This window comes from Mustela erminea, chromosome 3 (genome assembly GCF_009829155.1).
Source record: "Mustela erminea isolate mMusErm1 chromosome 3, mMusErm1.Pri, whole genome shotgun sequence".
NCBI classification, from domain to species: domain Eukaryota; kingdom Metazoa; phylum Chordata; class Mammalia; order Carnivora; family Mustelidae; genus Mustela; species Mustela erminea.
In genome coordinates, this window is record NC_045616.1 from 8,627,071 (window position 1) to 8,699,159 (window position 72,089).

General features: G+C 38.5%; 2 protein-coding genes across 2 annotated transcripts; one reads left to right on the forward strand and one right to left on the reverse strand.

The window, feature by feature from the left end:
- The first annotated feature begins 4,278 nt into the window (after positions 1 to 4,278).
- On the forward strand, positions 4,279 to 5,232 carry LOC116585793 (putative olfactory receptor 2W6). The gene has a single exon (XM_032335040.1). It carries the CDS (start codon positions 4,279 to 4,281, stop codon positions 5,230 to 5,232), a length of 954 nt encoding a protein of 317 aa, XP_032190931.1.
- Positions 5,233 to 30,152: 24,920 nt separating this feature from the next.
- LOC116585794 (olfactory receptor 2C3) lies at positions 30,153 to 31,115 on the reverse strand. Its single transcript, XM_032335041.1, has one exon. It carries the CDS (start codon positions 31,113 to 31,115, stop codon positions 30,153 to 30,155), a length of 963 nt encoding a protein of 320 aa, XP_032190932.1.
- Between the last annotated feature and the right edge of the window lie 40,974 nt (positions 31,116 to 72,089).

The following is a 72,089-nucleotide window of genomic DNA, read 5'->3' on the forward strand; positions in this document are numbered from 1 at the left end:
CATTTCTTCTAAGAACTTGGTGCAGGTCAGTATAAACAATGATGGTGCTGCAGTGAGGGGGAAATGTTACCCAAAAAGACCTGCTGGCCTGTATATTTTATTTGAGATCATGGGCTCCCAGAACACTGTCTTAGAACACTGATGCATTTGTAAGCTTAAGCATACGAGTCTTATATTTTAGGAATTATTTTGTTATTCTTTCCTAACAAATATTGTGATTTTCATTTTAAAAAAGAAACATTTAAAATGGGATTGGGAGGAAGACAAACCATAAGTGACTCTTAATCTTACAAAACAAACTGAGGGTTGCTGGGGGGAGGGGGTTGGGAGAAGGGGGGTGGGGTTATGGACATTGGGGAGGGTATGTGCTTTGATGAGTGCTGTGAAGTGTGTAAACCTGGCGATTCACAGACCTGTACCCCTGGGGATAAAAATATATGTTTATAAAAAATAAAAAATTAAAAAAAAAAAAAACATTTGAGTGCCTTTAAATACAAGTGTTTTAAGGAATGCTCTGAAAACCCCCATGATGTAGTCATTAATATTTCCTCCTAAGAGAAAACCAGTTCTTGTGGTCATACTGGAATCCAGGGAGTGTGTTGATCTACATCTCAGATCTACATCTCAAATTGCAGGACAAAGGGCTTTAAACCCTGCTGCAGTCTCACAAACCTGCATTTCTGTAACAGGTAATCAGCTAGGTGAATGGTTAGGCAAATGTATTTTTCAGATGTTTGATAAGCTTTCTAGATTTCTATGTACGTTTATTTAGTAGTCTGTGTTTGAACATAAATTTCAGGAAGCTTGAGAGTATTCAGAACAACCCACGCAAGCTAATACAGTATTCAGAAAAACCCCAAGAGCTGTGGTAGAGGATGTGGACACAGAGAGCTGGAATTCAATCAAGTAAACTTCCTTAAATGTGTGACCTCTAAGGTGTGGTGACTGGGTTCAGGTCATATGGACTTCTCAGGCCCATTTCCAATGGCCAGTCCATTAGAACATAAGTCTGACAGTTCTGGGGCTCCTCAGGAATCATGCTGCCATCGGGAAATGGGTGGCTAATCTCCTTCCAGACATCTGACTTCTCCTGAGGTCACAAAGATCTCCCCTCCCTGTGTAATTGTTCCACTTCATCTGCAACATCACCACCCCTAGATGGGAAGAGCTAATGATGAGGGCATGTGAAGTGGGCAAAACCTCTCTAGACCTTTGCCAGAGTAATTACACAGATGGAAATGTACATGTGAATTTCATGGCAGAGGCTTTCTTGGTCTGTGGTGAGTCTTTGAATACACCTAAATACTGATTGGCGGGTCATCTTGGGCAGCTCAGTTGGTTTAGTGTCTTCGGTTCAGGTCATGATCTCAGGATCCTGGGATCAAGCTCCATGTCAGGCTCCCTGCTCAGTGGGGAGTCTGCTTCTCCCTCTGCCCCTCCCCTGCTCATGCTCTCTCTCAAATAAATGAATAAAAAAAAAAAAACACCATAAAAGATCGGTTAGGAAAAACAATGGTAACATTATAAGGATGTTTGTACCTGAGGAGATCACTATAGGTCCAAAACCTTTTTGTGTTCATGGACCTAATGTTCAGGTGACCCAATGGCGATTGAGACCAGGAAGCTTACTGTTCTTGAGCAAACCTACAGGTATTTGGTGGGCCCCCAGGAGGGATAGACTATTGTCATTGACGGTATGGCATTCAGGCCAGCAGATGGGAAGCAAGGACAGCAGAGCGGGTGACAGTGTGAGGACTGTTAGCTGGTCCGGGGATTATGGGAGGCCCACAGCCTCCATGACAGGAGTGCCTGCACCCTACAGGAAGATCTCCCATGCCAGTGAGGCAGGACCACTTCTATCTGGCATACTTTTGAAAATGCACAAGGGGATAATTGTGTCTCCACTTTCTCTTTCCTAAATTCCATTCAGATAATTTGTGTGACCCTGCTGGGGTCATGGATTTTGGTTTAGTATCTTTAAGATACCAGACTCCAGACCTGGAACAAAATCATGAGTAAGTGCATGGGGCAAGTACTGAATGGTTCCTCATGTTAGGAGAGTGAAATGCTCTTGCACACACATACACACATGCACACATGATGAACATGCGAGTTAGATAGAGGGTTTCTTTCACAGACTGTATATATATCTAATTACCACGCTGTATACCTTAAATATCTTACAATTTTATATGCCAACCCTACCTCAATAAAGCTGACATATATAGGTATATATGATTCATATACACATAAGTTCTAAAAACCTGGAAGAAGAAAATAGAGAAAACAAGTATATATATAAATTTATCAATAGCTATTGTCTATGAGTAGATGGGATTTTGCAGTTATTTATTTCTTCAATGGTCTTTTTTTTTCCTCTAAAAAACATGAATTGCTCTTATGATGAGTTGTTTTAAAGTAACTAACTAAACAGATAACAAGTTCCTGTCTTTGGGGTATCACTCTTCAGCTAAAATCAAGAAAGAAAAATAAAAGTATTGTCCCTTTTATGTGTGGTGATTACAAATGTTATGTCTCATTACAACATTTTTTTAAAGGATTTTATTTATTTATTTGACAGACAGAGATTACAAGTAGGAGGAGAGGCAGGCAGAGAGAGAGAGGGAGGAGGAAACAGGCTCCCTTCTGAGCAGAGAGCCTCATGCGGGGCTCGATCCCAGGACCCTGGGATCATGACCTGAGCCGAAGGCAGAGGCTTTAACCCACTGAACCACTCAGGTGCCCCTACAGCATGGTTTTTAAATTTAACTTTAAAAAAATTAATTTAAGGATTCTTCTACTAAAAAAAAAAAAAAAAGAAGAAGAAGAAAAAGGAAATATTCCTCGTGTCCATATTTTTCAAACTTGCAATTCATGCTGACCTACTCTAGTTCTTGGTATGCATTTTCACTTGGATATCCGCAGAGATGCTGTATTCATAATACACTCCTTCTCCAAGCCATCCCTTAAGCTGGTTTGTCAAAATTTCCAAGTTGTTTTTTCAAAACGCTGGCTTTCATGGTCCTTTGTGTATGGTTTCACCTCAGACAATAACTTCTTCCTGAGTTTAGGATCTGCACCTTTCCGTTTGGACCGCAAGAGGACATGACCCACGGGTAGGCATGCATTTATAGACTCTCCATTTATGTCGTATTCTAACTTCTCCAGCAGCTGGATCCTTGTCAGTTCCAAACAAGTTGATGGCAGTAAACTGTGTCTGTACAGCTAGCATTTAATTCTTGATATGGAGGACATATGCCTTTTTCTGTTAATTTCTGAATGTTGGAAGTGTTCATAAGCCAAATATTTGATTGGTATCTATTCAATAATGTAAATATTTAGTCTGCTTTCACTGAAGCAATGCAGGTAACACCACCCCCACCCTGGGGCAGCTTTCCCAAAGCTGTTGCAAAAATAACCCTGCGCAATGCTTCTTACTATTTCCTTTAACACTGAGCATAGTTTTAGGTTGAGCTGTAATGTGAAAAAGAATGTCCCTCATTTCTGCTCATTCTGTGAATGCTTGTGGGAGGGAAGAAAATCCCCTCACCTCTGCACAATCAAATCTGCTTTTGGTTTCTTGGATAACTAACTCTACCTTCATCATTGGGTCAGGAGACTGGACCAAATCATTGACAGCTCAGAGTCAAGTAAATTCCAGGCTGTTTTATTTCAAGGGCCCCAAGGCTGTTACTTTCCTGATCGCATATAGGTAATTCAAGTATTTTACGATAGACCCTGTCTCTCATTTCTGTCTATATTCCCAGCTTACAGTTCAGAGTCCAGCACAGAGTGAGTCACCAATACATTTTTTTTTCTTCTTCCAGTTGAGTTTATAATCATGAAACATGAGAGTTGATCATACTAATTGAAGCCATTGTTCCACAAATTTTAGCAGGTAATTTATCAGTTAGCAGAGAGATAGGCTTAAAGTTAGTGGATTCTGACAAAAGTATTTGCTTTTTTCCCCCTAAATTATTTTATTGCTATTTATATCATTGAAAGCTTATTTTTTTAAAAAAGATCTATCCGCTTATCTCACTTAACCAGATTATAAAATATTGAGGCCAAAGTTATGGCTTTCATCACTTTACAGACAAATATGTTTTTAGTACCTCAGCCTCCAGTTCCAGGAATGGGCAGGCAGGTGACCCAGTTCAGGTGTGAGGGTGCTCAGTGAAATACATCCACTGTTGGGACCAAACGAGGTATACCATTTTCTGCATGAGTGATAGCACAGATGTTAACCTCTGCAAACAGGTTTATCAAGCCAAGAGTATGGAAAGAAGTAACATGAGCTCTGGAGGAGACTTCATTCTGCTTGGGTTCTCTGACCGTCCAAAGTTGGAGACCATTCTGTTTTTCATTAACACAGTTTTTTACCTTCTGGCTGTGGTGGGGAACTCGACCATCATCTTTCTCTCCCTGGTGGACCCTCGACTGCACTTGCCTATGTACTTCTTCCTCTGCAATCTGTCCCTCCTGGACCTCTGCTACACGACTAGTAGCATACCTCAGATGCTGGTCAACCTCTGGGGGCCACACAAGACCATCACTTATGTAGGTTGTGTTGTCCAACTCTTTGCTTTCCTGTCTGTGGGGGGCACTGAGTGCATTCTCCTTTCAGTCATGGCTTATGACCGCTTTGTGGCTGTTTGCAAGCCACTCCACTACATGGCCATCATGCACCCACAGTTGTGCCTGCAACTGGCAGCCTTTGCCTGGCTCAGTGGGATCGCCAACTCCGTGCTCATGTCCCCACTGACCATGTCCCTGGGGCGCTGTGGCCAACGCCGCATCAATCACTTTGTGTGTGAGATGCCAGCCATCATCCGCATTTCCTGTGTGGACACCAGCCGCGTTGAAGGCTTAGCTTTCTTCCTGGCCATCCCCATTGTGCTGGTGCCTCTCACGATGATCCTTGTGTCCTACGGCTACATTGCAGCTGCGGTTGCACGCATCCGGTCTGCAGTGGGGAGGCGCAAGGCTTTCAACACCTGCTCTTCGCACATGGCGGTGGTGTCCCTCTTTTACAGCAGTATAATCTACATATACATGCAGCCTGGGAATGTGGCCAGCCAGGACCAGGGCAAGTTCCTCACACTCTTCTACTGTCTAGCGACCCCTACTCTGAATCCTTTCATCTACACGCTGAGAAACAAAGACGTGCAAGGGGCCGTGCGCAAGGTTCTCGGGAAAGACAGTGGTGCATTGGACATGGGAGCGCACTGAGGGAGGCTGGCTTCCCAGCGCTCAGGTGCTTCGGGTCTGGGGAGACTGAGGTGCTCCAAAGCAGGGAAGGTGCACAGGGTGGTGCACAGACACTGAAGTGTGGGTGAAGCGGGTCTACTCTCTTTCAGGAGTCCTAAAGCAGTGTCTGCTTGTGGGGGCTGGACAGAACCCCTGTCCTTCCAGGAGACAGTGTTAACCGCGGGAGATAGTGTGCTGGGGGGATGGGGGATGCTACTTCCTCTCTGCTCAGTGGGGACAGGCATGACTTGTGGCTTGGATTCCAGAGTCCTGTAATGTCACTCCCAAATCAGCCCTCAGGGAAGAGACAGCGGGGTTGAAGAAGTGTGTGCGCGTGTGTGAGGGCGAGACTGGGATGCTGACGGTCGATAGTTCCGGTCCATAAACCCTTTTAGTACAAACGTTCTAGACCCTCCTGGAGATGGTGCTGTTATTTCTGCAGGCTACTGTTGCCTGCTAACCCCTGCCTTGCGCAAGTGGTTATTTAAAATTTAAAGTCCTATGCCACTTGTCAATCTAAATTAAGTCGACTTAATGAGCATTCAAGGCAACTAGCATTTAAAAGTTAGTTGGATTAACATGAAAGGGTATAGAACATTTCAGAGATGATTCCATAAGGTAGGGTAAGTCAGCTGTGTGTGTGTGTGTCAAATGTTTTCCTTACAGTGAACCATTGACACAGAAGTTTGAAGGTCACTGCCTTAAAGAGTCTTACTGGAACAAGCTCCCAAGCAGAGAATACATCTGCAGTGAGGGAAAAAAAAAAAATAGGGATAGAATTATTATTTTCCTAAATACTCTTTTTAAAAAGTTTTTGAATTTCAGTTTACAGTATAATAATAGTTTCAAGTGTAGAATTTAGTGATTCATCACTTCCGTACAACACCCAGTGATCAAAAGTGCCCTCCTTCATCCCCATCACCGGTTTTTCCCATCTCCCACCCCGCCCCTCTAGTGACCATCAGTGTGTTATCTAGAGTGAAGAGTCTAGTTCTTGATTTGTCTCTTTCTCCTCTTTTCCCTCTGCTCATCTGTTTTGTTTCTTAAATTCCACATATGAGTGAGATCATGCGGTATTTGTCTTTCTCTGAGGGACTTAACATAATACCCTCTAGCTTCATCCACATCCTCACATCCATATAAGACCTGGTGTTTATCACAAGTGCACTCCTTGATGCCCATCATTCGCTTAACCCATCTCCCAGCCCCTACCCCTCTGGTCACCATCAGTTTGTTCTCTGCAGTTAAGAGTCTGTTTTTTGGTTTACCTCTCTCTCTTTCTCTCTCCCTAGGGATACCATTCTTACTAATTGAATTAGTGATCTGAAGGTCACAGAAGGAGATAGTGGTGTGGGAGCATGTGGACAGGAATGGGAAGCTGCACAGTATGAGAGAGTTTGCCAGGATAAATGATGATCATGGTGAGGATGATGATGCTAATTATGATGAAAATGGATCTGTACTTCATTAACTTATGTATTTTCACCTTCTGATAATTCTGAAGTAAGAATGATTCAAGATTTAATGGCAAGGCAAAGTTTTCTTTGCAATATTTTTTTCTCAGATTTACAGCAAAAGGTGAACATGAGTATCTTTAAGTTGTAAAAATTAATGCAATCAATAAAATTTCAATGAATTCTAGGAACTAATTAGTGTCTATAATGGTGAACTGGCTCTGGCAGTCTGACTAGGCCACAGTACCCAGGTATTTGTTCGAACACCATTCTTGTTGTGGCTATGAAGATATTTCTAAGAGGAGATTAATATTAAGATCATTAAACTTTGAGTAAAGCAGATTGCTCTCCAATGTGTGGGTGGGCTGTATCCAATCAGTTGAAGGTCTTAGGATAAAACAGAAATCCCCCTAGCAAGAGGGAATTTTGCTTTTAGACCACTGCTGGACTTCAGCTGCAACATCTACTCTTCCTTGGATTTCCAGACTGTCTTACAGATTTTGAACTTGCCAGCCCCCCAAATCACAAGAGTCATTTCCTTAGAATCTCTCTACCTATCTACCATCTATCATCTATCCCTCTGTCATCTATTTATCTGTTATCTATCTATCATCTATTTATCTATCAATCATCTATGATCTATTATCTATATCTATATAGTCTATTGATTCTGTTTCTTTGGAGAACCCTAATACTTTCCAAAAAGTAATAAAAAAATTAAGTATGTATACATTGACTTTTGCATAGATTTTACTTTTTTTTCCTTTTTTTGTTTTAATTTTTTATTTTTTATAAACATATAATATATTTTTATCCCCAGGGGTACAGGTCTGTGAATCACCTGGTTTACACACTTCACAGCACTCACCAAAGCACATACCCTCCCAATGTCCATAACCCAACCCCCTTCTCCCCACCCCCTCCCCCCAGCAACCCTCAGTTTGTTTTATGAGATTAAGAGTCACTTATAGTTTGTCTCCCTCCCAATTCCATCTTGTTTCATTTATTCTTCTCCTACCCCCTTAAGCCCCATGTTGCATCACCACTTCCTCATATCAGAGAGATCATATGATAATTTTTTTATCTGATTAACTTGTTTCATGTAGCATAATACCATCAAGTTCCATCCATGTCACTGTAAATGGCAAGATTTCATTTTTGATGGCTGCATAGTATTCCTCTGTGTGTGTGTGTGTGTGTGTGTGTGTGTGTGTATGCATACCACATCTTCTTTATCCATTCATCTGTTCATGGAAATCTATGTTCTTCTCATAGTTTGGCTATTGTGGACATTGCTGCTATAAACATTCGGGTGCACGTGCCCTTTCAGATCACTACATTTGTATCTTTAGGGTAAATACCCAGTAGTGTGACTGCTGGGTCATATGGTAGCTCTATTTTCAACTTTTTGAGGAACCTCCATACTGTTTTCCAGAGTGGCTGCACCAGCTGTCATCTGTAGATAGCAAAATTTTACTTTTTCCTTACCAATTTGAATGTCTTCCCTTACTTTTTCTTTTTTCTTTTCTTTTCTTTTTAGTACTAAGTTGAATAAAAGTGTTAAGGTGACATCCTCATCTTGTTCCTAGCTTCAGGGGAAAAGGACTCAGATTTTCAGCCTTGAATATATAGTCTTAGCTGTGAGTTTTTCCTATATGGCCTTTATTATGTGAAGTATTGTCCCTCCAAATCCACTTTGTTGAGTTTTTATCATGAATGGATATTGAATCTTGTCGAACGTTTTTTGTACCTGTTGAGATGTTCATGTGGTTTTTTGTTGTTGTTGTTGTTGTTTTGTTTTGTTTTGTTTTCTGTTGTTAATGCAGTAGATCACATTGACTGATTTGTGAATATCGAAATCTGCTTGGATCCCTGGAAATTATCCTACTTGATTGTGGTGAAGGACTTTTTAATGAATTATTGGATTAGGGTTGCTAATGTTTTCTTAAAGATTTTTACATCTATGTTCACAAGACATTGGTCTGTGTTTTTCGTTTTTTTGTGGTATCTTTATCTGGTTTTGATACCTGGGTAATGCTGCCTAATAGAATGACTTTGGAAACTTTCCTTCATCTTCTATTTTTTGGAATAGTTTGAGAATAGGTATTAACTCTTTTTAAATGTGAAACCATCTGGTCTTGGACTTTGTTATTGGGAGTTTTTTGATAACTGATTCAACTTCAAATTAGTCTGTTCAGATTTTCTATTTCTTCCTGATTTTGAAGGTTTTGTGTTTATACAGATTTATCCATTCTTCTAGGGCTGTTCAGTTTGCTGGCATATAATTTTTCACGATATTGTATGTCTCTGGTATCAGTTGTTTTTTTCTCCTCCTTTATTTCTGATTTTATTTGAGCTTTCTCTCTCTCTTATTCTCTGTGTCTCTGTTTTATGAGTCTGACTAAAGGTTTATCAATTTTGTTGATCTTTTCAAAAACCAGTTTCTGGTTTCATTTATCTGTTATATTGTTTTCTTAATCTTTATTTCATTTATTTCTACTCTGATCTTTATTATTTCCTTCTTTACACCGAATTCAGGTTTTGCTCTTTCTCTTGTTTTAGTTTGCATTTAAAGTCTATTTTGTCTGATATAAGTATTGCTACCCCTGCTTTCTTTTCACTTCCATTTGCACAAAAAGTGTTTTCCCATCCCTTCACTATCAGTGTTCAGGTGCCATTAGACAGCTTATAGGATGGACCTGATTTTTATCCATTTAGTCACCCTATGTCTTTTTTTTTCCAGTATGTTTTGATTGGAGAATTTTCTCTCTTTATATTCAAAGCAATTATTGATAGGTATGTTCTTATCACCATTTTGTGACTTTTAAAAATATTTTATTTATTTATTTGTCAGAGAGAGAGAGAGCACACAAGCTGGGGGAGCAACAGAGGCAGAGGGAGAAGCAGATTCCCTGCTAGCAAGAAGCCAGAGGAAGGGCTCAATCCCAGGACCCCAGGATTATTACCTGAGCAGAAGGCAGATGCTTAACTGACTGAGCCACCCAGGCATCACTCTTGCTGGTTTTTTATAGTTGTTTTTGTAGTTCTTCTCTGTTCCTTTCTTCTCTTGTTCTCTTCCCCGTGGTTTGATGGCTTTCTTTAATGTTTAGATTCCCTTCTATTTTTTGTATACCCATACAGGTTTTAATCTGTGGTTACCTGTAATAAATATATATAGAGAGAGATAGATACATAGATAGATATCTATCTATCTATATATATATCTCCTTTACATATAGAAGTCTGTATTAAGTTGATGTTTCTTAAGTTTGAACCCATATTAAAAACACTACATTTTTACTCACTCCCTGCCACACATTTTGCATATATGATTTCATACTTTATGTCTTTTTATTTTGTGAATCCCTTGGCTGATTTTTGTATCATAATTAATTTTACTGCTTTTATGCTTTAACCTCTGTACTGGTTTTATATGTTATTAACCTACTACATTTATTATGTTCAAATTTATTGTGGAATTTTTATGAATTCTAATTTTCTTACTCCTGATTATGGTCTTTTCTTTCAACTCAAAGAATTTCTTTTAATATTCCTTGTAAGACTGGTTTAATGGTAATGAATTCCTTTAACTTTTGTTTGCCTGGGAAATGTTGATCTTTCCTTCTATTCTGAATGGTAACCTTGTTGGATAGAGTATTTTTGGTTGCATGTTCTTTTATTTTTGTTTTGCTTTGTTTTGTTTTACTTTTAACAGGGATTATATCATGTCACTCCCTTTTGTCTTACAAAGCTGAAAAATTAGCTGAGAGTTTTGTGGGTTTCTCCTGTACATAACTCTTTCATTTCTTTTCTGCTGCTTTTAATATTCTCTCTTTATTGCTACTTTTTGCCATTTTAATTATTATAAGTCTTGGTGTGGACCTCTTTGGGTCAGTTTTTTGGGGTACTCTCTGTCGTCCTGGATCTGGATGTCTGTTTCTTTCCCCATACTAGGAAAAGTTTTAGCTATTATTTCTTCAAATTAATTTTCTGCCCCTTTTTCTCTCCTCCTTCTGGAGTTCCTGTAATGTAAATGTTACTATATTTGATGATGTTGCTGAGTTCCTTTAGCCTATTCTCATTATTTCTTCTCCTTCTCCTCCTTCTCCTTCTCCTTCTCCTTCTCCTTCTCCTTCTCCTTCTCCTTCTCCTTCTTCTTCTTCTTCTTCTTCTTCTTCTTCTTTCTTCCTTTTCTGTTCAGGTTTCTTGTTTCCATTACTCTGTCTTCCAGCTCCCTGAACCCCCTTTTTTTTCCTTCCTCTAGTATACCATTTACTCACTCTAGTGTAGTTTTAATTTCAATTTTTGAGTTCTTCACAACTTATTGGTTCTTTTGTGTGTTTTCTTTGTTGGCAGTTTCACTGAATTCTCCACTTTTTTCTCAAGTTCAATAAATATTTTTATAATCATTACTTTGAATTCCTTATAAGGCCTTTAGCTTACTTCTGTTTTATTTAGCTCTTTTGCTGTGTTTTTTTTTCTTGTTCATTCATTCAGGATATATTCATCTGTCTTCTCACTTTTTCTAAATATTTTGTTTGTGTCTATATGTTGGGAAAGTCAGCTACATCTCCTGATCTTGAAAGTAGTGTCCTATAAGAGATCCTATAGTGCCTGGCAGTTCAATGTTCCCTGTTCACCAGAGCCCAGCATTTCAGCGAAAGTATCTTATGTGTGTTGTGTGCACCCTAGTGTTGTCACTAAGCCACACTTGCCTTCAGTCTGATCAGCGACAATGACTCCCTTGGTCTATTATGGGCAGGGTTTGGTCCTGTGCTGTTAAGGATCCAGTCTGGGCTTATAGCTGGGTCAGACCAGATACCTGCCTTCAACCTATTTATTCTGGTAGCAGTCACGAGGAACTGCAGGGAACTATCCCAGAGTTTTCCCCTGAGAGGCTTTCAAAGATGGGCAATTTCTGTAGTTAGACCAGATGTGTGCCTCTAATTCATCTGTTGGGCAATTTCTGTAGTTAGACCAGATGTGTGCCTCTAATTCATCTGTTGCACTAACTCCAAACTATAGGACTCTTTATTAATGTTGCCTACTGTGAGTTTTTTTTAAATTTTTAATTATTTAAATTTCTATAAAGTATAACAGAATTGATTGTTTATGCACCGAAACCAGTGCTCCATGCAATATGTTCCCTCCATTATACCCAATACCAGGCTCACCCAACTTCCCATCCTCTGCCCCTTCAAAACCCTCAGATTGTTTTTCAGAGTCCATGGCCTCTCGTGGTTCATTTCCCCTTCCAATTTCGCTTCTCCTCTCCATCTCCCCATGTCCTCCATGTTATTTCTTATGCTCCACAAATAAGTGAAACCATATGATAATTGGCTCTCTCTGCTTGACTTATTTCACTCAGCATAATCTCTTCCAGCTCGTCCATGTTGATACTAAAGTTGGTTATTCATCCTTTCTTTCTTTTTTTTTATATTGTTTTCAGCGTAATAGTATTTATTGTTTTTGCAACACACACAGTGCTCCATGTAATATGTGCCCTCCTTAATACCCACCAACTGGTTCCCCCAACATCCCACCCCCACCCCTTCCAAACCCTCAGGTTGTTTTTCAGAGTCCATAGTCTCTCATGGTTCATCTCCCCTTCCAAATTCCCTCCAACTCCCTTCTCCTCTACATCTCCCATTGTCTTCCACAAATAAGTGAAACCATATGATAATTGACTCTCTCTGCTTGACTTATTTCACTCAGCATAATCTCTTCCAGTCCCGTCCATGTTACTACAAAAGTTGGGTATTCATCCTTTCTGATGGAGGCATAATACTCCATAGTGTATATGGACCACATTTTCCTTATCCATTCGACCATTGAAGGGCATCTTGGTTCTTTCCACAGTTTGGCGACCGTGACCATTGTTACTATAAACATTGGGGTACAGATGGACATTATTTTCACTACATCTGTATCTGTGGGGTAAATACCCAGTAGTGCAATTGCAGGGTCATAGGGAAGCTCTATTTTTAATTTCTTGAGGAATCTCCTTCCCAAGTGGCTGCACCAACTTGCATTCCCAACAACAGTGGAAGTGGGTTCCCTTTTCTCTACATCCTCTCCAACACACGTTGTTTCCTGACTTGCTAACTTTGGCTGATGTAACTAATGTAAGGTGGTATCTCAATGTGGTTTTAATTTAAATCCCTTTGATGGCTAGTGATGATGAGCATTTTTTCATGTGTCTGATAGCCATTTGTATGTCTTCATTGGAGAAGTGTCTGTTCATGTCTTCTGCCTATTTTTTGACATAATTATCTGTTTTGTGTGTGTTGAGTTTGAGAAGTTCTTTGTAGATCCTGGATATCAACCTTTTGTCTGTACTGTCATTTGCAAATATCTTCTCCCATTACGTGGGTTGACTCGTTGTTTTTTTTTGTTTTGTTTTTTTGTTTTTTTTTACTGTTTCCTTGGCTGTGCAGAAGCTTTTGATCTTGATGAAGTCCCAAAAGTTTCTTTTTGCTTTTGTTTCCTTTGCCTTTGGAGACATATCTTGAAAGAAGTTGCTGTGGCTGATATCGAAGAGATTACTGCCTTTGTTCTCCTCTAGGATTCTGATGGATTCCTGTCTCATGTTGACGTCTTTTATCCATTTCAAGTTTATCTTTCTGTACAGTGTAAGAGAATGGTCGAATTTCGTTCTTCTACATAGAGCTGTCCAATTTTCCCAGCACCATTCATTGAAGAGACTATCTTTTTTCCACTGTATATTTTTTCCTGCTTTGTCGAAGATTATTTGACCATAGATTTGAGGGTCCATATCTGGGTTCTCTACTCTGTTCCACTTGTCTATGTGTCTGTTTTTATGCCAGTACCATGCTGTCTTGGTGATCACAGCTTTGCAGTAAAGCTTGAAATCAGGTAACGTGATGCCCCAGTTTTGTTTTTCTTTTTTAACATTTCCTTAGCAATTCGGGGTCTCTTCTGATTCCATACAAAATTTAGGATTATTTGCTCCAGCTCTTTGAAGAATACCGGTGGAATTTTGATTGGAATGGCATTAAAAGTATATATTGCTCTAGGCAGTATATAAATTTTAACAATGTTTATTCTTCTGATTCAAGAGCATGGAATGGTCTTCCATCTATTTGTGTCTTCTTCAATTTCTTTCATGAGTGCTGTGTAGTTCCTTGAGTATAGATCCTTTACCTCTTTGGTTAGGTTTATTCCCAGGTATCTTATAGCTCTTGGTGCTATAGTAAATGGAATTGATTCTCTCATTTCCCTTTCATATTTTCATTGTTAGTGTATAAGAAAGCCACTGATTTCTGCACATTGACTTTGTATCCTGCCATGTTGCTGAATTGCTGTATGAGTTCTAGTAGTTTGGGTGTGGAGTCTTTTGGGTTTTCCATATAAAGAATCATGTCATCTGTGAAGAGAGAGAGTTTGACTTCTTCATTGCCAATACGGATACCTTTTATTTCTCTTTGTTGTCTGATTGCTGTTGCTAGGACTTCTAATACTTTGTTGAACAAGAGTGGTGAAGTGGGCATCCTTGTCTTGTTCCTGATCTCAACGGGAAGGCTGCAAGCTTTTTCCCATTGAGGATGATATTTGCTGTGGGTCTTTCATAGATGGATTTAATGAAGTTCAGGAATGTTCCCTCTATCCCTATACTTTGAACGTTTTAATCAGGAACGGATGCTGGATTTTGTCAAATGCTTTTTCTGCATCAATTGAGAGGACCATGTGGTTCTTCTCTCTTCTCTTGTTAATTTGTTCTATCACATTGATTGATTTGCGAATGTTGAACCATCCTTGTAATCCAAGAATGTATCCCACCTGGGCATGGTGGATAATCTTTTTAATGTGCTGTTGGATCCTGTTTGCTAGGATCTTGTTGAGAATCTTAGCATCCATATTCATCAGTGATATTGGTCTGAAATTCTCCTTTTGGTATAGTGTTAGCCTGGTTTGGGGATCAGAGTAATGCTGGCTTCATAGAAAGAGTCTGGAAGTTTTCCTTCTACTTCAATTTTTTTGAAACAGCTTCAAGAGAAGAGGTGTTATTTCTTCTTTGAAAGTTTGGTAGAATTCCCCAGGGAATCCGCAGGGTCCAGGGCTCTTGTTTTTTGGGAGGTTTTTGATCACTGCTTCAATCTCGTTACTAGATATCAGTCTTCAGGTTGTCAGTTTCTTCCTGGTTCAATTTTGGGAGTTTATAGTTTTCCAGGAATGCATCCATTTCATCAAAGTTGCTTAGCTTATTGGCATATAACTGTTGGTAATAACTTCTGATGATTGTTTCTACTTCCTTGGTGTTAGTTTTGATCTCTCCCTTTTCATTCATAATTTTATGAATTTGGGCTTTCTCTCTTTCTTTTGGATTAGTGTGGCAAGTGGCTTATCCATCTTATTGATTCTTTACAAAAACCAACTTCTAGTTTCATTGATACTTTCTACTGTATCTTTGGTTTCTACCTCATTGATCTCAGCTCTAATCTTGATGATTTCCCTTCTTATGTGTGGAGTTGGTTTGATTTGTTGTTGATTCTCCCATTCTTTAAGGTGTAGAGACAGCTGCTGTGTTCTGGATTTTTCAGTTTCTTTGAGAAAGGCTTGGATGGCTATGTATTTCCCCCTTAGGACCGCCTTTGCTGTATCCCATAGGTTTTGGACCAAAGTGTCTTCATTCTCATTGGTTTCCATGAATTGTTTCAGTTCTTCTTTGATCTCCTGGTTGATCCAAGCATTCTTAAGCAAGGTGATCTTTAGCTTCCAGGTGTTTGAGTTCCTTTGGAACTTTTCCTTGTGATTGAGCTCCAGTTTCAAAGCACTGTAATCTGAGAATATGCAGGGAATAATCTCAGTCTTTTGGTATTGGTTAAGTCCTTATTTTTGACCCAGTATGTGGTCTATTCTGGAGAAGGTTCCATGTGCACTTGAGAAGAATGAGTATTCTGTTGTTTTAGGGTGGAATGTTCTGTATATATCTATGAGGTCCATCTGTTCCAATGTGTCTTTCAATGCTCTTGTTTCTTTATTGATTTTCTGCTTTGATGATCTGTCTATTTCTGAGAGAGGCATGTTAAGATCTCCTATTATTCATGTATTCATATCCATATGACTCTTTATCTTGAATAACAGTTTTCTTATGTAATTGGCTGCTCCCATATTGGGGACATAGATATTTACAAGTGTTAGATCATCTTGGTGGATAGTCCCTTTAAGGATTATGTAGTGTCCTTCTGTATCTCTGACTACAGTCTTTAGTTTAAAATCTAATTTATCTGATATGAGAATCGCTACCCCAGCCTTCTTTTGAGGCCCATTGGCATGAAAAATGCTTCTTCATCCTTTCACTTTCAGTCTGGGTGTATCTTTAGGTTCAATATGGGTCTCTTGTAGACAACATATGGATGGGTCCTGTCGTTTTATACAACCTGCAACCCTGTGCCATTTTATGGGCGCATTTAGGCCATTCACATGGAGAGTGATTATTGATAGATACGTTTTTATTGACACTGAGTTACCTTTGTAGTCTTTCTTTCTGTAGATTGTCTCTATATTTCTGTTCAATTATATTCTTAGAATTTTTCCTCTTTGATAGAACGTGTGTTAATATTTCCTGCAGTGTCGGCTTGGTGGTTGCATAGTATTTTAAGCCTTGCCAGTCTTGGAAACTCTTTGTCTCTTCATCCATTTTGAATGTCAGTCTTGCTGGATAAAGTATTCTTGGCTGCATATTCTTCTCATTTAGTGTCCTGAATATATCTTGTCAGCCTTTTTCTGGCTTGCCACGTCTCTGTGGACAGGTCTGACGTTATTCTGATGGGCTTTCCTCTGTAAGTAAGGATCCTCTTTGCCCTAGCGGCTTTCAAGAGATTATACCTACAATTATAATTCCTCAATTTGACTATCAGGTGTCATGATGTTTTTTTGAAATGTATAATCTTGGGTGGAGACTGTTCAGCCTCTAGTACATGAACGCTGGTTCCATTCGCGAGATTGGGAAAATTTTCATGAAGGACTTGTTCCACTATATCATCTCAACTTCTTTCTTTCTCCTCCCCTTCAGGGATTCCAATAATTCTAACGTTGGAACACTTCATGGCATCATTTATTTCCCTGATTCTTTTTTTGTGGTTTCTTAGCTGTTTGTTTCAGGCTTCCTCCTGATCCTTTCTCTCTATCTGTTTGTCCTCCAGATCACTAATTCTATCTTCTGTCTCAGTTACCCTAGCTTTGAGAGAGTTTAGATTAGATTGGAACTCATTGAGAGCATTGTGAACCTCCTCCCTGGTAGCTTTCAGCTCAGTCCTAACATTGTGAACATCCTGCCTGGTCGCTTTCAGCTCAGCCCTTATCAATTCTGTTTGGTCATCCATGGCTTTCTCCAACCTAGCTATTGCCTGGATTATTGTTAGCCGGAATTCTCTTTCCGACATATTGTCTATGTTAATAGCCATTAACTCTGTTGCAGAAGGTCCATCCTCTGTATTTTTCTCCTTTTCATTCCTTCTCCTATTCATTTTGGTGGGAGATGACTGAACAGATGTAGCTGGATGAATTAACTGTGGTGCAGGCAAGGTGCACCCCAGAACACTTCTGAGCAATCAGGATTTCCCACCCAAATGAGAGACAAAAGAGAAGAAAAAGAAAAAGAAAGAAAAAAAAAGAGATAGAGAGAGAGACATGAAAGAAAGGGAAGATGAAAGAGAAGATTCAGCCCAAATGGGCCCCATGGTAAGATATATGAAGTAGACAAACAAAAACAGACAAACAAAAAGACTGACAAAAGTATATGAGAAGAGAAAAAAATATGCAAATAAAGGAAGAACCTCATCAAAAAGAACCCCAAGTGTAAGATTTATATACTATCAGGACAAACACAGAAACACAGAAACACTTGTGGAAGCAAAAGTTGGGAGAGAGGTTATAAATTCTCAGTGTGCGAGCAAGGTTGTTTTGATTCTTCCTGGATGTATCTTGATATCTTTGTTAAAGGACTCAACTTTCTAAGATAAAGGGGGATTAAAAATTAGTTTACCTATAGGGGTAGTATTGATTAGAGAAAGGGGATTACTTTGAAGTTTAACTCTATATGAATATTAGAAGATAAAAATAAAAAGGAATAAACTAGACTAAAGTAAACTATTTTTTTTAAAAAAAAGAAGGAATTCAAAAAATAGAAATGCAAAGAAAAACATTGGTGTATGTATCAAAAAGTTCAGGTCAGAAGGTTATTATGGAATTTGTTCTACTGGACAGCTCATTGTGATGGTTATTAGGTTAAAAAAATTACCTATATATATATAAAAAAATGAACCAGAATAGTGGGATCGAATTAATAATAAAAATTGTCCTATTAAGTAGTGGTGGTTGTTCTCTTGTCGTCTTTTTCTTTTTTTTTTCCTTTCCTGGTTGGTTTTCTAGGGGAGGGGCCTGCCACTTGGGTTTTCAGTCAATGATGTTCCCCAACCTAAGTCCTCCAGCCCCCCTCAAGGGGGTGGGCTCTGAGGAAACTGGGTTTTTTTTTTTTTCAGGCTTTTGTTCTCTGGCAGTTTTTATGTTTGTTCTTTGACCGCTTTTGATGGTTTTTGTAGTTTTAGAGGAGAACAAACCACACCCTGATCTCCCTCTCAGAGAGAAGCCTCAGTCTGGCTGCAGAGCCTAAATAAGTTCCCCCTTGGCTGCTGGCAGAGCAGGTTCCAAGTCGTGGTTCCTGGGGGCGCAGGATCTTTTGCTTGTACTCAAAGCTAAGGCAGTGGTGGCTGTCTGGGCAGCTCTAGGCCACCAGAGAGGTTCCAAGCAGCAATCGCACACTGAGATTTTCCCGCTGGCCGGGGCTGGGAGTGCCTGGTCTTTCTGGATCTAACAGCGCCAGGCTTGCGCTCACCAATTTCAGGGGAGGCTGAGGTTCATGTGTGGGTCTCAGGCTCTGAGAACGGGGCGCAGGTCCGAGAGCACCAGGCTGGGCCTTTGTGCACCTCTCTGGGGGGAGAGTTTGTTGCAGGCTCTGAAACAATGGTGCATATCAAAGGGCACTGGCTGGGCCTTTATACCTCTCTCAGGGGAGTATCTCATAGCAGGGCTCTATAACAGGGCTCAATCATTCTGCCGCGGGGCGTGGCTCCCATCCCCTCACAGGAAAGGGACCCCACGCACTCTCGGGCGCGCTGGCGGCTTAGGGACCAAGAGCTGGTTTCTCTGCCGCACTCTCTCTGCCTCAGTGCCGGGGGAGGCTGTCCTGGGACTGGGTACTTAAGCCCCTGTTGCTAGCCACCTCGATTCCCACAATTTCCCCCCCACCCCCCGCGATCCTTTGCTCTTTTGGAGTGTTTCAACCAGTCTCCAAGTTAATGCTGGTCCCTAGACACAGGGCACTCTCGCTTGTATTGGGGTATTACTTTCCAACTGGTCACCTCTGGTGGCTCCCTTCCCCTTTTGTTTATCTTCCGATATCAGTCCACCGTTCCCACTCTGCTTTACCTGCCCCCTGTAGAGATCCAGATGTGTATAATTCTGATCTCAGGCTGATTTCATGGGTGATCGGAATTCTTTGGTAGGTAATCAGCTCACTTTGGGTTACAAGTTGAAAAGGCGCCTCTTCCTACTTCCCCGCCATGTTCTCCCCCCTTGGATTTTTCAATTTTTTTGAGGGATGCTTGGATGGCTATGTTTTTCCCCTTTAGGACTGCCTTTGCTGTATCCCATGGGTTTTGGGCCGAAGTGTCTTCATTCTCATTGGTTTCCATGAATTGTTTCAGTTCTTCTTTGATTTCCTGGTTGAGTCAAGCATTCTTAAGCAAGGTGGTCTTTAGCTTCCAGGTGTTTGAGTTCCTTCCAAACTTTTCCTTGTCATTGAGCTCCAGTTTCAAAGCATTGTGATCTGAGAATATGCAGGGAATAATCTCAATCTTTTGGTACCGGTTGTGTCCGGATTTGTGACCCAGTATGTGGTATATTCTGGAGAACATTCCATGTGCTTTCGAGGAGCATGAGTATTCTGTTGTTTTAGGGTGGAATGTTCTGTATATATCTATGAGGTCCATCTGGTTCAATGTGTCATTCAATGTCATTCAATGTTTTTTTGTTGATTTTCTTCTTGAATGATCTATTACTGAGAGTGGTGTGTTAATATCTCCCATTATTAATATATTCATATCAATATGACTCTTTATCTTGATTAACAGTTTTCTTATGTAATTGGCTGCTTCCATATAGGGGGCATAAATATTTACAATTGTTAGGTCATCTTGGTGGATAGTCCCTTTAAGAATGATGGAGTGTCCTTCTGTATCTCTGACTACAGTCTTTAGTTTAAAATCTAATTTATCTGATATGAGAATCACTACCCTGGCCTTCTTTTGAGGCCCATTGTCATGAAAGATGCTTCTTCATCCTTTCACTTTCAGTCTGGGTGTATCTTAGGTTTGAAATGGGTCTCATGTAGACAATATATGGATGGGTCCTGTCATTTTATCCAATCTGCAACCCTGTGTCATTTTAGGGCACATTTAAGCCATTCATGTTGAGAGTGATTGATAGATACATTTTTATTGACATCGTGTTACCTGTGAAGTCTTTGTTGCTATAGATTGTCTCCATATATTTCTGTTCAAAATATTCTTAGGATTTTTTCCTCTTTTATAGAAACCCCCTTAATATTTCCTGCAGTGTCAGCATGGAGGTTTCATACTCTTTTTTGCTGGTCTTGGAAGCTCTTTATCTCTCCATCCATTTTGAATGTCAGTCTTACTGGATAAAGTATTCTTGGCTGCATGTTCTTTTCATTTAGTGCCCTGAATAAATCTTGCCAGCTGTTTCTCGCTTGCCAGGTTTCTGTGTACAGTCTGATGTTATTCTGATGGGCTTTTCTCTGTATGTAAGGAGCTTCTTTGCCCTAGCTGTTTTCACGAGCTCCTCTCTATAATTATGATTCATCATTTTCACTATCAGGTGCCTTGAGGTCTTTCTAGATTCTATGATCTTGGGAACAGACCTTTCTGCCTCTAGGATATGAACGCTGGTTCCATTCGCAAGATTTGGAGAATTTTCATGGAGAATTTGTTCAACTACATCTTCTAGTGTTCTTTCTTTCTCCTCCCCCTCAGGGATATCAATAATTCTGATATTGGAATGTTTCAAAGCATTATTTATTTCCCTAATTCTGTTTTTGTGGCTTCTAAGCTGTTTGTTCCAGGCTTCCTCCTGATCCTTTTTCTCTATCTGTTTGCCCTCCAGATCATTAATTCTATCTTCTGTCTCAGATACCCTAACTTTTAGAGAATTTAGATTAGATTGGAACTCATTGAGCACATTGTGAACATCATCCCTGGTGGCTTTCACTTCTGCACTAATCAATTCCATTTTATCATTAAAGGCTTTCTCCAACCTAGCTATTGCCTGGATAATTGTTAGCCTGAATTCCCTTTCTGACATACTGTCTATGTCCATATCCAATAGCTCTGATGCAGAAGGTTCAGTCTCTGAATTTTCTTCTGTTGGGCATTCCTCCTCCTAGTCATTTTCGTGAGAGATGGCTGAATGGGTGTGTAGCTGAATGTATCGACCGTGGTGCAAGCAAGGTGCACCCTGGTACCCTTCTGAGCAATCAAGAGTCCCCACCAAAAAGAAGGAAAAAAGAACAAAAGATAGAGAGAGAGAGACAGGAAAAAAATAAAAAAAGAAAGAAGAAATAAAAGAGAAGGCCCAGCCCAAACGTGCCCCAAGGTAAGATTTATAAAGTATATGAATAAAAACAGACAAACCAAAAGACCAACAAAAGTAGATGACGGGAAAAAAAAAGAACCTCATCAAAAATAACCCCAAGTATAAGATTTATATACTATCAGGACAAAAACAAATACACTGAAACACTGACAGAATAAAAAGTTGGGAGAGTGGTTATAAACTCTTAGTGTGGGCGAGGAAGTTTATTTTGATTCTTCCTGGATGTATCTTACTATCTTTGTTAAAGGTCTCAACTTTCCTAAGATAAAGGGAGATTAAGAACTGGTTTACCTATAGAGGTAGCATTGATTGGAGAAAGGGGATTACCTTGAAGCTTATCTCTGTATGAATATTAAAAAAAAAAAAAAGAATAAACTAAACTAAACTAAAATTTTAAAATATTTAAAAAATAGAAAAGCAAAAGAAAAACACAGGTATATGTATCAAAAAGTTCAGGTTAAACATTTATTATGGAATTTGATGTAGTGGCTATCTCACTGTGATGGTAAATAGGTTAAAAAGTATTTTTAAAAATAATGAACCAGAATATTGGGAACAAATTAAAAATAAAAGTTGTATCTATGAAGCAGTGGTAGTTGTCCTCTTGTCTTTTTTGTTTGTTTGTTTGTTTGGCTTTCTCGGGGAGGGCCTGCTGTGTTTATTTTCAGGGACTCTTGCTAGAGCTAAGTCTTCCTGTGCCCATCAAGGGGGTTGGCTCTGAGGAAACTGTTTTTTTTCAGGCTTTTGTTCTCTTGAGGTTTTTTGTTTGTTGGTTTGTTTTCTCTCACCTTGACAGCTTTTGATGGTTTGGGGGGGTTTAGAGAAAAGCAAACTGCTCCCTGACCTCCCTCTAAGAGAGAAGCCTCAATCTGTTCCCTCTGGGTGCTCCAGAGCACATAAATTCCCCCTATGCTGCTGGCAGAGCTCATTCCCAGTCATGGTCTCTGGGGTCACAGGAAGGCTCTCTGGGCAGCTCCAGACCTCCAGAGAGGTCCCAAGCAGCGATAGAGCACTGAGATTTTCCCGCTGGCCTGGGCTGGGAGTGCTCAGACTCCCTGGGGTCCAAGAGAGCACCAGCTGGTGCCTGCAGGCACTTCTCTCAGGGGAGGGTGTGGGGCACAACTCAGACTCTGGTAGCGTGGTGCCTGCTTGGAGAGTGCAAAAAGCCATGGTTCTGCTGGCTGGAGAGGCTCCCTCACTGTCATGGGAGCCACCACCCAAACACTTTCAGGCATTCAGGCGACTCAGGGACCAAGACCTGGCTTCTTCGCTGCATTCTCTCTGGCTCAGCGCCAGTGGTGGCTGTCCTGGGTCGGCAAACTTAAGCTCCTGTCCCTAATCAGCCTGATTCCCACAATTTCCCCAGACAATCCTTTGCTCTTTTTGAGTGCTTTCAACCAGACTCCAAGTTAATGCTGGTCCCCAATCTCAGGGCACTGTCATATTGGGGTATTACTTTCCAATGGGTCGCTTCTGGTGGCTCCCCTTTTGTTTATCTTCCGATATCAATTCAACATTCCCACTCCACTTTACTTGCCCACTGGCATCTTCTGCCCCCATAGAGATCCAGAAGTGTATAATTCTAATCTCAGGCTGATTTCATGAGTGATCAGAGTTCTTTGGTAGGTAATCAGCTCTCTTTAGGGTACAGGTTGAAATGGCGCCTCCTCCTACTTCCCCACCATCTTGTCTCCCTCCCACTGTGAGGTTTTTGTTGGTAGGTATATCCAGCAGTCAGATCAGATGTCTGCTTCCAGCCCACTGCTGGGACTGCAGTCAAACTGGTTCCTGTGATTATCTCTCCCTCCCTGCAGAGCCTCTGTCACTTTGGAGTGCTGCTGCTCACTGTCAGGGCTGCTTGCAGGATGAGCTGTGTCAGGAGGTGCTTTGGAAGCATTCCTGCAAAGTGAGTAGGTTGGATGGGGTAGACCCATAGGACAAAGCAGGGACTGAACAGGAGGTATTAGCAAGTTAGATGGGGAGTGTTTGTGCTGGTTCCTATAGGTCCAGGTATCTAGGCTAAGGTAGGAGGAGAAAAGACAGTACCAGGTTTTTTACTCTTAAAAACATCTCCTAAAGATCTCTGTCCCTCCAGCATGTAGAAAATTAGTAATAAATTTTCATGTATACCCTAGATGTTTTCCAAACTGTTACTTTGGATTTTTTAAAGTATTTTTTAAAGTACTTGGATTTAAGCTCAGGTGGTTGCAAAAAACTCATGATGTTAAGCCTCATTGGTTTTCAAAACCAAATGTTATGGGGACCTGTCTTTCCAGTGCAGGGGTTCTGAGGCTGGTGCACCTGCTGTGGGGACAATTTCTCTTCTCCATGCTTGTGGTTTCCCTCCCATTTGTGATTAGTCTTACAGGTTAGTTTGGCTCCTGACGGGGTCTCTGCTCCTCCTTATACCCTTTCCAGTGTGGCCTCCTCTCTGTGATTAACTGTGCAGGGTCTATTCTCTCAGTCTTTGGGTTGTTTCCTGGGTTAGTTGCACCAATATGGTTAATATCTAGGTGTGTTCATGGGACAAGGTTTGCTTATGACTACATCTTTTCTTTCCTTTCTTTTATTTTCTTCCTTCCCCTCCTCTTCCCCCTCATTTCCTTTCTTTTCTTTTTCTTTTCTTTCATTTTCTTTCATTTCCTTTTCTTTTTCCTTCTTTTCTTTCTTAGTCACCCAAACCACATAATATTTGGGCCTGGCATTAAGGAAAACCCATGGAAAGTGGGAGCATGAAGTGTGGAATGAGTGAAATGTCAAGTATATGATCTAGACAAGGATCAAGTGATCTTCTCTAGAGACTAAGAGTAATCTGACAGTGGTCACATCTAAGTTTGTATTTTAGAAATAGTGTTAATTGCCAGGTAAGGAATCTACATCTACTACTTGTCAGCAGTTCTTGCTCTGCACTTGGTGGCTCTTACCCTTGTACATCAGAGACACCCCTTCCACCTGTACAAACTCAAACTTTATCAACTTTAAGCCATTTACTGTTCATATCAACAGTGAACTTATACCTTAAATACTAATAAAAACCTAGATGAAGAAACATTTTCCAAAGAAATAAAGGACTACATTCATTTACAGAAAATCATAATCACTTTTTTTTAAACTTTGTCATACACTATATTGAATTATTTACCCACTTCTCATTACTTAATTCTTTACAGCAATCCTATGAGGCCCCACTTTGAAGATGAAAAGAACAGGGTTCAACAAAGTGGATTTATTAACTGAGAACACATAGTCACTAAGGAGTCAGATTCCACAGCAAGTATGACCTGACCTGATACCATACTCCCAAGCCTTATGCTCCATGGCCTTTTTTCATTATGCACACAGTGGTCTTGGTCATATAAAACTCTGAATTCTCTTCAAATTAATTTACAAATTTAGTACAACAAATCAAAGTCCCAGTGAAATATTTTTGAGGTTAGTGGTAAGGCATCCTGTTATGACATTTAATCTGGTAAAACAAAATATTGTAACTACCACAAAAAGTCTAAATTGAAAAAAGAAAAAAAAAAGAAGAAAGAACAATGATCCATTCTTTGATCTACTAAATGATAAAATATCCTATAAATCTAAAATATCCTATAAATCCACAGTTACTAAAAGCATGTTTAGAAACTAACAAATATTACATGGTCAGAATTTATGTTCTCCCAAATAAACGTATATACATTGGAAATTTAGTATGTGGCAAAGGTATAATTTCAGGACAATGGGGAAAATATAGTTAATAAAATTAATTGGGAACTCTTCAGTAAAATTCGGAAATATTATATATTATCTCTTCTTTCTCTCAGTCATTGTAGATGGAATGGATTAAAAAGTTAAGCATAAAACAGAAAACTATAAAGTAACAAGATAAACATAATCTCTAAGTATATCTTCAGACATCAATCTATAAAATCATGTCCTTTCCCAAATAGTCTGAAAACACAAAACAGTATTCATCTGGGGTCTCTAAGACCCTTTATTATCTAAGACCTCTGGGATACCTCAGAACTCACTTCCCACCACTCTTCTTTTCACTACCTCCCAGCCATAACAGACCTTTCCACATATAAATCTCTTTTTTCCTCTAAACCCTTTGTACTCCATCCTCTTGTGATTTCCTCTATACCCAAGTTGTGTGTCTCTCTCCCTCATTTCATCAGGGAGAGCTCACATGGCAGCTCCCAGATCTCTTGTGACTTCCTCTAGTCTCACCCCTAAGACTGTTGGTCTTCTTCACCTCTGTTCTCCATCAGTTTGCTTACTTGGTGAAACTTGTACATCTCTTAAAAGCAGTGACATCATTTCTTTGCTCTTGCATCTCCAGACAAGCCACATACACAAAATATGTTCAAATAATAATAATTCACTGAATTGAATGAAATAAAGAACACAGAAAGTCACACATGCATGAGTGACAACATTTAATGCATAAAAATAAAAACTTTTGTACCACAAAGTAAATAAAACAAAAATAGCCAAAGGATAAACATCCCACTGGAAAGATTATTCATTGCTTTTACAATGACATAGCGGAATAGATTCATACAGCAAAAGTTAAATAAAAGAAAAAAGAAAAGAAATTAATCAAGTACAAATAACCACAGAACATTTCAGAAGGTGTTAAAACTCACCCTTGATCAAGTAAATTGATAATATGTGAGATTGACAACCAAAGACTGAAATGATCTACAATCCAATATTAGTGAAATTGTGACTATATGCCTTTCTAAATGTGGTTGGTAAAAGTATAAATTTATGGTTTCTGAAGGAAAATTTAAGATGTCTACAAAATATATGAACATTGTTTGCTTTAGTATTCTAAGATTCATCTTCTATAACTAGTAGTTAAGTTTGCATGGATTTTAACATGTGCAACTTCATTTGTTATAGTGAAAATGGGAAAATGCCCTTGGTAATTAGGTTTTCAGGATTCATGTGCACAACATAAATTGATCTGAAAGATACATCTATGATCTTGTCAGAACCAAAATTGCCAGGAGGTCCTCAACCTGCTCTTCTCTGGTTTGGTTTCTCAATTCTTGCATTCCCCTCTTGGAATGACAAGTGTGCTATGCTAAGTGTGCTTATAATTTTTAACCTTCAAATTTTTGATACCATCTGCCTCCTGATACTTTAACCACTGTTCTGTCCCAAGCTGGAAGACAACTTGCTGTGTGCTGAGATTGAGGAAAACACCTTAGTGTGGGTGTCCTCAAGGCAGCACCTGTGACTAGGGGAGTTGGTCTGTGATCCCTAAGAGCAGGGATGCAGGGCAAGGGCAAAGATGGATTTGGCCATAACTAAGAGCTATGGCCCAAGGGTGTCAGAAAGATAAATGAAATTGTGATATTATGATGTAATAAGAAGCATATATATTGGTCTTTGTCTATAGTCCACAATTCCTGGAATATAACTCTTCAAACCCTTGTAATTTCCTCAGTGATTAGAAAAATAATCTTTCATTATGAAATTGTTTTTTACCCTTGGTTCTTGAAATATTTACAGTGATAAAAATTTGATGGCTGTCATTTGCTATTTATATAAAAAAAATCCCTTTCAACCACACTTGAGCTTATGATAATGAAATGACTTAAAAAAAAAAAAAAAACTCTTGACAAACACCAGATCAGGGTCATTTCCAGGTGACTCACTCACATGATCAGAAAATTGGAACTTTCAGTCTCCACACCAGCCCTGATATCTGGGGTGGGTATAGTGCTTGGAGGTTGAATCAATTACCAATGGTTAATGACTTCATATACTCAAATCTCAAAGGAATTAAAAAGGATGAAGGTGTGGTTCACCTCACCAGGTAAAGAATCCCTTTCTAGTTCAGATGCTGGAAAGAAGTTAGGGGGACATGGTTAGGGTGGTGGAAGAAAATAGTTGTGATTAAAAGCTCTTATCTCATACTTATCAAGAGTAATGGGAATTGTTAGCAGCTATGTTTTATCTTAAGTTATTGGCCCCCTTCTATTTTACTAATTTATGTAAAAAAACAATGGTGGTGGCTAACCTTTTAGATCTCAAAGAGCTTATTCCTAAATTGATATCACTTCTTGTAATAAGGTAGCCAATAGGAGCTTCTATGTCCCTGAAGTTGGAGATGTGAACTTTTACCAAAAGACCAGGATAGAGATAGAGAGCAATGAATATGGACTCTACCCCAGAAGATTTTCTCTCTACTTTCTCCAAAGTCCTCCGTGCTGCATCTGCAGGGACAAGCCTTTATTCTGTGGTTGCATTCAGCCAATGGGGGGCCATGCCAGGAGGTAGTAAGGATGGAGTAGAGTTAGGTCAACATCTTGACCCCTGTCTTTTCTTCCTAGGAGTGCATCTGGATGTTTCTCTCCCCGAAAAAAAAAAAATAACTACTGTTGAACATCTGTCCCCACACAGTCCTTCTGTCTTCAGGTTCTTGTAACTGCTCCTCTCCTCTTGCCTTTGTCCACAAGTAGCAGTCATACCCACTGGGACTACCCCTGGAAAGTTCCTTAGTCTGTCCACAATGTAGGTGATTTTCTCTTTATTAAATATTATTCAAATTGCCCCACTTTTATATCTATTCCTTGATGAGACCCTAATTAATATAACTTCCCTGTAATTGGTTGACAAGTTTAATTATAAATCCAGCTCTTCTGGTTCAAATCCAGACTCATTTCCATTCTTCCTCATAGCTGTGGTGGGGTGGCAGTTGCCAGGTTAGCTGGGAGAACATTTTGGTTTCCATTACCTTATTAACTTAAGGAAGAGTTCATGCATTCTTCATTTCAGAGGGAGAAGTAGTACCTGAGTACCACTCCTGAGTCTGGTACCTGAAGTGCTTTATAGAGAAGTGTAAGGTAGTATGATATGAAATAAAGAATCAATGAAAACAAATGAGTATGATGTAATATTTGATATGCAGGTAGATTTCATTTTTTCAGGCAGATTTATAAAATAAATTGAATTGTATCAACAATCTGTTTTCCTCCCCAACTGCTAGTTTGTGGACAATATTTGTAAAAACAATACAATTCTTGTAATATTTTTCCCCACGATATATATTCTGTAGAGTATTTGAAGAAAATGATTCAAAATAAAAAAGAAACCTGCATACATTCCATAACAACAAAACATAAAATAAAAATAGCCAGAATGTCTACAAATAGAAAGAGCTGGAGATTAAAAAATACCTACTGATTAGATTGTTGCACATTGTTTTCAAAAAACATCATGAGACTCTGTCAGTGTGAACATTTTTATGTCATTTAATGTAGAAAGTACTTAAGAAGCAGCAGGACACTCTGAAACTGATGTCTGGATTAAAATATGAGCTTCCTGTATCTAAGCTCTGTTGATTTTGGCCTCAGTTCCCTCATTTATAAAATGGGGACAATGACGGTGCCTAATCAATAACTTCACTGTGAAAATTAAGTGAGTGAAGCCAGATAATTTTGTTAGAAATATGCTTGGCATATACTAAGCAGCTATGGTGTCCCAGCGTCCTGGGATCAAACCACACATCAGGCTCCAAGCTCAGTAGGGAGTCTGCTTCAGATTATTTCTCTCCCTCACCCTTTGCACCCCCTCCCACTCATACATGTGCCTGCTCTCTTTCAAATGAATAAATAGATCTTTAAAAAAAAAAGAAAAAAGAATGAATGCATGCATGCTTGGACGTAAGAGAAAAGTAAGCAAATGTACCAGTGAGTGAATGAAATCATCTTTACATATCCTAAAAAGGAAAGCCTAGGGTTGAAGAGGAAAATCAATATTTCAGTAGTAATAGATAAATCAGTGTAACATATTATTGATGAAACCACTGATTTGCTTGAAATCTGATTGCAGTTCTATTGAGATGCTTGTATTTTCCAATTCCTTCTCTGAACGTGGTATGAACTGTTTTACTCCCAACACCTCTGACACTAAATGTGTGAGACTTTTCCCACCAAAAACTAACTTTCCAACTCTCTGGATACCTATATTAAATGAAATTCTGACACTAATACTCAGAGTTAGCACAGACCCCCCCCCAAAGTTTGAGGGCTCATTGATATAAATCAGATATGGTAGAAATGGCCTCATTGTGAATAAAAAAGATGCACCTCTCACCCATGTCAGTCAGGAAATCCCAAGAGTCCTAGAAACTCTGTGCCATCAGACAAAAAGAGTGAATTTATATATATTCCTTATTATATTACTAGGAGTCACAGGTAAATGGGGAATATGTGTATGGCTAGATAGATCTAGAGTTAAATCTCAGTATAAAATATTAATAGTTTTGTAATCAGTTAACCTTTATGAGATTAATAATATTTGCCTTGTGGAGTTATACATATTAGGGAAAAATGTAAAAGACTTCACACAGATCATTTCCAAAGGCAATTACTCTAAACAATGAACAAAATAATAACTAATGTATTTGACTATACAACAAATTGACAATAAGACAGCATATATATTATGTGTACATATCAATATGAACAACTAGGATTATTAACAAACTAATCAATTTGCTAATTAATGGGATTAATTAATTAATTATTAATTTCTAATTGATTAATAGGATTATTAACAAAAAACAAAACAGAAAATACTTTCTTTTTACCTTGGCCTGAAAAATGATGCATGAGCACATTCATGTCAGATTGTCACCTACCTTGAACTCAAGCAATATTGGAAGAGAAACTACCTCCCAAGTATCCTGCCCCTCAAATCAATTTTGGTATCTTTCAATCTTTTCTTTCTCCTCACAAATAACTAAAGTCTCTAAATATTCTCCCTTGACCTTGCAAAGCCACAACAATTCTCTAACACAATGCACCTGAGAGCCTTCTTCACATCCTTGTTCCGTAGCGTGTAAATCAGGGGGTTCAGCATTGGGGTAACAACAGTGTAGAAGAGGGCTATGAACTTGCCCTGTTCATGAGAGTTACTCTTGGCTGGCTGGAGATACATAAATATGATGCTCCCATAGAACAGAGCCACAACTGCCACATGGGAAGAGCAGGTGTTGAAGGCCTTTCTCCGTCCTTCTGCTGACCCAGTCTTCACCACAGCTCTGGCAATGTGATTGTATGAGACCAGGATGAGAACCAGAGGCAAGACAACAAAAATAAAGCTGGCCACATACATCTCCACCTCATTAAGGCTGGTGTCCACGCAAGCCAGTTGCATAATGAGGGGCATCTCACAGAAGAAGTGGTCAATGTGATTGTTCCCACAGAGCTGCAGGAGCATAGTAAGTGTGGAGCCCACCACGCTGGTGGTCAGACCCCCAAGCCATGAGGCAAGGGCCAAGCTGAGGCAAAGCTGTGGATGCATGATGACAGTGTAATGTAGTGGCCTACAGATGGCAACATAGCGGTCATAGGACATGACTGCCAGGAGGACACATTCAGTTGCCCCCAGCCAGTGGGAGATATAGAATTGGACCACACACCCTCCATAGCTTATGGTTTTCTGCGGTCCCCAGAGGTTGACCAGGAGTTGTGGGACAATACTTGTGGTAAAGCTAATGTCCAGGAAGGAAAGTTTGGCAAGAAAGAAGTACATAGGGGTATGGAGGTGCACATCCATGCAGGAAACCAGAATGATGATGCCATTGCCCAAGATAGACACCACATAAAACCCTGAGACAAGGATGAAGAGGATAGGTTCTAGTGAGGGTCGTGTGGAGAAGCCCAGGAGTACAAAAACTTCTGGAGAACTTACATTGTTTATTTCCATCATCATGTGTAGTCAGGAGTGGGACAAAAAGACCACCTGTGGTGAGTGGGAGGCACAGAATATGGGGCCTCAAGTGACTATATCAGTTAGCAGATTCTAGACATAATTTTATATCCATTTTCTTGAAAGCATGTACTCAACTGCTCCATGGATGATGCTGCATCATCTTCCTGAAGGCCAGTTTGGAGAAGCATGAGAATATGCATAGCCTGGGGAAAACAGACATTCATGCAATGTTCTTGGTACTGATTATTTTGTTGAAACATTACTTATAGTAGCAACATCTGGAGTCAGCCTGAAAGTTTAGTGGTGAGGTTTTCTTGGGTAAAAGATTTCATGTGATGAAACACTGCAGAGGAAATAAAATCATGCCCATGTTACTCCCTTTTTTAGTTAATGGCCACATGGAGTCCACCATGGTATTTCCCTTTTAAGTCCTACAATCAGCAAATTTTTGCTTTAATATTAAACTCATATTCTCATCACTTCTTGCAGCTCCTTGGTACCATCCTGGCCTACGTCACCATCATTTATCACCTGGATTATTGATCTAATATCTTAACTTGCCTTCCTGCTTTCCCTATTAGTTCCCTTCAGAATGTTCCCACCACAGAAGCTAGAAGATTATCTTAGGATACAATATGATCATACTGCTCTTAACAGCCCTGTTGTCTTATAGCAAGGCTTTCAGTTACTTTCCCCCAAGACATCCATCCACAAACTCAATTCTTGCCTCCTTCGGGTTATTGTTCAGAAGTCATCTTTCATTAAAAAAAATGGTATTTTTTAAAGTGCTTATTTAAAGTCCAGTTAGTTGACCTACAGTGTAACGATTTAACACTTCCATACACTGAAGCAAATGTGCTATTTAATATTGAAACCCCTCTCAACTCCCTTCTCTTCCTTTCCAGCTTTGTTTTTATCCATAGTACTTATCAATAAGGAACAAATATGATATACTAAGTTACTATGTTTGTAACTGTCTCACTCTGCTAGAGTTTAAATTCCATGGACTCCTAGCTTTCTGTTTACTTTGTTTCTGGGTCCCCAGTGCCTAGCTCATATCTGGTACACAAAAATCCTTTAATCAACAATCACTGAATGAGCAAAATATGAAAAAGGTCATTATAATGGGTACATGGAGCAGAACAATATAAAGGCATAGTTAAGGAATGCTCAGTGTAATCTCATAGCCGTGGTATCAGGAAAGAACTCTTGGAACTTTCAGAGTCATGCACTCGTGACCCAGATTATTCCATCCTCTTATGAGGTGAAAAAAAAAAAAAAACAAAACAAAACTGTGGGACAATGTGAGAAACCAGAAATCCCCATAGGAAGAAAAAAAATATGTACAATCTTAGTGTCCTTCAGATGTCCTTGAAAAGCCCTGGAGTCCTTCTTACAAATACATTGATGTTTTATCCCTTGTATTTTAAAAGGAAGAGTAAATCCGTCATAATTAGAACCCATCCAGGTGTGAAGAACAGAGCAGCTATAAACTCAAAGGTCTGCCTTTCTAAATCCCAGGGAGTGTAATTCATTCATCTCTAAAATGGGAAGTTGACCAAGGAAAATAGACTTGAACACACATGTTTATTCACAGATTTTCAAAATATCTGTAGCGTTTCCATCATGCATATGTTAAAATGGGGCTCAGAGGGCTTCAGATATTTGCCAAAATTTATACATAGAAGCTGTACCAGTGTGGACCTCACTGAGCCACAATGCTGAGATAATTGTCTGCTTTGCATGTAGCAGAGCAGTGCAGCACTAATGCTCTGAAAAAGCATCTGGGAAATGAATTCTGACCTCCTGTAACCTGGGAAACATGGAGAGCTGCAAGGACATGGGTGGCTTCAAAATGTGGATGTGAGAGAGGAGAATTGAATGAGGGCAGATATGAGCAACTGAGTCATGACACAATGAAGTGATTACTCCATATAGAGAGTCATCTCAGATGAGCTGATGAGGACATAGAAAAGTGAAAGGCAAAACCCAAAACCATATTGTCCCCTATGGATATAAGCATCCCCTTCTGTGGAGATATGTACATTTTGTGGGCTCACATATGAAGAAAATGTAGGAATGTCACCAAGGGATGGCAGCCATAAGATCAGTCATGAGGTAATAGTTCAGTAGAATTTTTGAGGAAGTAGAGACCTTTGTGGTGATCTGATCTATTTCTAGGAATGTTCAGTGGTTTACCCAAAGTTCCAGAGCTGCTCAGCACTGGCACTGGAGCTACACCCAAGGCATTCAGATTCTTAGTACAATTTTTGTATTTATTTTAACATTCTCTTTAGTAAAGGGGGAGGTTTTCTCATTCTCAGAGATTCACCAAAACTGTCACAATAAATCATTCTTGAAAATGTGATCTCACCCCAAGTCCTATGACATCATGACAAAGAAAGATAGCATAGAGACATTTGTGAAAACGTGGAGTTCAAATTTTAAATCAAGTATGCAGTCATAAACTCTACTCCTGGCTGTAGGTAACCTGCCAAAATACCAAAGACCTCAAGAAGAGCAAGTCAGATTATTGAAATGCATCCGTGTTCATCAAACTTAACTGGAATTACCAGAAACTTTGTAATCCCAGTTCATCTTAAATACCATAAAAAACAAACAAATGAACAAACAAATAAGCAAACCTAAGAATGTCACTTACTGATGGTGAGCTAGCAGCAGCATCTCACTGTATGGAGGGTGGAAATATCAAATAATGCAGAGTATTTTATTTCAATTATTATTAAAATCCATGAATTCAATGGATGTGACATTAAAAAGTAGGAAGGTAGCCATGGGGTTTGAGAATCCCTGAAAATATTGGAAATCTCCAAGTCATTTGTGGCAGACGTGTTAGATTCTGTTCAAATGTATGTCTAAAGAACACTTTCTTAAATTTTAAAATAAGAATATCTGGTTTTAGTTAGAGAGAAACACTATTTTTTTCCCTATGAAAACTGTTAGCAAAAAGAATGAGGATGGCTCATAGTGTTTCCAGAATGAGAAATATATACCCACTCTCAAAGGACCTAGTGTGTCATAAAGCCTGTGTAATCACAAGACACTCATTTTATCCTCTGGAGCATTCAGAAGGGAGACAGAAGGTGATGTATATATATGGGGAGTGAAATTGGTGGGAAGGAAGCTTTGAAGATTTTTTCCTCTATTGAATAATTATAATTTCATTGTAATCAGGTAAATGGTTATATTTATGAATAAAACACCATTTTAAGTTTTTATACTGCTAAACACTGCTTGCAGAATATAGAAACCAAGTCTCTACTCAAAGATTTATCATGCAGTGGAAGAGAGTCTGAAATATTTGCTCATTACAGTAATTTTGGTATATGTTGCTATAGACTTTCTTTTTTTTTTTCAAGACAGAAGAAGACATTAAGAATTTTATTTTTTATTTTTGTTATTTAAATTCAATTATCCAAGATATAATACATCATTAGTTTTTGATATAATGCTCAATGATTCATTAGTTGAGTATATCATCCAGTGCTCACAGATTTTCTTCAAATTCAATCATATAATTATTGGTGTCCAACACAGCAATGAACTAACATCTTTTCTTTAAAATGAACTTATTTTTGTTGTATTAAAATACACATAATGAATTTAGCATAACAATTTTTACATATACAAATCAGTGAAATTAAGTGCATTCACAAAATATTACAACCATCACCATCTAGTTACAGAAATTTCTCATTGTTCCAGATCTACCCCCTACATAGTCACTCTTCATTTGCTTTCTTTCTCCAGGCCTTGGCAACAACTAATCTGCTTTCTCTCTCGAAGGATCTACCTATTGTGAATATTCCACATATATTTATTCAGGTCCTTTGTACACTTTTCATTGCATTGTTTGTTTGTTGTTGTTGTTGTTGTTAAGAAGAGTTCTTCATATATTCTGATTATTAGATCCCTTATAGCCAGATCAGTTGCAAATATTTTCTTTCATCTGGGTGCTGTTTTTATTTTCACTTTTTTCATATTTCATAATGTCCTTTGATAAAGAAATTTTTCTTTCATGAAGTCCAGTGTATTTATCTTTTGTTTCTTTTGTTTGGGGTATTACATTTAGGAAACTATTGCCAAATCCAGACTCATGAAGTGTTCTTTCTGTATTTTCTTTTAAGAGTTGTATAATTTTAGCCCTTGTAATAAGGTCCCTGACCATGTATGTATGTATGTTTTAATATGGTATTAGATAGCAGTTCAGCTTCATTCTTTTATAGGTACATATTCAGTTGTTCCAGGAACATTTGCTGAGGAAAGTATTCTTTCCCCATTGAATAGTCTTGACACCCTTGTCTAAAATCAATTGCCACAGATGTATGAGTTTATTTCTGTACTTCCAATTCTGTAGCACTGATCTATTGTTATGTTAGGACCAATTTTGTTTACTGTAGATTTGTAGTAAGTTTTGAAATTGGAAAATATGAGGTTTTCCCCCCATCATTGTTTTGGGTATTATGGGTCCCTTGTAATTAAAAACGAATTTGAGATTTGGCCTTTCTGTTTTTACAATAATGAAAACAAAAACATTGGGCTTTTGATAGGCATTGTATTAAATCCATGGATCATTTTGGGGAATGTTGCCATCTAAGACATATTAGGTCTTCCCAATCAGAGATATTGATGTCTTTCTACTTATTTAGGTCTTCAATATTTTCATTAATATTTTATTGCTTTCAGTGTATAAGCTTTAAACATTCTTAAATTTATTCCTAAGTATTTTCTTTCTTCCATGCAATTATAAATAGAATTACTCTGTTAATTTCCTTTTGGGATGTTTATTGCTAATGTACAAAAATACAACAGTATTTTGTGTTTTGATTAAATGTCTTGCAACTTTGGTCAATTAATTTATTAGCTCTAACAGTTGTGTGGATTCTTCAGGATTATATACATTAAAAATCATGCCATTTGTGAATAGAGATCTTTTTACTACTTCCTTTTCATTTTGAGAGTTTTTATTTCTTTTGTTTTCATGATTACTTTCGCTAGAACTTCAGCATAATGTTGAATAGAAGTGGTAAAAGTGGATGCTGTTGACTTGTCCCTGATTTTAGGGAGTAATCTTAGTTTTTCACAATTGAGATGTTAGGTGTGTGTTTTTAAAATTATACCACCTTACCATGTTGAAGCAGTTTCCTTCTTGAATTACAAGAAATTGATTTTTGTTTGCTGAACTGTCCTTGCATTCCTATACCAAATCTCACTTTGTCATCATGTATAATGCTTTTAACATGCTCTGCAAGATTTGATTTGCTTTTTTTGGATTATTTTCTGTATCTATATTCCAAAGCACATTGATCTGCAATTTTCTTTCCTTCAATGTCTTTAGTTAACAGCTGTACATTTTTACATATATTCTGGAATAACTTCACTAGATAATATTTCTTTCTTTTTCAATTTTTTATTTTTTATAAACATATAATATATTTTTATCCCCAGGGGTACAGGTCTGTGAATCGCCAAGTTTACACACTTCACAGCACTCACCAAAGCACATACCCTCCCCAATGTCCATATTTCTTATTCCTCTAGCACTGGTCCCTAATTGAGCCATGATTAATTTACTCTTTAATTTGTGTAAAGATTTGGGCAAGCATAATTACTAAGAATTTGGCCTTTGAAATTTGTCAAGACTGAGTTTGCACATTGCACTGGAACTAGCTAGTTCTGGCTATTAGTCAAGTCTCTTAAATTTACTTATCTTCTATTTTTTTTAATATGCACATTAAAAGATTTGCAGAATATCATTCTAATTTTTACCTCAGTAAAGGTAAGGTCTGTGCCTATCCTGGTAACTATTATATTCTCCATTGTCCCAATATATGTCTTGATATGATACCTGGCATGTTGACAACATTCAATACATATTTATTTTTATTATTATTATTCAATGAATGAATGATTTCAAATCTATTCTGTTAATGAGTATATAATGCTTTTGATATAACATAGGAATGCAGGCATTGGAATATGTATTTGACATAATTTATTCCAATATGAGTCATTTTACACCAATTATAGTTTTTTTTTTTTTTTGACTTATTCTTTTATTTATTTATTTATTTATTTATTTATTTTATTTCCAGCATAACAGTATTCATTATTTTTGCACCACACCCCGTGCTCCATGCAATCCGTGCCCTCTATAATACCCACCACCTGGTACCCCAACCTCCCACCCCCCGTCCCTTCAAAACCCTCAGATTGTTTTTCAGAGTCCATAGTCTCTCATGGTTCACCTCCCCTTCCAATTTCCCCCAACTCCTTTCTCCACTCTAAGTCCCCATGTCCTCCATGCTATTTGTTATGCTCCACAAATAAGTGAAATCATATGATAATTGACTCTCTCTGCTTGACTTATTTCACTCAGCATAATCTCTTCCAGTCCCGTCCATGTTGCTACAAAAGTTGGGTATTCATCCTTTCTGATGGAGGCATAATACTCTATCCCCAGGGGTACAGGTATAGTTTTATCTAAATTTTGAACTATCCATGAATTATGAAGATTACTCCTAATTAACTCTGTAAAGAGCTATTATGAGTGCCACCTTAAAGATGAAGTCAGTAGGGCTTTGAGTGGGTTTGCTCAAGGTCATGTCTACAAAATGGCAGGACAAGGATGACATTCAGTTTCTGCTCCTAAGTAACATTCCTTTCCTATTTCACAAATTCCCTTATTGACCTTCTCTACTCCAATGGGTTCAAATACTAAATCCTGAAGACTTTCCATGTTATATCTATGGTCAGCACCTCTATCACAAAGTTCAGATTTCTATAGCTAATTGTCTGTACTGTTATGAAGAGAATTGTGTCCTCTCCATTTATATATTGAAATCTTAATCCCCAATGTGACTCCCCACAACAGGTGAAAGATATATACTTTTAATTTTTCTTTTTTCATGCGTTTGTGCCTGTTAATGAATGTGTGTGTGGCAAGTTGTGATGGAAACAAATGTATTAGTTTGCTAAGGCTGATATAGCAAAATACAAACAAAACAAAACAAAACAAAACAAAACAACACAACTCTGTAGCTAGAATAACAGAAATCTATTTCTCACGGTTCTGGAGAATACAGTTTTGTAAAGATCAAGGGGCCATCAGGGTTAGTTTCTCCTGAGGCATCTCTCCGTGGCTTGTAGATGGTACTTCTGTGTCTTCACATGTCTGTGCATCCCTGGTGTCTGTCTCTCCGTGTATTCAGATCTCCTCTTCTTATGACACCAGTCATTTTGAAACAGGGTCTACTCTAACGGTGTCATTTTAAGTTAATTATTACTTTAAAGAGCCTATCTTCAAATATGCTTTCTAAGGTAATGGAATTAGGGTTTCAACATATGAATGGGGTGAGATCATAATTCAGTTCATAGCATTGTGATTTTTCTATTCTGAAAGTTCAGAACTATGGTCAATGCCCTAAGAGGGAAGAACTCACTTAAGTTCTTCCCTGACTCCTTCTTTTTTTGTTTTATTTAGGTATGATTGACAAATATTGTATATATTTAATATGTACACAGTGATGTTTTTACTTACGTATACTTGTGAAATGATGCCCCCAATTAAGCTAATTAACCTGTCCATCACCTCACCTTTCTTTCCTTGTGTGTGGGGAGAACAGATTTATTCTCTTAGCACATTTTGAGTATATAACACAGTATTGTGATATAGAGTCACCAGGTTGTATATTACTTCCCCAGAACTTATTAATTCTCTAGCTGAATGCTTATACCCTTAATTGAGTTAGCTCTGACAAGATCTAAAACTCCTTTTTCTGTAATACAGAAACAGTCACAAAGAGCATCTTGCAGGCTAGCCTGTCACCTCTTACATCCCTTCTAGAGCCATTCCTGATACTTTGCTTAGGCAAAGATGCATGACATCTGTGTGAACAGCTGCATATGCTCACACACACATATACATACCGAAACACACTTAGAAACAGTTAAATAACTGACTATTCAGACTGATTCAGACTGAATGATTCAGTCTACCTACAAAAATACAAAAGAACTTAGAAAAGTTTTGAAATACATATTAAAATGCATACCACTTGGGGCACCGGGGTAGCTCAGTCATTAAGTGTCTGCCTTTGTCTCAGGTCAAGATCCCAGGATCCAGACCCCGCATAGGACTTCTTGCTCAGTGGGGAGCCTGCCTCTTCTTCTCCCTCTTCCTGCGGCTTCCCCTGCTTTGCTGTCTCCCTCACATAAATGAATAAAGTCTTAAAAGAATAAAATTCAGGGGTGCCTGGGTGGCTCAGTCAGTTAAGCATCTGCTTTTGGCTCAGATCATGATCCCAGGGTCCTGGGATCGAGTCTCACATCGGTCTCCCTGCTTGGCCAGGAGTCTCCTTCTCCCTCTGCCCCTTCCACTCTGTCTGTCTCTCTCTGTGTCAAATTAAAAAAAAAATCTTAAAAAAAAAGTAAAATTCATAACACAAATCCCATCAGAGCAACTTGGCAGTTTGGGAAAACAAAAGCAGGACCTACTTGACTTGGTTATTTATTTATTTATTTTTATTGCTTTACTTAACTAATAAGGTTCTATTGAATAAATTGAGTTTAAACCAAGAATACTGAGGGATCTTCATACATACTGTTTTCCACAGTGGCCATACCAATATGCAGTCCCACCAATAGTGTACACAGGTTCCCTTTTCTCCAAATCCTCACTGTCTTTTGTTATCTTTTGTCATTTTGAAAATTGTGACATGACATCTCATTGTGGTCTTTATTTGTATTTCCTGATGGCTAGTAGTATTAAACACCTTTTTATGTACCTGTTGCCTACTACCTGTACTTTCATGTTTACTGTAGCATTATTCACAATAGCCAAAATATGGAAAAACAACAACAACAACAACAGGTGTCTGTTGAAGGATGAATGGATAAAGATACAATGGAACATTATACAGTCATAAAAATAATGAGATCCTTTCATTTGAAACATGGGTGAAACTGGAGTGTGTTATGCTAAGTGAAATAAGTCATACAGAGAAAGAAAAATACTACACCATTTCATCTATAAGTGGAAGGAAGGAAAGAGATAAGGAGAAAAGGAAGACAGAAAGAAGAAAAAAGAAAGAAAGAGAAAGAAAAAAAAGAAAGAGAAAGGAATTCAACTTCTAGAAACAGAGCATTGGATGATGGTTTTTAGGGGGCTGGGGAGTGGGAAAAATGGGGAGATACTGGTTAAAGGGTACAAAATTTTAGTTATTAGATATTTAATTTCTGAGGATCTAACACACCACACAGTGACTATTGTTAGTAATACTGCACTGTATTTTTGAAATTTGCTGAAAGTGAATCTGAAGTGTTCCAATTATGAAAAAAAAAAGTCTCCATGAAGTGATGGATGTGATACTTTACTTCATTATAGTGATTATTTCACAATGTGTACGTATATCAAATCATCAAGTTGTATATGTCATTTATTTTTTTGGTGAGAGAATTCAGGATAGAACATTTTATTTTATTTTTAAAATTTGTATTTTAACTCCAGTTAGTTAACATACAGTGTAATATAAGTTTCAAGTATGCACTACAGTGAGTCAATACTTCCATACAGTAACTAGAGCTCATCAGCTCATCATGAGTGTTCTTCTTAATCCCCATCACTTGTTTTCCCCTATCCCCCTACCCGCTCCCCTCAGGTCACCACCAATGTGTTCTCTATTGTTAACAGTCTGTTTCTTGGTTTGTCTTGCTCTCTTTTGTTTCCCCCCTTTGCTCCTTTGTTTTCTTAAATTCCACATATGAATGAAATCATATGAAATTTGTCTTATTCTGACAGACTTACATCACTTAGAATAATAACTCTCTAGTTGCATCGATGTTTGCAAATAGAAAGATTTCATTCTTATGGCAAGGAACATTGCATTATATCAAGTCTTTTTATTTTTACTCAGAACCAGGATTAATATTTGGTTTAGGGCTACAATAATGGTTAAGGTTAAGGTTAAGCTTAAGGTTAGAGAACAATATAAGGACATATGCCTATTATCTTGCATTTGTTGAGGTTTTTTTTTTTTTTTTTAATTTTCAGTGTAACAGTATTCATTGTTTTCGCACCGCACCGACTGCTCTACGCAATCTGTGCCCTCTCCAATACCCTCCACCTGGTTCCCCCAACCTCCCACCCCCTGCCCCTTTAAACCCCTCAGGCTGTACTTCAGAGTCCATAGTCTCTCATGGTTCACTTCCCCTTCCAATTTCCCTCAACTCCCTTCTCATCTCTAACTCCCATTGTCCTCCATACTATTTGTTATGCTCCACAAATAAGTGAAACCATATGATATTGACTCTCTGCTTGACTTATTTCACTCAGCATAATCTCTTCGAGTCCCATCCATGTTGCTACAAAAGAAGGGTATTCGTCCTTCTGATGGAGGCATAATATTCCATAGTGTATATGGACCACATCTTCCTTATCCATTTGTCCATTGAAGGGCCTCTTGGTTATTTCCACAGTTTGACAACCGTGGCCATTGCTGCTATGAACATTGGGGTACAGATGGCCCTTCTTTTCACTACATCTGTATCTTTGGGGTAAATACACAGTAGTGCAATTTCAGGGCCATAGGGAAGCTCTATTTTTAATTTCTTGAGGAATCTCCAGTGGTTTTAATTTGAATCTCCCTAATGGCTAGTGATGATGAGCATTTTTTCATGTGTCTGATAGCCATTTGTATGTCTTGATTGGAGAAGTGTCTGTTCATATCTTCTGCCCATTTTTTGATACGTTTGCCTGTTTTGTGTGTGTTGAGTTTGAGGAGTTCATTATAGATCCTGGATATCAACCTTTTGTCTGTACTGTCATTTGCAAATATCTTCTCCCATTCCGTGGGTTGCCTTTTTGTTTTTTTGACTGTTTCCTTTGCTGTGCAGAAGCTTTTGATTTTGATGAAGTCCCAAAAGTTTATTTTCGCTTTTGTTTCCTTTGCCTTTGGAGACATATCTTGAAAGAAGTTGCTGTGGCTGATATTGAAGAGATTACTGCCTATGTTCTCCTCTAGGAGTCTGATGGATTCCTGTCTCACGTTGAGGTCTTTTATCCATTTTGAGTTGATCTTTGTGTATGGTATAAGAGAATGGTCGAGTTTCATTCTTCTACATATAGCTGTCCAGTTTTCCCAGCACCATTTATTGAAGAAACTGTCTTTGTTCCACTGTACATTTTTTCCTGTTTTGTCAAAGATTAATTGACAATAGATTTGAGGGTCCATATCTGGGCTCTCTACTCTGTTCCACCGGTCTATGTGTCTGTTCTTATGCCAGTACCATGCTGTCTTGGTGATCACAGCTTTGTAGTAAATCTTGAAATCGGGTAACGTGATTCACCCAGTTTTATTTTTGTTTTTCAACATTTCCTTAGTGATTCAGGGTCTCTTCTGATTCCATACAAATTTTGGGATTATTTGATCCAGCTCTTGGAAAATACAGGTGAAATTTTGATCAGAATGGCATTAAAAGTATAGATTGCTCTAGGCAGTATAGATATTTTAACAATGTTTATTCTTCTAATCCAAGAGTATGGAATGGTCTTCCATCTTTTTGTGTCCTCTTCAATTTCTTTCATGAGTGTTCTGTAGTTCCTTGAGTACAGATCCTTTACCTCTTTGGTTAGGTTTATTCCCAGGTATCTTATGGTTCTTGGTGCTATAGTAAATGGAATCAACTCTTTAATTTCCCTTTCTGTGTTTTCATTGTTCGTATATAAGAAAGCCACATATTTCTATACATTGGCTTTGTATCCTGCCACATTACTGAATTGCTCTATGAGTTCTAATAATTTGGGGGTGGAGTCATTTGGGTTTTCCATATAAAGAATCATGTCATCTGTGAAGAGAGAGAGTTTGACTACTTTCTTACCAATTTTGATACCTTTTATTTCTCTTTGTTGTCCGATTGCTGTTGCTAGGAATACTAATACTATTTTGAACAAGAGTGGTGAAAGTGGGCGTCCTTCTCATGTTCCTGATCTCAATGGGAAGGCTGCAAGATTTCTCCAATTGAGGATGATATTTGCTTTGGGTCTTTCATAGATAGATTTTATGAAATTCAGGATTGTTCCCTCTATCCCTATACTTTGAAGCGTTTTAATCAGGAAGGGATGCTGGATTTTGTCAAATGCTTTCTCTGCATCAAGTGAGAGGACCATGTGGTTCTTCTCTTTTCTGTTATTAATTTGTTCCATCACATTGATTGATTTGTGAATGTTGAACCATTCTTGTAGCCCAGGAATGAATCCCACCTGGTCATGGTGGATAATCTTTTTAATGTGCTGTTGGGTCCTGTTTCCTAGGATCTTGTTGAGAATCTTAGCATCCATATTCATCAGTGATATTGGTCTGAAATTCTCCTTTTTGGTAGGGTCTTTGCCTGGTTTGGGGATCAGAGTAATGTTGGCTTCATAGAAAGAGTCTGGAAGTTTTCCTTCTGCTTCAATTTTTTGAAACAGCTTCAGGAGAATAGGTGTTATTTCTTCTTCGAAAATTTGGTAGAATTCCCCAGGTAATCCGTCAGGTCGTGGGTTCTTGTTTTTGGGGAGGTTTTTAATCATTGCTTCAATCTTGTTACTAGATATTGGTCTATTCAGGTTGTCAGTTTCTTCCTGGTTCAATTTTGGGAGTTTATAGTTTTCCAGGAATGCATCCATTTCATCTAGGTTGCTTAGTTTATTGGCATATAACTGTTGATAATAACTTCTGAAGATTGTTTCTATTTCCTTGGTGTTCGATGTGAACTCTCCCTTTTCATTCATAATATTATGAATTTGGGCTCTCTTTACTTGGGGGTTAGTATGGCCAATGCTTTATCAATCTTATTGATTCTTTTAAAAAACCAGCTTCTAGTTTCATTGATATGCTCTACTGTATCTCTGGTTTCTACCTCATTGATCTCAGCTCTATTCTTGATTATTTCCTCTGTTATGTGTGGAGTTGGTTTGATTTGTTCTTGATTCTCCAGTTCTTTAAGGTGTAGAGACAGCTGGTGTGTTCTGGATTTTTCAATTTTTTTGAGAAAGGCTTGGATGGCTATGTATTTCCCCCTTAGGACTGCCTTTGTTGTATACCATAGGTATTGGACCAAAGTGTCTTCATTCTCATTAGTTTCCATGAATTATTCAGTTCTTCATTGATCTCCTGGTTGATCCAAGCAGTCTTAAGCAACGTGGACTTTAGCTTCCAGGTGTTTGAGTTCCTTCCAAAATTTTCCTTGTGATTGAGCTCCAGTTTCAAAGGACTGTGATTTGAGAATATGCAGGGAATAATCTCAGTCTTTTGGTATCGGTTGATTCTTGATTTGTGACCCAGAATGTGGTCTATTCTAGGGAAGGTTCCATCTGCTCTTGAGAAGCATGAGTATTCTGTTGTTTTAGGGTGGAATGTTCTGTATATATCTATGAGGTCCATCTGTTCCAATGTGTCATTCAATGCTCTTGTTTCTTTATTGATTTTCTGCTTCAATGATTTGTCTATTTCTGAGAGAGGCATGTTAAGATCTCCTACTATTCATGTATTCATATCAATATGACTCTTTATCTTGATTAACAGTTTTCTTATGTAATTGGCTGCTCCCGTATTGGGGGTAGAGATATTTAAAATTGTTAGGTCATCTTGGTGGATAGTCCCTTTAAGAATGATGTATTTTACTTCTGTATCTCTGACTACAGTCTTTTGTTTAAAATCTAATATGTCTGTTATGAGAATTGCTACCCAGGCCTTCTTTTAAGACCCATTGACAGTAAGATGTTTCTCCATCCCTTCACTTTCAGTCTGGGTGTATCTTTAGGTTCAAAATGGGTCTCTTGTAGACAACATATGGATGGGTCCTGTCATTTTATCCAATCTGCCACCCTGTGCCATTTTATGGGCACATTTAGGCCATTCACATTGAGAGTGATTATTGATAGATACGTTTTTATTGACATCGTGTTACCTTTGAAGTCTTTCTTTCTGTAGATTGTCTCTTTATTTCTGTTCAATGTTATTCTTGGGATTTTTCCTCTTTTATAGAACCTCCCTTAATATTTCCTGCAGTGCTGGCTTGGTGGTTGCATAGTCTTTTAAACCTCGCCAGTCCTGGAAACTCTTTATCTCTCCATCCATTTTGATGTCAGTCTTGCTGGATAAAGTATTCTTGGCTGCATGTTCTTCTCATTTAGTGGCCTGAATATATCTTGCCAGCCCTTTATGGCTTGCCAGGTCTCTGTGGTCAGGTCTGATGTTATTCTGATGGGCTTTCCTCTGTAAGTAAAGAGCCTCTTTGTCCTAGCAGCTTTCAAGAGATTATATCTACAATTATGATTCCACAATTTGACTATCAGGTGCCTTGATGTTTTTCAGGAATCTGTAATTTTGGGTGGAGCCCATTCAGCCTTTAGCACATGAACGCCTCTAGTACATGGTTCCATTTGTGAGATTGGGAAAATTTTCATGAAGAACTTGTTCCACTATGTCTTCTAGACTTCTTTCTTTCTCCTCCCCTTTAGGGATTCCAATAATTCTGACATTGGAACATTTCATGGCATCATTTATTTCCCTGATTCTGTTTTCATGACTTCTAAACTATTTGTTCCAGACTCTCTCCTGATCCTTTCTCTCTATCTGTTTGTCCTCCAGATCACTAATTCTATCTTCTGTCTCAGTTACCCTAGCTTTGAGAGAATTTAGATTAGATTAGAACTCATTAAGAGCATTGTGAACCTCATCCCCGGTAGCTTTCAGCTCAGCCCTAACATTGTGAACATCCTGTCTGGTTGCTTTCATTTCTGCCCTAATCAATTCCGTTTGGTCATCCATGGCTTTCTCCAACCAAGCTATTGCCTGGATAATTGTTAACCTGAATTCTCTTTCCAACATATTGTCTATGTTGATAGCCATTAACTCTGTTGCATAAGGCCCATCCTCTGTATTTTTCTTCTGTTGGGCATTCCTCCTCCTAGTCATTTTGGTGAGAGATAGCTGAACGGATGTAGCTGGATGTATCAACCGTGGTGCAGTCAAGGTGCATCCTGGAATGCTTCTGAGCAATCAGGATTCCCAACCCAAACGAGAGACAAAAGAAAAGAAAAAGAAAATGATAGAGAGAGAGAGAGAGGAAAGAAAGGGAAGATAAAAGAGAAGGTTCAGCCCCAATGGGTCCCAAGGTAAGATTTATGAAGTATATAAACAAAAACAGACAAACAAAAAGACTGATAAAAGTATATGAAAAGAGAAAAAATATATATATATAAGCAAATAAAGGAAAAACCTCATCAAAATGAACCCCAAGTGTAATATTTTTATATTATCAGGACAAACACAAAAACACAGAAACATTGGGGGAAGAAAAAGATGGGAGAGTGGTTATAAATTCACAGTGTGAGCAAGGAAGGTTGTTTTGTTTCTTGATGTATCTTGATGTGTTTGTTAAAGAACTTAACTTTCCTAAGATAAAGGGGGATTAAAAATTGGTTTACCTATAAGGGTAGTATTGATTGGGGAAGGGGGATTACTTTGAAGTTTAACTCTATATGAATATTAGAAAATGAAATAAAAAAGGAATAAACTAGACTAAACTAAAATTTAAAAAAAAGAAATTAAAAAAATAGAAATGCAAAAGAAAAACACAGGTATATGTATCAAAAAGTTCAGTTAGAAGGTTATTATGGAATTTGATGTACTGGACATCTCACTGTGATGCTAAATAGGTTAAAAAATTATCTATATACAAAAAATAAACCAGAATAGTGGGAACGAATTAAAATAAATTTGTCCTATGAAGTAGTGGTGGTTGTTCTCCTGTAGTCTTTTTTTTTTTTTTCTTTCCCAATTGGTTTTCCGTGGGAGGGGCCTGCCACGTGGGTTTTCAGTCAATGATGTTCCCTGAATTAAGTCCTCCCGCCCCCCTCAAGGTGGTGGGCTCTGAGAAAACCGGTTTTTTCAGGATTTTGTTCTCTGGAGGTTTTTATGTTTGTTCACTTTTTTTTTTTTCCCCTCTCATCTTGATCACTTTTTTTTTTAATTTTTTTATTTTTTATAAACATATATTTTTATCCCCAGGGGTACAGGTCTGTGAATCACCAGGTTTACACACTTCACAGCACTCACCAAAGCACATACCCTCCCCAATGTCCATAATCCCACCCCCTTCTCCCAAAGTCCCTCCCCCCAGCAACCCTCAGTTTGTTTTGTGAGATTAAGAGTCACTTATGGTTTGTCTCCCTCCCAATCCCATCTTGTTTCATTTATTCTTCTCCTACCCACTTAAGCCCCCATGTTGCATCACCACTTCCTCATATCAGGGAGATCATATGATAGTTGTCTTTCTCTGCTTGACTTATTTCACTAAGCATGATACGCTCTAGTTCCATCCATGTTGTCGCAAATGGCAAGATTTCTGCACAGCAAAGGAAACAGTTAACAAAATCAAAAGACAACTCTGACAGAATGGGAGAAGATATTTGCAAACGACATATCATCTTGATCACTTTTGATGCTTTTGTAGGTTTAGAGGAACGCAAACTGCACCCCAACCTCTCTCTCAGAGAAAAGCCTCAGTCTGCACTCCTGTGGGTGCTGCAGAGCCCATCTAAATTCCACCTTGGCCGCTGGCAGAGCAGATTCCAAGTCTTGGTCCCTGGGGATGCAGGATCTTCTGCTTGTACCCAAAACCATGGCTGTGGCGCCTGTCTGGGCAGCTCCAGACCGCCAGAGAGGTCCACGCAGTGATCGCACACAGATTTTCCAACTGGCCCAGAGTGGGACTGCCTGGTCTTTCTGGGTCTAAGAGTGCTGGGCTTTTGCGCACCTCTCTCAGGGGAGGCTGCGTCCAGTATGCGTCTCAGGTTCTGCTAGAAGGGCATGTGTCTGAGAGCCCCAGGCTGGGCCTTCACGCACCTCTCTCAGGGGAGGGTGAGGGGCATGCACGTCTCAGTCTCTGTCACATGGCTCGGCGTTCTGCCATCTGGCAAGGCTCCCAGCCCCTCACAAGCCAGACCCCACGCATTCTCAGGCTCGCTGGCGGCTCAGGGACCAAGGCCTGGTTTCTCCACTGCACTCTCTCTGTCTCAGCACCAGGGGAAGCTGTCCTGGGTCCAGGGTCTTAAGCCCTTGTCCCTAGCGACCCCGATTCCCACAATTTCCACCGCTCCCCCACGATTCTTTGCTCTTTTTGAATGCTTTCAACCAGTCTCCAAGTTAATGCTTGTCCCCAGATGCAGGGAACTCTTGTATTAGGGGTATTACTTTCCAATCTGTTGCTTCTGGTGGCTTCCTCCCCCTTTTGTTTATCTTCCGATATCCTTTATCTCCGCTTTACCTGCCCACTGGCGTCTTCTGCCCCTGTAGAGATCCAGACGTTAATTCTGGTCTCAGCCTGATTTCATGGGTGATCGGAGTTCTTTGGTAGGTAATCAGCTCACTTTAGGGTACAGGTTGAAACGGCGCCTCCTCCTACTTCCCCGCCATCTTGTCTCCTCCAAGTCAGGTTTTTATCTTTTTTTTTTTTTTTTTTTAAATCATGACTGTGTATTATACTTTGTCAAATGCTTTTTTTCTGTATCTGTTGAGAGGATCATATGATCCTTATCCTTTCTTTTATTAATGTGATATATCACATTGACTGATTTGCAAACACTGAATCACCCTTGCAAGCTGGGAATAAATCTCATTTCACTGTGGTGAATAATTGTTTTTAATATATTGTTGAATTCAGTTTGTTAGAACTTTATTGAGAATTTTTTCATTTATGTTTATCAAAGATATTGGCTGATAGTTCTCTGTTTAGTGGATTTTTTAATCTGGTTTTGGTAGCAGGGTATTGCTGGCCTTATGGAATGACTTTTGAAATTTTCCTTCTCTTCGTATTTTCTGGAATAGTTTGAGAAGAATAAATATTAACTCTTCCTTTTTTATTATTTTTTTGAAAAAGCATGAGTGTGGGAAGGGGAAGAGGGAGAGGGAGAGAGAGAATATTAAACAGGTTTCACCCCACCTGGGGCTTGATCTCATGATTCTGAGAATGTGACCTGAGCTGAAATCAAGGTTGGATGCTTAATCAGCTGAACCACCCAGGCACCCCAGTATTAACTCTGCTTTTAATATTTGGTAGAATTTCCTTGCAAAACCATCTGGCCCTGCATTCTTTCTTGTTTGCTGGGAGATTTCTAAATTTGAAATCTTTTTTTTTTTTTCTGGATATCAGTCTGCTCAAGTTTTTTTTTTTTTTCTTCCTGTTTTAGTTTTGGTAATTTAAATGTTTCTAGGAATTTATCCATTTCTTTCAGGTTGTCCAATTTGTTGTCATATCAATTTTTATAATATTTTCATATAATTGTATTTCTGTAGTGTTGGTTGTTATTTCTCTACTCTAATGTGTGATTTTATTTATTTGGGTCCTTTCTGTTTTCTTGTTAAGTCTATCTGGTGGTTATCAATTTTATTAATTTTTTTCAAAGCACTAATCTTTTTTTTATATATAGCCTTTATTTATAATTTTTTATTTTTTATAAACATATATTTTTATCCCCAGGGTTACAGGTCTGTGAATCTTTTTTAATTGATAATATTCTGTTGTGTGTGCTTTTTAAATTTTAGTTTCTTGGTTTTTTTTTAAAGATTTTATTTATTTATTAGAGAGAGAGACAGTGAGAGAGAGTATGAGAGGGGAGAAGGTCAGAGGGAGAAGCAGACTCCCCGTGATGCTGCGAGCCTGATGTGGGACTCAATCCCAGAACCTCTAGGATCATGACCTGATCTGAAGGCAGTTGCTTAGGCAACTGAGCCACCCCGGCGCCCTTATTCTATATCATCCATTTCTGCCTAATCTTTATTATTTCCCTTCTGCTGGCTTTAGGCTTTGTTTTTCTTTTTCTAGCTCCTTAGATGTAATGTTAAGTTACTTATTTGAGACTTTTCTTGCTTCTTGCTGTAGGGTTGTGTTGCAATATACTTCCCTCTTATGACTGCCTTTTCTGCAGCCCAAAGATTTCGGATGGTAGTGTTTTCACTTTCATTTGTTTCCATGTATGGTCTTCTTTCTTTTTTGATTTCCTAGATGACCCATTCATTATTTAAAAGCATGTTGTTTAACCTCTGTATATTTGTGGTCTTTCCAGATTTTTTCTTGTGGTTGACTTCTAGTATGATACCATATGCATGGTATGATCTCAGTCTTTTCTTTCTTTTTTTTTTTTTGCATAACAGAATCCATTATTTTTGCACCACATCCAGTGCTCCATGCCATACATGCTCTCCTTAATACCCACCACCTGGCTCCTCCAACATCCCACCCCCCACCCCTTCAAAACCCTCAGGTTGTTTTTCAGAGTCCATAGTTTCTCATTGTTCATCCCCCTTCCAATTTCCCTCAACTCCCTTCTCCTCTCCATTTCCCTATGTCCTCCATGTTATTTGTTATGCTCCACAAATAAGTGAAACCATATGATAATTGACTCTCTCTGCTTGTCTTATTTCACTCAACATAATCTCTTCCAATCCCATCCATGTTGCAACAAAATATGAGTATTCATCCTTTCTGATGGAGGCATAATACTCCATAGTGTATATGGACCACATCTTCCTTATCCATTCATCCATTGAAGGTCATCTTGGTTCTTTCCATAGTTTGGGACCGTGGCCATTGCTGCTATAAACATTGGGATACAGATGGCCCTTCTTTTCACTACATCTGTATCTGTGAGGTAGATACACAGTAGTGCAATTGCAGGGCCATAGGGAAGCTCTATTTTTAATTTCTTGAGGAATCTCCACACTGTTCTCCAAAGTGGCTGCACCAACTTGCATTCCCACCAACAGTGCAAGAGGGTTCCCCTTTCTCCACATCCTCTCCAACACTTGTTGTTTCCTGTCTTGCTAATTTTGGCCATTCTAACTGGTGTAAGGTGGTAACTCAATGTGGTTTTAATTTGAATCTCCCTAATGGCTAGTGATGATGAGCATTTTTTCATGTGTCTGATAGCCATTTGTATGTCTTCACTGAAGAAGTGTCTGTTCATATCTTCTGTCCATTTTTTTATATGATTATCTGCATTGTGTGTGTTGAGTTTGAGGAGTTCATTATAGATCCTGGATATCAACCTTTTGTCTGTACTGTCATTTGCAAATATCTTCTATCACTCCGTGTGTTTTGTTGACTGTTTCCTTTGCTGTGCAGAACCTTTTGATCTTGATGAAGTCCCAAAAGTTCATTTTTCCTTTTTTCCCCTTTGCCTTTGGAGACATATCTTGAAAGAAGTTGCTGTGGCTGATATCCAAGAGAGGTTACTGCCTATGTTCTAATCTAGGATTCTAATGGATTCCTGTCTCACTTTGAGGTCTTTTATTCATTTTGAGGATATCCTTGTGTACATTGTAAAAGAATGGTCGAGATTCATTCCTCTACATATAGCTGTCCAGTTTTCCCAGCACCATTTTTTTTATTATTTCTTTAGTAGTTTCTTTAAATTTATTTTTTTTTATTTTCAGCATAACAGTATTCATTATTTTTGCTCCACAACCAGTGCTCCATACAATATGTGCACTCTATAATACCCACCACCTGGCACCCCAACCTCCCACCCCCCACCCCTTCAAAATCCTCAGATTGTTTTTCAGAGTACATAATCTCTCATGGTTCACCTCTCCTTCCAATTTCCCCCCAAATCCCTTCTCCTCTCTATCTCCCCGTGTCCTCCATGCTTTTTGTTATGCTCCACAAATAAGTGAAACCATATGATAATTGACTCTCTCTGCTTGACTTTTTCACTCAGCATGATCTCTTCCAGTCCCGTCCATGTTGCTACAAAAGTTGGGTATTCGTCCTTTCTGATGGAGGCATAATTCTCCATAGTGTATATGGACCACATCTTCCTTATCCATTCGTCTGTTGAAAGGCATCTTGGTTCTTTCCACAGTTTGGCGACCGTGGCCATTGCTGCTATAAACATTGGGGTACAGATGGCCCTTCTTTTCATGACATCTGTATCTTTGGGGTACATACCCAGGAGTGCAATGGCAGGGTCAAGTTCTATTTTTAATTTCTTGAGGAATCTCCACACTGTTCTCCAAAGTGGCTGCACAAACTTGCATTCCCACCAACAGTGGAAGAGGGTACCCCTTTCTCCAAATCCCCTCCAACACGTGTTGTTTCCAGTCTTGTTAATTTTGGCCATTTTAACTGGTGTAAGGTGGTATCTCAATGTGTTTTTTTTTTTAAGATTTTATTTATTTATTTGACAGAGAGAAATCACAAGTAGATGGAGAGGCAGGCAGAGAGAGAGAGAGAGGGAAGCAGCCTCCCTGCTGAGCAGAGAGCCCAATGCGGGACTCGATCCCAGGACCCTGAGATCATGACCTGAGCCGAAGGCAGCGGCTTAACCCACTGAGCCACCCAGGCGCCCCTCAATGTGGTTTTAATTTGAATATCCCTGATGGCTAGTGATGATGAACATTTTTTCATGTGTCTGATAGCCATCTGTATGTCTTCATTGGAGAAATGTCTGTCCATATCTTCTTCCCATTTTTGATATGATTGTCTGTTTTGTGTGTGTTGAGTTTGAGGAGTTCATTATAGATCCTGGATATCAACCTTTGTCTGTACTGTCATTTGCAAATATCTTCTGCCATTCCGTGGGTTGCCTCTTTGTTTTCTTGACTGTTTCCTTTGCTGTGCAGAAGCATCTGATTTTGATGAAGTCCAAAAGTTCATCTTCACTTTTGTTTCCTTTGCCTTTGGAGATATATCTTGAAAGATGTTGCCGTGACTGATATCGAATAGATTACTGCCTAAGTTCTCCGCTAGGATTCTGATGGATTCCTGTCTCACATTGAGGTCTTTTATCCATTTTGAGTTGATCTTTGTGTACAGTGTAAGAGAATGGACAAGTTTCATTCTTCTACATACAGCTGTCCAGTTTTCCCAGCACCATTTATTGAAGAGACTGTCTTTTTCCACTGTATATTTATTCCTGTTTTGTCGAAGATTATTTGACCATAGAGTTGAGGGTCCATATCTGGGCTCTCTACTCTGTTCCACTGGTCTATGTGTCTGTTTTTATGCCACTACCATGCTGTTTGGTGATCACAGATTTGTAGTAAAGCTTGAAATCAGGTAACGTGATGCCCCCAGGTTCATTTTTGTTTTTCAACAGTTCCGTAGCGATTCGGGGTCTCTTCTGATTCCATACAGATTTTAGGATTGTTTGCTCCAGCTCTTTGAAGAATACCGGTGGAATTTTGATTGGAATAGCATTAAAAGTATAGATTGTTGTAGGCAGTATAGACATTTTAACAATGTTTATTCTTCTGATGCAAGAGCATGGAATAGTCTTCCATCTTTCTGTGTCTTCTTCAATTTCTTTCATGAGTGCTCTGTAGTTCCTCGAGTACAGATCCTTTACCTCTTTGGTTAGGTTTATTCCCAGGTATCTTATGGTTCTTGGTGCTATAGTAAATGGAATTGATTCTCTCATTTCCCTTTCTGTATTTTCATTATTAGTGTATAAGAAAGCCACTGATTTCTGTACATTGACTTTGTATCCTGCCACATTGCTGAATTGTTGTATGAGTTCTAGTAGTTTGGGGGTGGAGTCTTTTGGGTTTTCCATATAAGGAATCATGTCATCTGCAAAGAGAGAGAGTTTGACTTCTTCATTACCAATTTGGATAACGTTTATTTCTCTTTGTTGTCTGATTGCTGTTGCTAGGATTTCTAGTACTATGTTGAACAAGAGTGTTGAGAGTGGGCATCCTTGTCATGTTTCTGATCTCAACAGGAAGGCTGCAAGCTTTTTTCCATTGAGGATGATATTTGCTGTGGGTCTTTCATAGATAGATTTGATGAAATTCAGGAATGTTCCCTCTATCCCTATACTTTGAAGCATTTTAATCAGGAACAGATGCTGGATTTTTTCAAATGCTTTCTGTGCATCAATTGAGAGGACCATGCGGTTCTTCTCTCTTCTCTTATTAATTTGTTCTATCACATTGATTGATTTGCGAATTTTGAACCATTTTTGCAGCGCAGGGATGCATCCCACCTGGTCATGGTGGATAATCTTTTTAATGTGCTGTTGGATCCTGTTTGCTAGGATCTTTTTGAGAATTTTAGCATCCATATTCATCAGTGATATTGGTCTGAAATTCTCATTTTTTGTAAGGTCTTTGCCTGGTTTGGGGATCAGAGTAATGCTGGTTTCATAGAAAGAGTCAGGAAGTTTTCTTTCTGCTTCAATTTTGAAACAGCTTCAGGAGAATAGGTGTCATTTCTTCTTTGAAAGTTTGGTAGAATTCCCCAGGGAATCCATCAGGTCCTCGGCTCTTGTTTTTTGGGAGGTTTTTGATCACTGCTTCATTCTCATTACTAGATATTGGTCTATTCAGGTTGTGGATTTCTTCCTGGTTCAATTTTGGGAGCTTATAGTTTTCCAGGAATGCATCCATTTCATCTAGGTTGCTTAGCTTATTGGCATATAACTGTTGATAATAACTTCTGATGATTCTTTCTACTTCCCTCGTGTTCGTTGTGATCTCTCCCTCTTCATTCATAATTTTATGTATTTGAGCTTTCTCTCTTTTCTTTTGAATTAGTGTCACCAGTGGTTTTTCGATCTTATTGATTCTTTCAACAAATCAGCTTCTAGTTTCATTGATACGTTCTACTGTATCTCTGGTTTCTACCTCATCGATCTCAGCTCTAATCTTGATGATTTCCCTTCTTATGTGTGGAGTTGGTTTCATTTGTTATTGATTCTCCAGTTCTTTAAGGTGTAGTGTCAGGTGCTGTGTTCTGGATTTTTCATTTTTTTTGAGGGAGGCTTGAATGATTATGTATTTACCCCTTAGGACGGCCTTTGCTGTATCCCATAGGTTTTGTACCGAAGTGTCTTCATTCTCATTGGTTTCCATAAATTGTTTCAGTTCTTCTTTGATCTCCTGATTGATCCTAGCATTCTTAAGCAAGGTGGACTTTAGCTTCCAGGTGTTGGAGTTCCTTTGGAACTTTTCCTTGTGGTTGAGCTCCATTTTCAAAACATTGTGATCTGAGAACGTGCAGGGAATAATCTCAGTCTTTTGGTATCGGTTGAGTCCTGATTTGTGACCCAGAATGTGGTCTATTCTAGGGAAGGTTCCATCTGCACTTGAGAAGCATGAGTATTCTGTTGTTTTAGGGTGGAATGTTCTGTATATATCTATGAGGTCCATCTGTTCCAATGTGTCATTCAATGCTCTTGTTTCTTTATTGATTTTCTGCTTCGATGACCTATTTCTGAGAGAGGTGTGTTAAGATCTCCTACTATTAGTGTATTAATATCAATATGACTCTTCATCTTGATTAACAGTTTTCTTATGTAATTGGCTGCTCCCATATTGGGGACATAGATATTTACAATTATTAGATCATCTTGGTGGATAGTCCCTTTAAGAATGATGTAGTGTCCTGGATCTCTGACTAGAGTCTTTAGTTTAAAATCTAATTTGTCTGATATGAGAGTCTCTACCCTTGCCTTCTTTTGAGGCCCATTGGCATGAAAGATGCTTCTCCATCCCTTCACTTTCAGTCTGTGTGTATCTTTAGGTTCAAAATTGGTCTCTTTTAGACAACATATGGATAGGTCCTCTCGTTTTATCTAATCTGCAACCCTGTGCCATTTTATGGGCGCATTTAGACCATTCACATTGAAGGTGATTTTTGATAGATATGTTTTTATTGACATCGTGTTACCTTTGAAGTCTTTCTTTCTGTAGATTGTCTCTATATTTCTGTTCAGTGCTATTCTTGGGCTTTTTCCTCCTTTAAAGAAGCCCCCTTAATATTTGCTGCAGTGTCGGCTTGGTGGTTGCATAGTCTTTTAAGCCTTGCCGGTCTTGGAAACTCTTTATCTCTCCATCCATTTTGAATGTCAGTCTTGCTGGATAAAGTATTCTTGGCTGCATGTTCTTCTCATTCAGTGCCCTGAATATATCTTGCCAGCCCTTTCTGGCTTGCCAGGTCTCTGTGGACAGGTCTGATGTTATTCTGATGGCCTTTCCTCTGTATATAAGGATCTTCTTTGCCCTAGCTGCTTTTAAGAGTTTCTACCTACAATTTTAATTCTTCATTCTTACTATTAGGTGTCTCGAGGACTTTCGAGAATCTGTAATCTTGGGGGGAAACCTTTCGGCCTCTAGTAAATGAACGGTGGTTCCATTTACGAGATTTGGAGATTTTTCATGAAGAACTTGTCCCACTATATCTTCTAGACTTCTTTCTTTCTCCTCCCCTTCAGGGATTCCAATAATTCTGACGTTGAAACATTTCATGGCATCATTTATTACCCTGATTCTGTTTTCATGGCTTCTAAGCTGTTTGTTCCAGTCTTCCTCCTGATTCTGTCTCTCTATCTGTTTGTTCTCCAGATCATTAATTCTATCTTCTGTCTCAGTTACTCTAGCGTTGAGAGAATTTAGATTAGATTGGAGCTCATTGAGAGCATTGTGAAGTTCATCCCTAGTAGCTTTCAGCTCTTCCCTAATATTGAAAACATGATCTCTGGTGGTTTTCAGTTCTGCCTTAATCAATTCCGTTTGGTCACCCATGGCTTTATCCAACCTAGCTATTGCTTGGATAATTGTTAGTCTGAATTCTCTTTCCAACATATTGTCGATGTTGATAGCCATTAGCTCTGTTGCAGAAGGTCTATCCTCTGTATTTTTCTTCTGTTGGGCATTCCTGCTTCTAGTAATTTTGGTGAAAGATGGCTGAACAGGTGTAGCTGAATGTATCGACTGTGGTGCAGTCAAGGTGCACCCTGGAACACTTCTGAGCAATCAGGGTTCCCCACCCAAATGAGAGGAAAAAGAAAATGAAAAGAAAAAGAGAAGGAGAGAGACAGGAACGAAGGGTGAGACAAAAGAGAAGGTTCATCCCAAATGGGCCTCGAGGTAAGATTCATGAAGTATACAAACAAACACAGACAAACAAAAAGACTGATAAAATTATATGACAAGAGAAAAAAAATAATATATATATATTTGCATATATATATATATGCAAATAAAGGAAGAACCTCGTCAAAAAGAACCCCGAGTGTAAGATTTATATACTATCAGGAGAAACACAAAAACACAGAAATACTGGTTGAAGAAAAAGATGGGAGAGTGGTTGTAAATTCTCAGTGTGGATGAGGAAGGTTGTTTTGATTCTTCCTGGATGTATCTTGATATCTTTGTTAAAGGACTCAACTTCCTAAGATAAATGGGGATTAGGAATTGGTTTACCTACAGGGGTGGCATTGATTGTGGAAGGGGGATTACCTTGAGTTTAACTCTATATGAATATTAGAAAATAAAAATTTTAAAAAAGGAATAAACTAGAATAAACTAAAATTTAAAAAAAAAGATTTAAACAATAGAAATGCAAAAGGAAAACACAGGTGTATGTATCAAGAAGTTCAGGTTAGAAGGTTATTATGGAATCAGATGTACTGGACATCTTACTGTGACCTTAAAGAGGTTAAAAAATTATCTATATAATAATAAAAAATTATCTATATAAAAAATGAGCCAGAATTGTGGGATCGAATTAATAATAAAAATTGTCCTATGAAGTAGTGGTGGTTGTTCTTTTGTTGTCTTTTTTTTTTTTTTTTTCCTTTCCTGGTTGGTTTTCTGGGTGAGAGGCCTGCCACGTGGGTTTTCAGTCAATGATGTTCTCCCGCCCCTCTCAAGAGGGTGGGCTCTGGGGAAAATGTTTGAATTTTTCAGACTTTTGTTCTCTGGAGGTTTTTATATTTGTTCACTTTTGTTTTTCTCTCTCGCCTTGACCGCTTTTGATGGTTTTTATAGCTTTAGAGGAAAGTAAACTGCACCTGGACCTCCCTCTCAGAGAGAAGCCTCAGTCTGGCTGCAGAGCCCAAATAAATTCTGCCTTGTCCTCTGGCAGAGCAGGTTCCCATTCGCGGTCCCTGGGGACTCAGGATTTTTTGCTTGTACCCAAACCCACAGCAGCGGTGGCTGTCTGGACAACTCCAGATTGCCAGAGAAGTTCCAAGCAGCAATCGCACACTGAGATTTTTCTGCTGGCCCAGGCTGGGAGTGCCTGGTCTTTCCAGTCCGAAAGCACTCGGCTCGCGCCTGTGTGCACCTCTCTCAGGAGAGGGTGCGGGGCACAACTTGGACTCTGAGGGCACGGCAGGGCACTCACGTGGGGACTGCAAAAAGCCTGTGCTTTTGTTGGCTGGCGAGGCTCCCAGCCCTTCACTGGAGCCAGGCGCCACGCACTCTCAGGTTCGCTGGTGGTTCAGGGACCGAGACCTGGTTTCTCTGTCCCACTCTCTCTGACTCTGGCCAGGGGTGGCTGTCCTGGGTCCAGGGACTTAAGCCCCTGACCCTAACACCCCGATTCCCGCAATTTCCCCGCGGTGATCCTTTGTTCTTTTTGAGTGCTTTCTACCAGATTCCCAAGTTAATGCTGGTCCCCAGGCTCAGGGCACTCTCGTATTGGGATATTACTTTCCAACGGGTCGCCTCTGGTGGCTCCCTCCCCCTTTTGTTAATCTTCTGATATCAGTCTGACTTTCCCACTCTGCTTTACCTTCCCACTGGCGTCTTCTGCTCCAGTAGAGATCCAGACATGTATAATTCTGATCTCAGGCTGATTTCGTGGGTAATCGGAGTTCTTTGGAAGGTAATCAGCTCACTTTAGGGTACAGGTTGAAAGAGCGCCTCCTCCTACTTCCCTGCCAACTTGTCTCCCCCTCCCAGCACCATTTATTGAAGAGACTGTCTTTTTTCCACTGTATATTTTTCCTGCTTTGTCGAAGATTACTTAACTACAGAGTTGAGTGTCCATATCTGGCTCTCCTCTGTTCCACTGGTCTATGTCTGTTTTTACACCAGTTGATCTCAGTCTTTTTGTGTCTGTTCAGGCCTGATTTGTGACCCAGTATGGGATTTATTCTGGAGAATGTTTCATGTGAACTTGAAAAAAATGTGTATTCTGCTGCTTTAGGATAAAGTGTTCTGAACATATCTCTGAAGTCTATCTGGTCCAGTATGTCATTCAAAGCCCTTGTTTCCTTGTTGATCTTCTACTTAGAGGATCTGTCCATTGCTGTGAGTGGGATGTTAATGTCCTCTACTACTATTGTATTATCATCAATGATTTCTCTTATGTTTCTTACTAATTGTTGTATATATTTGGGTACTCCTGTGTTTGGTGCACAGATATTTACAATTGTCATATCTTCTTGTTGGATTGTCCCCTTTATTATTATATAGTGATCCTCTTTATCTATTGTTAGAGTTTTTGCTTGAAAGTCTATGGTCTGATATAAGTATGGATACTCTAGCTTTCTTTTGACATCTTTTTGTGTGATAGTTTTTTTCATCCTCTCACTTTCAATCTGCAGAAGTCTTTAGTATACAATGAGTCTCTTGTAGGCAGCATGTGGATGGCTCTTGGTTTTTTTTTTTTTTTTTTTTTCATCCATTCTGTTACCCATGTCATGTAATTGGAGCATTTACTCCATTTACATTCAGAGTAATTATTAATTGACATGTATTTTTTGTCATCTTATTTCTTGTTTTGTAATTGCTTTTTAAAGATTTTGTCTCATTATTGCTTGTCTTTCTCATTCATATTTGGTTTATTTTCTTTAGTTATAAATTAGAAAATATATCTCTTTTTTTGCAGGTTTATTAATGGTTTTTGATATATTTACCATTAGCTTGTATGTAACCTGTTCTACAGATAGCAGTCTATGTTAAGTTGATGGTCATTTAAGTTTGAACCCATTCTTTTTCTTTTTTTTTAAATGATGATATTTATTTATTTGTTTATTTATTTTTTCTGTAAGCTTGGTTTTACACTTATTTAATGCAGGTTTATTCAATGCCAAAGGTATTTTCCAAGCCCCTCCAAACTTTAGCTTTTCTTTTTTTTTTTTTTAACTTAATTTAATTTTATTTTTTCAGTGTTCCAAGATTCATTGTTCATACACTGCATCCAGTGCTTAATTCAATACATGCCCTCCTTAATAACCACCACCACGCCCTCCCAACCCCAGACTTCCTCCCCTCCAAAACCCTCAGTTTGTTTCTCAGAGTCCTCAGTCTCTTATGTGAACCCATTCTTTACTTCTCTCCCAAATTTTAGGCATGTTGTTATATTTTGTACCCTTTTGAGTTCCTTGGCTGATTTTTTACAGAAATATTCATTCTTATTCTTCTTATGTTTCCTACCTTTATACTGTCAATTTTTATCTCTCCTTTCCATTCAAAGAGTTCTCTTTAATATTTCTTGCATTTCTGGGTTACTGGTCATGAATTTCTTTGGTTTTTGTTTTTCGGCAAAACTCTCTCTCTCTCTCTTGTTCTGAATGATAGCCTTGCAGGTGCAATATTCTTAGCTGCAGATTTTTCCTTTTCAGCATGTTGAATATATCATGGCACTCCTTCTAGCTAGAAAGGTTTCTGTTGAGAAATCTTCAGCTAGCCTCATGGGACTTCCTTTGTAAGTTGCTGCCTTCCTTTGTTTTGCTGCTTTTAAGATTCAAAAAAACTTTTTTTTCTTTATCATTATATTTTGCCAGCTTAATTTTAATATATCTCGATGTAGATCTGCTTTCTTTGATTTTGGTGAGAGTTCTCTGCCTCCTGGAACCATATGTCTCTTTCCTTCCCCAGACTAAGGAAGTTTTCAGCTATTATTTTTTCAAATAAATTTTCTGCCCCTTTGCTCTCCCTTCTTCTGGGTTTTCTATAATATGAATACTATTATGTTTGATGGAGTCAGTTAGTTCTCTAAGCCTATTCTCATTTAATGTAATTATTTTCTCTCTCTTTGTTTAGCTTGATTACTTTCCATTACTCTGTCTTCTCGGTCACTATTTTGTTCCTCTGCTTCTTCTAGCCTGCTATTTCTTCTATCAAGTTTATCTGTCATTTCATTTATTGTATTCTTCATCTCATATTATTCCTTATCTGTGTGATAAAGGCCTCATTCATGTCTTCCACTCTTTTTTTCAAGTTCCGTGACTATTCTTATAATCATTACTTTAAATTCTCTGTCAGCCATATTACTTATATCTGTTTTTTTAAATAGATCTCTGTGTATGGCCTTGTCCTGCTCTTTCATTTGGGATACATTTCTGTATCTCTTCATTTTGTCTGCCTCTGTGTGTCTTTTCCATTGTGTTAAGAAAGTCAGCTACATCTTCTGCTCCTTAAAGTAGTGACTTTAAATAAAACAAAGAGGCAACCTATGGAATGGGAGAAGATATTTGAGAATGACATAACAGAGAAAGGGCTGATATCCAAGATCTATAAGGAACTTCTTAACCTCAACACCCAAAAAACCGATAATCATGCCAAAAAAGTGGGCAGAAGACATGAACAGATATTTCTCCAATGAAGACATACAAATGGCTAACAGACACATGAAAAAATGTTCATCATCATTAGCCATCACAGAGATTTAAATCAAAACCATATTGAGATACCACCTTACACCAGTTAGAATGGCCAAAATCAACAAGATAGGAAGCAAGTGTTGGAGAGGATGTGGAGAAAGGGGAACCCTCTTGAACTGTTGGTGGGAATGCAAGTTGGTGCAGTCACTTTGGAAAACTGTGGAGGTTCCTCAAAAAGTTCAAAACTCCCTTCACCTATTTTTCCCACCCCCAACACCCCACATAGTGGAGCCAGATGTGATGCTTGATCTCACAATACTGAGATCATGACCTGAGCTGAAACCAAGAGTCAGATGCTTAACTGACTGAGCCACCCAGGTGCCCCAGCTTTTATAATAATTTAAAATGTGAAAGAAAAAATTCAGAAAATTCCTAAAGCTAGAAAGCATTTTTAGGAGTACAAATGACAGGCTATCTTACAAACTGGTCTTATATTTTTATTTTCTTCCTCTTCTTCCTTTTTTTTTTTTTGTTTTAAGTTTTTATTTAAATCCCCCCCTTTTTTGTTTACATTTTTATTTAAATTCCAGTTAGTTAAATAAAATGTAATATTAGTTCCTGGAGTACAGTTTAGTGATTTATCACTTACATATAACACTCAGTGCTCATCACAAGTGCCCTCCTTAATCCCCATCCCATGTTTAACCCATCCCCCACCCCTCTGGTAACAATCAGTTTGTTCATCAGTTGATGGACATTGGGGCTCTTTCCATAATTTGACTACTGATGATAGTGCTGCTATAAACATCAGGGTGCATATATACCTTTGAATCAGTACTTTTGTATCCTTTGGGTATATATCCAGTAGTGCAATTGCTGGATGAGAGGGTAGCTCTATTTTTAACTTTTAAAAGAAAAAAATTATGTTACGGTCATCACCATGCAGTACATCATTAGTTTTTGATGTAGTGTTCCATTATTCATTGTTTGTTATAACATCTAGTGCTCCATGCAATCCGTGCCTTCCTATATACCCATCACCAGGCTCACCCATTCCCCCTCCCCCTTCTTCTAAAACTGTCAGTTTGTTTCCTGGAGTCCATAGTCTCTCATGATTCATCTCCTACTCTGATTTCCACTCCCTTCATTTTTCCCTTTCTTCTTCATGCTATTCCTTATGTTCCACAAATAAAGGAAACAGTAGGATAATTGACTCTCTCTGATTGACTTCTTTCTTTCTTTTTTTAAGATTTTATTTATTTATTTGACAGAGAGAGATCACAAGTAGGCAGAAAGGCAGGCAGAGAGAGAGGAAGGGAAGCAAGGTCCATGCTGAGCAGAGAGCCCAATGTAGGGCTGGATCCCAGGACCCTGGGATCATGACCTGAGTCAAAGGCAGAGGCTTTTACCCACTGAGCAACCCAGGCACCCCATGATTGACTTATTTCACTCAGCATAATCTCCTCTAGTCCCATCCATAATTTAAAAAAAATTAATTAATTATTTTTTTCAGCATAACAGTATTCATTGTTTTGCACCACACCCAGTGCTCCATGCAATCTGTGCCCTCTCCAATACCCACCACCTCATTCCACCAACCTCCCACCCCCTGTCCCTTCAAAACCCTCATATTGTTTTTAAGTCCCGTCCATGTTGATACAAAAGTTGGGTATTTATTCTTTCTGATGGAGGCATAATATTCCATTGTATACATGGACCATATTTTCTTTATCCATTCATCTGTTGAAGGGCATGTTGACTCTTTCTACAGTTTGGCTATTGTGGACATTGCTGCTATGAACATTGAGGTGCATTTGGCCCTTCTTTTCACTACATCTTTATCATTGGGGTAAATACCCAGTAGTGCAATCGCAAAGTCTTAGCTCTATTCTTAATTTCTTAAGGAATCTCCATATTGTTTTCCAAAGTGGCTGCACCAACTTACATTCCCACCAACAGTGTGAGAGGGTTCCCCTTTCTCCACATCCTCTCCAACACATGTTGTTTACTGTCTTATTAATTTTGGCCAATCTGACTTGTGTAAAGTGGTATCTCTATGTAGTTTTGATTTGAATCTCCCTGTTGGCTAATGATGATGAGCATTTTTTCATGTGTCTGCTATTCATTTGTATGTCTTCTTTGGAGAAGTGTCTGCTCATGTCTTTTGCCCGTTATTTTTTAACTTTTTGAGAAACCTCCATACTATTTCCAGAGTGGCTGCATCAGTTTTCATTACCACCAACAGTGTAAGAGGATTCCTTTTTCTCTGCATCCTCACCAACATTTGTTGTTTCCTGAGTTGTTTCCTCACTTTTGTGAGGTGGTATATCATTGTGCTTTTTATTTGTATTTCCCTGATGTTGAGTCATGTTGAGCATCTTTTCATGTGTCTGTTGGTCATCTATATGTTTGCTTTGGAAAAATGTCTATAAAGTCTTCTGATTTTTTAAAATATTTATTTATTTGAGATGAGAGAGAACAGAAGTGGGAATTTTAATGGTTTCCTGTCTCAAATTTAGGTCTTTAATCCATTTATTTTTGTGTATGGTATAAGAAAGTGGTCCAGTTTCATTATGCAAGTTGCTGTCCAGTTTTCCCAGCACCATTTGTTGAAGAGATAGTCTTCCATTAGATATTCTTTCCTGCTTTGTCCAAGACTTGTTGACCATAAAGTTGTGGTTTCTAGGTTTTCTAGTCTGTTCCATTAATCTATGTGTCTGTTTTTGTGCCAATACCCTGCTGTCTTGATGATTACAGCTTTGTAATATAGCTTGAGGTCAGGAATTGTGATGCCTCTGTCTTTGCTCGCCCCCTTCCCTGAAGATTGTTTTGGCTATTTGTGGTCTTTTGTGGTTTCATACAAATTTTAGGATTGTTGATTCTAGCTCTGTGAAAATACTGGTGATATTTTGTTAAGGATTTCATTAAATGTATAGGTTGCTCTAGGTAGTGTAGGCATTGTAACAATATTTGTTCTTCCAATCGATGAGTATGGAATATCTTCCCATTTTGTTGTTGCCTCAATTTCTTTCATCAGTGTTTTATAGTTTTCAGAGTACATATATTTTACTCCTTTGTTTAGGTTTTGTTTTTTGCCTAGTTATCTTATGGTTTTGGTGCTTTTGTAAACGGGATCAATTCCTTGATTTCTCTTTCTCCTGCTTCATTACTGATATATAGAAAGGCAACAGATTTCTATACATTGATTTTTTATTCTGTGACTTTACTGAATTTGTGTATCAGTTCTAGTAATTTTTTGATGAAGCCTTTTGAGTTTTCTATATAGAGTATCATGTTATCTGCAAAATATTTGACTTCTTCCTTGCATTTAGGATACCTTTTATTTCTGTTTGTTGTCTCATTGCTAAGGTCAGGTCGTCCAGTACTATATTAACTAACAAATATGAGAGTGACATCTCTGTCTTGTTCCTTACTGTAGAGGAAAAGCTTTCAGTTTTTCCCCATTGAGGATGATTATAGCTCTGGGTTTTTGTTTATGACTTTTTTATATTGAAGTATGTTCCATGGGTCCCTACTTTGTTGAGGATTTTTATCATGAATGGATGTTGTACTTTGTCAAATGCTTTTTCTGCATATGGTGAGAGGATAATATGTTTTTTTATCCTTTCTTTTATTAATATGGTATATCATACTGACTTGTGAATATTGAAACACCCATGCAACCCAGGAATAAATCTACCTGATCATGGTAAATAAGTCTTTTAATGTACTGTTTGATTCAATTCATTAGTATTTTTTTTTAAAGATTTTATTTATTTATTCGACAGAGAGAGAGATCACAAGTAGGCAGAGAGAGAGAGGAGGAAGCAGGCTCCCTGCTGAGCAGAGAGCCCGATGTGGGACTCGATCCCAGGACCCTGAGATCATGACCTGAGCCGAAGGCAGCGGCTTAACCCACTGAGCCACCCAGGCGCCCTCATTAGTATTTTATTGAGAATTTTTGCATCTATGTTCATTAGGATATAGTTCTATTTTTTTAGTGGAGTCTTTGCTTTTTGTTTTTTGTTGTCAACGTAATGTTGGTCTCATGGAATGAATTTGGAAATTTTTCTTCTTTTTCTGTTTTTTGGAACAATTTGAGAAGAATAGGTATTAATTCTTTAAATATTTGGTATAATTCCTTCTGTTAAGCCATCTGGTCCTGTACTTTCATTTGTTGGGAGATTTTTGGCTACTGATTCAGTTTCTTTGCTGGTTATTGCTCTGTTCATATTTCTATTTCTTCCTATTTCAGCTTTGGAAGTTCATATGTTTCTGGGAATTTATCACTTTTTTCCAAATTGTCAAATTTGTTTGCATATAATTTTTCATAATATTCTGTTTGCATTTCTGTGGTATTGGTTATTTCCCTTTTCACCTTTGTAATTTTATTAACTTAAGTGCTTTCTCTTTTCTTTTTGATAAGTCTGGCTTAGAGTTTATCTTTATTTATTTATTTATTTATTCAAAGAATCAGCTCCTGGTTTCATCGATCTCTTCTACAGTAGGTTTTTTTGTTAGTTTTATTTCTATATCATTTATTTCTGCTCTAAAATTTGTTATTTTTCTTCTGCTGCTGTCCATAGGTGTTTTTTGTTGCTGTTTTCAGCTCCTTTAGGTACACAGTTAGGTTGTTTGTTTTAGATTTTTAGGTCTAACTTGAATCCCTTGTAGGCAGCATATGGATGGGCCTTGTTTTGTTATTCATTCTGACAGCCTGTATCTTTTGATTGGGGCATTTAGTCTATTTATATTCAGAGTAATTACTGATGCATATTTAGTGTCATTTTATTACTTATTTTGTCATTGTTTCTGCAGGCTTTCTCTGTTCCTTTGTAGTCTTTGTTGTTTTTTATCTTTTCCATTCAGAGTCTGCTTCGTATTTCTTGGAGAGCTGGTTTGGCAGTCACAAACTTCTTTAGTTTTTGTTTGCCTGGGAAACTCTTCATGTCTCTTTCTATTCTGAATGACAGCTTTGCTGGATAGTGTATTGTTGGCTATAGATTTTTCCATTCAAAATCCCTGACTTTAAAAGCCCAAACACTTATCTAAACATTGCAAACACCTACAAATACAATGGGAGATTGAAGAGAAGAAGAACAGCAATTCTATAAAAAGAAAATCAACCATTTTCTGAAAGGTAGGACTGGCAGAGAAGTGAATCCAAAGTGACGGGAAGATAGACCACAGGGGGAGGGGCCAGCTCCCAGAAAGTGGCAGAGCAACGGAGCACTAAATCAGGACTTTTAAAAGTGTTCTGCTGAGGGATATCACTCCAGAGGCTAAACCGGAGTGAAGCCCACGTGGGGTCAGCATGGCCCCAGGTCCCACAGGGTCACAGAAGGATCGACAATGTCTGAATGTCGCAGAGCTTGCAGGTATTAGAACAGGGAAGCCGGCTACAGAGACAGAGCCGAGGAGTGAGCTCTCAGCTCGGGGTTACCTTGAACTGGTGGCAGCCTGGGTGAGCTCAGAGCGTGGCCAGAAGCCAGGGAGACAGGAGTGAATGGGTGCTATTCTCTGAGGGTGCACTGAAGAGTGGGGCCCCAAGCTCTCGGCTTCTCTGGGCCAGAGACTGGGAGGCCACCATTTTCATTGCCGTCCTCCGGAAATCTATGGAAACCATTCAGGGAACAAAAGATCTCGAAAGCAAACTCGAGGGGATTACTCAGCCCAGCCCTTGGTAAGGACAGTGCAATTCCGCCTGGCATAAAGACACTTGAGAATCATTACAACAAGTCCCTCCCCCAGAAGGTCAACAAGAAATCCAGCCAGGACCAAGTTCACCTACCAAGGAGTGCAATTTCAATACTAAGGAGAGCAGCGGAATTCCAGAGAAGGAGAAAGCAAAGCATGAATCTCATGGCTTTCTCCCCATGATTCTTTAGTCTTGCAGTTCATTTAACTTTTTTTTTCAATTTTTTTCTTCTGATAATTTTTTTTAACATTTACCCTTTACTTTTTTAAATTTTTTTATTTTTTATAAACATATAATATATTTGTAACCCCAGGGGTACAGGTCTGTGAATCACCAGGTTCGCCAGAAGTGCCACTTCACAGCACTCACCATAGCACACACCCTCCTCAAGTCCATAACCCCGCCCCCCTCTCCCAATCCCCTTCCTCCCAACAACCCTCAGTTTGTTTTGTGAGATTAAGAGTCACTTATGTTTTGTCTCCCTCCCAATCCCCTCTTGTTCCATTTAATTCTTCTCCTACCCCCTTAACCCCCCCATGTTTATAGCAGCACAATACCCTTTACTTTTATAACATTTTTAACTAGTTTATCTAATATATATATATATATATATATTTCTTTATTTGTTTTCTTTTTTAAATTTTTTTTCTGAACCTCTTTTTATCCCCTTTCTCCCCCCATGATTTGAGGTCTCTTCTGATTTGGTTAAAGCACATTTTCCTGGGGTCTTTGCCACCCTTTTAGTATTTTGCTTGCTCCTTCATATACTCTTATCTGGACAAAATGACAAGGTGGAAAAATTCACCACAAAAAAAAGAACAAGAGGCAGTACCAAAGGCTAGAGACTTAATCAACACATACATTGATAATATGTCAGATCCAGAACTCAGAATGACGATTCTCAAGGTTCTAGCCGGGCTCGAAAAAGGAATGGAAGACATTAGAGAAACACTTTTGGAAGATATAAAAGCCCTTTATGGAGAAATAAAAGAACTAAAATCTAACCAAGTTGATATAAAAAAAAAACTATTAATGAGGTGCAATAAAAAATCGAGGCTCTGATTGCCAGGATAAATGAGGCAGAAGAAAGAATTAGTGATATAGATGACCAAATGACAGAGAATAAAGAAGCTAAGAAAAAGAGGGACAAACAGCTACTGGACCATGAGGGCAGAATTCGAGAGATAAGTGTCAATATATGATGAAACAACATTAGAATAATTGGGATTCCAGAAGAAGAAGAGAGAGGGGAGCAGAAGGTATATTGGAAAGAATTATTGGAGAGAATTTCCCTAATATGGCAAAGGGAACAAGCATCAAAATCCAGGAGGTGCAGAGAACGCCCCTCAAAATAAAAAAGAATAGGTCCACACCCCGTCACCTAATAGTTAAATTTACAAGTCTTAGTGACAAAGAGAAAATCCTGAAAGCAGCCCAGGAAAAGAAGTCTGTAACATACAATGGTAAAAATATTAGATTGGCAGCAGACTTATCCACAGAGACCTGGCAGGCCAGAAAGAGATGACATGATAGATTCAGAGCACTAAATGAGAAAAACACACATCCAAGTATACTATATCCAGCTAGGCTATCACTGGAAACAGAAGGAGAGATTAAAAAAAAAAAAATCCAGGACAAACAAAAACTGAAAGAACTTGCAAACACCAAACTGTACAGGAAATATTGAAAGCGGTCCTCTAAGCAAAGAAAGAGCCTAAAGGTAGTAGATCAGAAAGGAACAGAGACAATATGAAGTAACAATCGCCTTACAGGAAATAAAATGTCCCTAAATTCATATTTCTCAATAGTTATCCAGAATGTTAATAGGCTAAATGCCCCAATCAAAAGACACAGTGTATCAGAATGGATAAAAAACAGCCCATCTATATGTTCCTGTCAAAAAACTCATTTTAGACCTGAAGACACCTCCAGATTTAAAGTGAGGGGGTATAATGTTTATAGCAACAATGGCCATGGTCGCCAAACTGGAAAGAACCAAGATGCCCTTCAACGGATGAATGGATAAGGAAGATGTGGTCCATATACACTATGGAGTATTATGCCACCATCAGAAAGGACGAATACCCAACTTTTGTAACAACATGGACGGGACTGGAAGAGATTATGCTGAGTGAAATAAGCAGAGAGAGTCAATTATCGTATGGTTTCACTTATTTGTGGAGCATAACAAAAAGCATGGAGGACATGGGGAGATAGAAAGGAGAAGGGAGTTGCGGGAAATTGGAAGGGGAGGTGAAGTATGAGAGACTATGGACTCTGTAAAAAAATCTGAGGGTTTTGAAGGGGCGAGGGGTGGGAGGTCGGGGTGCCAGGTGGTGGGTATTTTAGAGGGCATTGATTGCATGTTGCACTGGGTGCGGTGCAAAAATAATGAATACTGTTATGCTGAAAATAAATAAAAAATAAATAAAAAAATAAAGTGAAGGGGTGGAAAGAAATTTACCATGCTAATGGACATCAGAAGAGAGCAGGAGTGGCAATCCTTATATCAGATCAATTAGATTTTAAGCCAAAGACTATAATAAGAGATGAAGAAGGACACTATATGATACTCAAAGGATCTGTCCAACAAGAAGATCTAACAATTTTAAATATCTATGCCCCTAACATGGGAGCAGCCAACTGTATAAACTAATTATTAACAAAATTAAAGAAACACATCGACAATAATACAATAATAGTAGGGGAATTTAACACTCCCCTCACTGAAATGGACAGATCATCCAAGCAAAAGATCAACAAGGAAATAAGGGCCTTAAATGACACACTGGACCAGATTGACATCACAGATATATTTAGAACATTTCATCCCCAAACAACAGAATACACATTCTTCTTTAGTGCATATGGAACATTCTCCAGAATAGATCTCATTCTGGGTCCTAAATCAGGTCTCAACCAGTATCAAAAGATTGGGATCATTCCCTGCATATTTTCAGACCACAATGCTCTGAAGCTGGAACTCAATCATAAGAGGAAGTTTGGAAAGAACCCAAATACATGGAGACTAAACAGCATCCTTCTAAAGAAGGAATGGGTCAACCAGGAAATTAAAGTACTGAAAAAACTCATGGAAACAAATAATAATGAAAACACAACGGTTCAAAATCTGTGGGACACAGCAAAGGCAGTCCTGAGAGGAAACTATATAGTGGTACAAGCATTTCTCAAGAAACAAGAAAGGTCTCAGGTACACAACCTAACGCTACACCTAAAGGAGCTGGAGAAAGAACAACAAAGAAACCCTAAGACCAGCAGGAGAAGAGAAATCATAAAGATCAGAGCAGAAATCAATAAAATAGAAACCAAAAAAAAAATAGAATAAAGCAACGAAACAAGGAGCCGGTTCTTTAAAAAATAATTAATAAAATTGATAAACCCCTGGCCAGACTTATCAAAAAGAAAAGAGAAAGGACCCAAATAAATAAAATCATGAATGAAAGAGGAGAGATCACAACTAACACCAAAGAAATACAAACTATTATAAGAACATACTATGAGCAACTCTATGCCAACAAATTTGACAATCTGGAAGAAATGGATGCATTCCTAGAAACATATAAACTACCACAACAGAACCAGGAAGAAATAGACAGCCTGAACAGACCCATAACCAGTAAGGAGATTGAAACAATCATTAAAAATCTCCAAACAAACAAAAGCCCAGGGCCAGATGGCTTCCTGGGGGAATTCTACCAAACATTTAAAGAAGAACTAATTCCTATTCTCCTGAAACTGTTCCAAAAAATAGAAATGGAAGGAAAACTTCCAAACTCATTTTATGAGGCCAGCATCACCTTGATCCCAAAACCAGACAAGGATCCCATCAAAAAAGAGAGCTATAGACCAATATCCTTGATGAACACAGATGCGAAAATTCTCACCAACATACTAGCCAATAGGATTCAACAGTACATTAAAAGGATTATTCACCACGACCAAGTGGGATTTATTCCAGGGCTGCAAGTTTGGTTCAACATCAGCAAATCAGTCAATGTGATACAACACATCAATAAAAGAAAGAACAAGAATCATATGATACTCTCAATAGATGCTGAAAAAGCATTTGACAAAGTACAGCATCCCTTCCTGATCAAAACTCTTCAAAGTGTAGGGATAGAGGGCACATACCCCAATATCATCAAAGCCATCTATGAAAAACCCACCGCAAATATCATTCTCAATGGAGAAAAACGGAAAGCTTTTCTGCTAAGGTCAGGAACACGGCAGGGGTGTCCAATATTACCACTGCTATTCAACATAGTACTAGAAGTCCTAGCCTCAGCAATCAGACAACAAAAGGAAATTAAAGGCATCCAAATTGGCAAAGAACAAGTCAAATTATCTCTCTTTGCAGATGATATGATACTATATGTGGAAAACCCAAAGAACTCCACTCCAAAACTGCTAGAACTTGTACAGGGATTCAGTAAAGTGTTAGGATATAAAATCAATGCACAGAAATCAGTTGCATTTCTCTACACCAACAACAAGACCGAAGAAAGAGAAATTAAGGAGTCAATCCCATTTACAATTGCACCCCAAACCATAAGATACCTAGGAATAAAGCTAACCAAAGAAGCTAAGAATCTATCCTCAGAAAACTATAAAGTACTCATAAAAAAAAAATGAGGAAAACACAAAGAAATGAAAAAATGTTCCATGCTCCTGGATTGGAAGAATAAATATTGTGAAAATGTCTATGCTATCTAAAGCAATCTACACATTTAATGCAATTCCTATCAAAGTACCATCCATCTTTTTCAAAGAAATGGAAGAAATAATCCTAAAATTTATATGGAACCAGAAAAGACCTCGAATAGCCAAAGGGATATTGAAAAAGAAAGCC

What these genes read in the sequence shown, in the direction of transcription:
- LOC116585793 (XM_032335040.1), top strand. Translation starts at nt 4,279, where the DNA reads ATGGAAAGAAGTAACATGAGCTCTGGAGGAGACTTCATTCTGCTTGGG.
- LOC116585794 (XM_032335041.1), bottom strand. Translation starts at nt 31,115, where the DNA reads ATGATGGAAATAAACAATGTAAGTTCTCCAGAAGTTTTTGTACTCCTG.